Here is a 71,811-nt window from a genome sequence, read left to right as displayed (position 1 = left end):
TTGTGGGGCCCCCAGAATAGTTTTGGGAAGCCGTGTCATGCTTCCTGTATGACACGCCAGCTCAGGAAGGTGATTCCAGGCATTCAATAAAGTAGAATCTGGGAGTTGGAGGAGAAGGGTACAGGGAAAAGCAGCTTGTATAATGAACTCAAGTGGAGGAGTGGACTTTGGTCCTGGGGAACTGGGTTCGATTCCCACTGCAGGCACAGGCAGCCCCTTGTGACTCTGGGCAAGTCACTTAACCCTCCATTGCCCCATGTAAGCCGCATTGAGCCTGCCATGAGTGGGAAAGCGCGGGATACAAATGTAACAAAACAAAAAAAAAACTCCTGGCATCTTGGTACTGGAGATTAGATTGTTCAGCTGCTGCTCTTCCATATCTGAAAGGGAAACTCCCCCCACCCCCCTGTTTACTAAGTCTCCCAGCAATGGAGACACAGCCCATTCAAAGTGAATGGGCTGGGTCAGCATTAATGCACCAGCAGCCTGTAGTGTGGCTTAGTAAACAGTGGGGTTAGTGACTTACTTTTTCCTGACTTCTAAAGTAATCTCTAGGGGAGATGCTCAAAGCAAACCTGGCTTGCAACATTTCGTTTAAACTGGTTTAGCCAGTCTAAATGAAATGTTATCATGCAAGCAGCAACTGAAAGTACTATGCAAATAAGCTCACTGGTATTTAAATGAGGCCATTAGTGATTTCCCTGTAATGCTCAGAGAAATGGTGCATAGAAACCCCCTACCCTAATGACCAAAAACTACCCACGGCTCTGAACTCTTGTTAGGGTCCCACACGCACAAAGCTCTTCCCTGTTCCCTGAGGTGTACAAACCTATAGCACTCAGTAATAGACTCTGCTGTCTACCTGCCCAGCTCTCCGAGGCGCAGACACAAAGCTGCCCCATGCCTCCTTTTTGAGACGGAATCAGATGACTTTTGGGAAAATTGATGACCCATCCCAACGACTGCAACAGACAAATGACCCAGTCGGTAGCCTTGCGGCTCTCTAGAACTCTTGTCTGTCCCCTTCTCCTCTACTGCTAATTCCAGACTCCGTTCCTTCAATCTCGCTGCACCACACGCCTGGAATAGACATCCTGAGCATGTACATCTAGCCCCGTCTTTGGCTGTCTTCAAGACCAAGCTAAAAGCCCACCTCTTTGACGCTGTTTTTGAGTCCTAACCACTGCTCACTTGCCTGTACCTTTTTCCCCTCCTCTTTAATTCCCCTTACCTCTTAATTGTTCTGTCTGTTACCTGTCTTATTTAGATTGTAAGCTCTTTGAGCAGGGACTGTCTTTATGTCTATGGTGTACAGCGCTGCGTATGCCTTGTAGCGCTATAGAAGTGATAAGTAGTAGTACATTCTGCCCTGGATCTCTGCCCCTTTTTTGGCATTACCAGTTCAATATACATAGCAATGAAGTTAAATAATTTTACATCACTTTTATGCGAACATGACGCTTCATCTTTCACTTGTCTTTCCCTGCTGATCCATTTTCCCATATTTCCTGCATTTGCAGTGCCCCTTGACTGGGCATGTACACAATAGCTGTGCCTACTGCACAGCTCTTGTAGGCATGCACCAGGAATGTTTCTCCCCCTTTAACGTCCAATGCTCAACACTAACTGCGTGAATATAATTTGCATGCTGTTAGTGTTGAGCATTGGCTGGTAATTCCAACTCAGTATTCCAGCTGGTGTTTTCCAGTTCTGTTCTCTACAGCACCGCAGTTCTGTGCGTCTGCCTCCTATCAGTGTCCTTGCAACATATGGGAGCTGAGAGCTGCTGACGGTTACTCAGAAGTTTGTGGCAAGTTGATAATAACTTATGTCTCCTGTTTTCACCAACTCGTTTTCCAGTAGGAAGAAAATAAATTTGTAATGTGGACCTTTCTTCTCATCCACAAGCCCTGGCTTTCCAGTATGTGATATAGAAACATCCCCAGCCTTGCTTTCTTTCTACAGCAGGGTGGAGATACCTCTCGAAAACTCTTAAAAGAGCTTATGTATTTAGTGCACTTTGTAAAAGACATACTGATATAACTCAACCAATATCTTTCCTCATATCCAACTCTTTAACACCTAGGTTTCAATCAGTCTCCAGCCAATTGCCCCTTGTCTCTCTCTTTTGCAGTGTAGAATTTCAGTATCAGAAAGTCCTTTTCCTTGTTCTCAGATTTTCTTTCATGACTTGCTAGGGGCTGCATTTTGTAAATGCCTCACAATGTCTAATTCATATTGGTTAAAGCCGTGTGGCTGAATTATCAGTGAACACATAAAATGCTTCTGGTTAATTTTCTGATCTTCTCTCAAGATATAACTTCTTCCAAAACACTTATACTCTAAGGATTGTGAGACCAAGTGAAATCGTTTTATTGTAGTACTGCAGGAAATTAATAATCGTACGCAAGCAAGATTTTCTAGAGTCTGGTTGGAGTAGGAAGTGAGGGAATTTCAGTCTTTGAGCTCTGCCCCAACTTTAGGCTTTCACAAGGCACTAATTCACTTCAGATGCAAAACACCACCATTGATAGTTTTCTACTTCTTGGTGAGAACCTTCAGCTTTCCCTGTGGATCCCTTTGTCTAACCATCAGACTTTTGGCAGTAAATAAAAGCAGTAAAGAGGAGAGGGAGAGCAGAAGATTTAAGAGGGAAACATTACAGAGAAACTGAAATGTTCACTGTGGGAGTGGGACTCACCCAACACAGGCTAAGAAGAAAAGAAAAGCAGGGGAAGTTTGGGCAGGGGCTTTCTTCTAAAGGAACTTCACTATGATTTGATTTGGTCCATCTCATTCCTTTGCAGAAGTAAGGGGCAAGAAACAAGTTGTAGGTCATACCTTTTATTGGTCTGACTTAATATATTGGTGATAATCAGCTTTTAAGAGTTCTGCTCCCTTCATTAGAACAGGACAGAATGAGCTAAGGATAATGATACTGGAATATACTAATATATTATGGCCTGAATGACAACATTAGGGTTTGTTTCCAAAGCTGTAAAGAGCTATAAATTGAAAAGATCTGAAGGGAGGGGAGGAAGGAGGAAGGTCATGTGCCTGGGTGGCTTTCCAGCAATTGCATATGTTGAGATGGGCACTTCTTAGCCTTTGGGCTAAGATCCAAGTACAAGAACTAAGCCATGAGCTAATGATAGTCCCTTCCTGGCCTTTTGAGTGAAACTGAGAACTTGTACAGTATGGGAGTTTGACACAATTTCACCTGACCACACTGAGGCACTAAATTGCTTGGGTATAATACAGTAGTCAAAGCAAATGGATTACACTTTCCATGAAACATATAAATGCTGAAACAATAGAGAAACAGAGAAAAACATGGCAACTAAAGACCACATGGCCTATCCAGTCTGCCCATCCCTACCAACTACGAAACTGTACTATCCCTTCATAGAAACAGCCCCTTGTTAAAAATTCTGGGCACTATCCTAGATGATGCTATGAGCTTCCAACCTCAAATCCCCAACACTATCAGTTGTTGCTTCTTTAAACTAAAATAGATTTATTCTTGTTCATCACTTATTCGATAAGTCAGCTCAAAATATCCTTATAAATTTCATTTGTCATGACACGACTACTGCAACTCCCTGATACAGGGCACTCGAGCACAAGATATCCATCACTTCCAGATCATACAAAATTCAGTTGTAAGATTAATTTTAGGCTCAAAGAAATATTTTATTTATTTTTATTTTTGTTACATTTGTACCCTGCGCTTTCCCACTCATGGCAGGCTCAATGCGGTGGGCAATGGAGGGTTAAGTGACTTGCCCAGAGTCGCAAGGAGCTGCCTGTGCCGGGAATCAAACTCAGTTCCTCAGTTCCCCAGGACCAAAGTCCACCACCCTAACCACTAGGCCACTCCTCCACTCCTATGACTGTATCGCCCCTCTCCTCCACGAAAAAGAGCATTGGCTACCTGTTTCTCACAAAATTTCATTCAAATTTTTCTTTACAATATACAAGATACATAATTCCAGCATCTCCTTATACCTCTCTTGGCTATTTCCATACTCCCCCTCCTGGACCCTTTGCTCAAATCTACTTGTTATACCTTCATTCCAAAATATCTGCTTTGACTTATCTGTTCACAAATTTTCAGTGTAACAGGCCGTACGTTCTGGAAAACACTCCTCTCCGATCTTCAACTGGAAGAATCCTACATTAGATTTAAAACAGGACTCAAGACTTCCTCTTCAAGGATACCTATAGCCCCTCACTTGTCACTTCATCACCTACTTGGAGACTGGATTCAGACATCAGTGTGCTGAGCTTCCCTTTACTCCTCTTTCCTAACACCAGTTGTATTTCCTTTCCATTTCATATTTGATTCTGATTGTATTATTGTAAATAGTTCTAAAAGGCTTCTTATTGAGCAGTATATTAAGCCTTAATAAACTTGAAACTTTAAATTAATGACAGATAAGTGCTGTGCACTTCCACTTGGAAGGGTTCAATTCCTGGTTCAGAATGTCCACTCCTTAGATCAACCAGGGCTGAGAATTCTACAAAGGCAGCAATCACTGCACCCCCTCCCAGGGCCGGTCTTAGGCAGGGGTGACAGGAGCGGTCGCACAGGGCCTCGCGCCTCCAGGCCACGGCGCTTCCTGTTGCTCCCTGCCATAGTGCCATTGATCCTCAGCTGCTTTCCTTCCAGCCGCCCTGCATTTAAAAAGTCGCAGCGGCAAGGGAGGGGGGAGGAAAGTTGAAAAAAAATTAATTGCTATATGTTGAACATTTCAGCATGTGGCCGGTTATAGCATGGCCTACTTGAGTAGTTTGTTTCATTAAACTATATACTGTTGTAATATGTGGCAACGCTAATACAGTCTGCTTAAATATAGTGGAAAGAGGGAGGGAGAGACAATGTTAAAGATATTGGTTGATGGTTAATTGGGTTTTGGTCGTGGCAGAATGGTTTGATTGTGCAAATAGTTACATGAAAAGTTGTAATGTTATTATTTGTGGAAATGCCAATAAAATCGTTTAAATATAAAAAGAAAAAAAAAGGTCGCAGCTGCAGCGAAAAAGCAGGCTCGCTTGTCATTTGAGCATTCCCCTTCTCTCTCAACGTGCACTGATGCAATTTCCTGTTTCTGCGAAGGTGGCACAGTGCACGCTGAGAGAGAAAGGGAAGGCTTAAAGGAGAGGCAAGCCTGCTTTTTTGCTGCCGTGCAGCCGCCACTGCGACTTTTTAAATGCAGGGTGTCTGGAAGGAAAGGAGGGCTGTGGTGGAAAACTGAGGGCACAGGCGGGGCTGGGGTTGGGAACTGAAACGGGGGGGGGGTGAAAAGTTGGGGGCTGGGGTGAGTTACTGGACATAGAGGGGAGGGCAGAAGAGAATTGATGGGATGGGAGGGCAGGGGACAGAGCAGAATTACAGGATGTGGATGAGAGGGGAGAATAGGGGTCAAAGGAGAATCGCTGGACATGGATGGATGGATGGGGAGGGCAGGGGAGAGAAGAGAGTTGCTGGACATGGATGGATGGAGGGGGAGGGCAGGAGAAATGCTGGACATGGATGGAGCTGAGGGAGAGGAAGGAGATGCACATGGATGGAGGAGAGGGGAGGGAGGAGAAATGCTGGACATGGATGGGAGGGGAGGGCAGAGGACAGTGGAAAATCACTGAATGTGGATGAGAGGGGAGGACAGGGGTCAAAGGAGAATCGCTGGACATGGATGGATGGGAGGGCAGGGGAGGGAAGAGAGTTGCTGGACATGGATGGATGGAGGGGGAGGGCAGGGAAGAGAAGAGAGTTGCTGGACATGGATGGATGGAGGGGGAGGGCAGGAGAAATGCTGGACATGGATGGAGCTGAGGGACAGGAAGGAGATGCACATGGATGGAGGAGAGGGGAGGGAGGAGAAATGCTGGATATGGGAGGGCAGGGGACAGTGGAAAATCACTGAATGTGGATGAGAGGGGAGGACAGGGGGCAAAGGAGAATCATTGGACATAGATGGGAGGGGAGGGCAGAGGAGAATTGCTGGACATGGATGGGTGGGGAGGGCAGGGGAGAGAGGAGAGTTGCTATGGATGGATGGAGGGGAGGGCAGGAGAAATGCTGGACATGGATGGAGGTTAGGGAAGACAGGAAGGAGATGCACATGGATGGAGGGGGGAGGAGAATTTCTGGACATGGATGGAGGAGAGGGGAGAGTTGAAATGCTAGATATGGATGGAGGAGAGGGAAGAGAGGATGTGAGATGAAGAACATGGATAGAGAGGAGGAGAGAGAGGAGAAATGCTGGACATGGATGGAGGAGAGGGAAGAGAGAGGAAGGAGATGCATATGGATGGAGGGGAGGGAAGAGAGAGGAAGGAAATGCATATGGATGGAGGGGAGGGTAGAAAGAGGAAGGAGATGCATATGGATGGAGGGGAGGGAAGAAAGAGGAAGGAGATGCATACTGACGGAGACGAGGGAAAGAGGAGAAAACTGCATATGGCTGGAGAAAATAGGGAAAAGCTGGATCCATTCTATTCCTCCTCCAGTCAAGTCCATGGAGGACCCAGGTTTTACCTATGGATGTAGGGCAAGAAATGAAGAAGAAAGAAGGAAAGTAAAGAAATAATTTGAAAGGAAGCCCTGGAAGTGGAGTTGAGTTAAGGGAGCAGATAGAGAGCAGCAGAATCAGAGACTGGGACCAACATGATCAGAAAAACAAAGTCACAAGACAACAAAGGTAGAAAAAAATAATTTTATTTTCATTTTATTGTTTGGAATATGTCCAATTTGAGAATTTACATCTGCTGTCTTATTTTGCAAAGCATAGCAATGTTCTGTTTTTCTGGTATTGTGCTACAATCAGAGTCTGTATGCTAATTTGGTTTGTTTCATTTTGGATATACTGGAGCTGTAACAGCTTACAGAAATGATTTATAATGAAAAAAAAAGCAATTTATTTTTCTTCTCCTGTACTGGTGTAATATTTAAACGATTACTGTTTATATGCACCATGGCTGGTAAGAGTGTGGCTAAATGTGCCAACTTTGTCCAGTTCAGCACACTATTAGCAGCCAAGTTCGTACAAAATTAATTATGTTCAGCGAAAAATAAATCTGTTGGTTCAGGCTGCTTGCTATCTGAATATTCAATCACTGTTTCATTATTGCTACCAAGTATTACATATTAAGGGGATTCGTTTTAATTCATGTATCTAGTCCTTACGTGCACATGGTTTTGCTTTTTAAACCCAAAGGTTTCCTAGTATAGCATTTTTCATGATTGAATTAGTTTTTGTATACAAGTTTTGCTTGATTTGTCTTTATTTGAAATAAAAGAAAATGTTTAAAACATATCTTGTCAACAAGGGGCTGGGTGGGGGCGGGACTGGGGAGACCCCAGCAAACTGGTCTGCAATTGCTAAGACCGGCCCTGCCCACTCCTCTCCCCATCCTTGAATGCAAGAGGAGTTGTGCTGATTGAATGGAGTCACACCTAAGTGGCTACTTTGTCACATCCCAAAAGGAAGCCAGGCTACATACCCTCTAGCCCAAGACTGTTGCACAGTGGCCCAATTAAAATATGTGTGTGAGGAGGAGAGAAATGGAGGAAGAATCCCCAGATAGTGGAAATCCCAGTCTGGTTCCAACTGAACTGGAAAAAATAGGAATAGGTCAGTGCTGCTGGATCAGGAAAAGGTAATGCATTTGAGAAGTGCATTGCAATCCCTTTACTTTAGTCTTTCCTTTGGAAGCTCCTGCAAACTCAGGGTACTAAAGTTGTTCTCTGAGGTGTTTGGCATATTTAATTAAATATAAAATAACAACAAAAAAATAACAAATTTAGGGCCTCGTTTACTAAGGCGTGCTAGCGTTTTTAGCAAATGCTGAAAATTAGCATGCGCTAACGCTGGAGACACTCATTGGAATATGGACATCTCTAATGTTAGCACACGCTAAAAACTATAGCATGCCTATAACTCAACTTAGTAAACAGGGCCTTTAATCATCAAAGAAAAATACACAATTAACAATCTACAACACAACAAAATTACTACAAGCTCATCTTACCAAAATGTGTGAGTAAAGTGATATGCTTTGACCCGTTTCCTAAGTGAGGACATTCACTCTTAGGAAATGCCATGAAGCAGTGTATTCCAAATCACTGAAATTGCAATAGGAAAAAAAGGTCCAACTTTAAATCTCTGTAAGACATAACTTTTTAGGTGAAAAGATTTTTAACAAACATTTGTCTGCTGATTGCATAGAGCAGGCCAGAGATTAGAAATGTATGATAATTTTTAAGAAAATATTGGTGGGGGGGGGGGGGGGGGGGGGGGGGGGGGCTAGCTCCAATATATTTTAAATCTAAGGGGTCCTTTTACTAAAATGCATTAAGATTTGGAGTTAACATGGCTTAACATAGGATTTTCCTGCATGTTAACTGCAAATCTAACATGGCAATTTTAGGGCTTTTTCAATTTTTTTTTTTAAATTCAGGTCACGCATTAATGTTCCCATTAACGCATGGTACTTACTAGAAGCTAACTTGGGATCTGTGGCCTGGAGAACAGTGTCTAGTAGATAACAGTAATAACCCATATCCATAGCCAAAAACAAAACTGAGATGGATCTAGGCAATTATATTCATTAAAAAAAAAAATAAAAAAAAATAAAAATCACTGGGCTGACTTAACACTATCTGCTCTAAAATCTTTCCCAAAAATTGGAAACTAGAAACTGGACAGTTAACTCTTTAAAAAGGCTGTACTAATCTTATAGATTTAAAAATTGTGATGCGCTGTTGCTTGCTTAAGTAGAATTGGCGCAAAGTAGAGCTGATGATAATCATCAGTACATCAGCAATAGCTGCTTTATTTTAATTTCTTATATCGCCTGAAAGCCCAAAAGCTATCGAACATTCAAGTACCATAAGCATTTTTCTGTCCCTAGAGGACTCACAATCTGAGTTTGTACCTGAGGCAGTGGAGGGTGAGGTGCTTTAAGAGCCTTCATAAGCTGAATAGGGCATCAATCCAATATGCACATGAAGAGGACATCCACTGCCTGAGCACCTAAGTGTACAGAATACAGTCACTTTCATGGGTAAGTGGGCACGTATATTTGTGAGTGGCAGCAAAGCACCTAAGTGCTGTTCTATAAGTGGCATAGAGGGAGTTTCTATATAAGGCGCCTTAAATATTGGTGGCATAAAACCACGTGGTTAGTGCGATTCTATAAACTACACGTAAAGTTAAGCGTAGTTTATAGAATACGATCATGCACCATTCTTGCACCTAAAATTTAGGTGCACCCATTTAGGCCACCTAAAACCAGGCCTAAATACCTGTGCCTAAGTTAGGTGCAGATCAGGTGTATTCTTTAATAGTGTGCATAGCTTTCTGAAATGCCCACAACCCGCTCATTCCATGCCCATGGCCACACCCCTTTTTTGACTGTGCACATTAGAATTTACATGCACTGTGTTATATAATATGCCTAGAAAGTTGTTTGCATAAACTAAATTAAAGCCAATTAGTGCCACTAATTGGTTAAGCACCAATTATCTGCACTGATTAACTTGTTCAATTAAGTTGTGCATGCAATTTGGCCATACAGCCAAATTAGCGTGCACAACTTAAGGAACCATATACAGAATTTGGGGGGGATAGAGCATAAATGCATGTGTGCAGCATGGGAGGGGCATGGCTGGGATTGCCACTTATATGTATAACTTACATCCTATATAATAATTCTCACCACCAACGTTCTAATGTGTCTGCCTGTGTCCGTGGCTCCTTCAGCGTTGCTGAGCTAGGCTCCGTAGCCAGGCTGACATCACTCATAGCTGGCTGTCGGCTCTGCAGCTGCTCCTCTCACCTTGAAACCGAAAAGGCTCGAGACTCCGTGACTCCCTCCCTCCCGTCCACTGCTAGCCCCCCTCCTTCCGAATTTTAGAAGTCTCACTTACCCAGTCGGGGTTACGGCAGATGGCAGCAGCAGCGGTAAACGGCCTGCAGGCTCAGCCCATCTGTCTCTCTCAGCTCTGGTCCCGCCCTCATTTCCTGTTTCCGCAAGGTGACCGATACCTTGAGTTTCAAAAACTTGTTAGAACACGGGGCTCATTTTCACAACACTTAGACTTACAAAGTTCCATAAATTACTATGGGGCTCATTTTTGAAAGAGAAAAACATCTAAAAAGTGTCACAAACACCATTTGGATTGATCTCTTCTAAAAAAAAAACAAAAAAAAAACGTCCAAATCATTATTTTCAAAACCTGTTTTGTAGACATCTATGTATGCATTTCGTCTGCAGTGCATCTAAATCACAAGGGGACATGTCAGGGGCATTTTGAAGGTGGGATTAGATCGTGCCTAACACTTGGACATTTTACAGCCATAATGCAACAAAACCAAAACGTCTAGGGCAGTGGTTCCCAAACCTGGTCCTGGAGGCACCCAGCCAGTCAGGTTTTCAGGATATCCACAATTAATATTTGACAGATTTGCATGCAGTGAAGGCAATGTATGCAAATATCTCTCATAAATATTAATTTTGGATATCCTGAAAACTTGACTGGCTGGGGTGCCTCCAGGACCAGGTTTGGGAACCACTGGTCTAGGGCAAAAACTTCAACTTTTTGGTCTAGGCCTGTTTTTCTAATTAAGACACATAAAGGTGCCCTAAATGACCAGATGACCACTGGAGGGACTCAGGGATGACCCCTCCCCCTTACTCCCTCTGTGATCACTGACCCCCCTCCCACCGCCCAAAGATGTGAATAGAAATAGTACTCACCAGCCTCTATGGAAGCCTCAGATGTTATAGCCAGGCCCATAGAGCAGCATGCAGGTCCCTGGAGTAGTGTAGTGGTGAGTGGTGCAATGTACTGTAGACAGGTGGACCCAGGCCCATACCTCCCCTACCTGTTTACACTTGTGGTGGAAACTATGCGCCCTCCAAAACTCACTAGAAACCCACATATAGGTGCCCCCTTCACTCATAAGGACTATTGTAGTGGTGTACAGTTGGGGGTAGTGGATTTTGGGTGGGTTTTAAAGGGCTCCGCAGACAAGATAAGGGAGCAATGGTGAGATATGTACCTGTGAGCAATTATATGAAATCAACAGCAGTGCCCCCTAGGATGCCCTATTGCTCTCCTGAGATGTCTGAGGGACCAGTCTACCAAATATGCTGGCCCCTTCTACTGATTTTGTGTGTTTTTAACTTGTGCAGTTTTTTCCCCCAAAAAATGGCCTAAAAAGGTAATTGCACACAGGGCCGTGCCTAGGGTCTCTGGCGCCCCCCTGCAGCCTATCAGTTGGCGCCCCCCTGCAGACTATCAGTTGGCAGCGGCGCCCCCCCCCCCCCCCCCCGTGAAAATGATCGCTCACCACTTGCCACACTGACAGGAATTGTCAGCAATATTCTTAGAAACAAATTGCTATACATTGCAAAATAAGATAGCAGATGTAAATTCTCAAAGTGGACATATTCCAAACACTAAAATGAAAATAAATGATTTTTTTTTCTACCTTTGTTGTCTGGTGACTTTCTTTTTCTGATCATGCTGGCCCAGTATCTGATTCTGCTGCTATCTGTCCTCTTAACTCCGTTTCCAGGGCTTCCTTTCCATTTATTTCTTTCCTTTCCTCCTTTCTTCTTCATTTCTGGTCCTCAGCTTCTGCCTATTTTCTTCATCCATGTGCAGTTTTTCTCTCTTCCTTTTCCCTCATTTCATCTCCTTCATCTCTCTTCCCTCCCCTCTATGTCCAGCAATTTCTCCTCTCTCCCTGAGCCCTGCCCCCTCCATTCATCCCTTTCCAGCAATTCCCCTCTCTCCCTGAGCCCTGCTCTCCCAATCCATGCCCATCCATGCTCCTCTGTCCCCTCCATTCATCCCTGTCCAGCAATTCCCCTCTCTCCCTGAGCCCTGCCCTCCCAATCCATGCCCATCCATGCTCCTCTGTCCCCTCCATTCATCCCTATCCAGCAATTCCCCTCTCTCCCTGAGCCCTGCCCTGCAATCCATATCCATCCATGCCCATCTGTCCCCTGCCCCCTCCATTCATCCTTTTCCAGCAATTCCCCTCTCTCCCTGAGCCCTGCCCTGCAATCCATATCCATCCATGCTCCTCTGTCCCCTGCCCCCTCCATTAATCCCTATCCAGCAATTCCCCTCTCTCCCTTCCATGACCCCCCCTCACATCCATGCTCCTCTCTCTCCCATGTCCCAGCCTGGCCCGCCCTCTTCTCCCCCCCCTTCGCATCCATGCCCCCCCTTCGCATCCATGCTCTCGTTTCTCCCCTGCCCTCCCGCTCCCATTGTTCAACTGCCCACCCTCTTCTCTTCCCCCAACATCCCTTTTCTTTTTTTTTCTTTTTAAATTTACCTCTGTGGCGGTTCCGGCAGCGCAGCGTCAGGGAAGGAGGCGGCGCTCCCGACATCTAGCCTTCCCTTCGCTGTGTTCCGCCTTCTTCTGATGTCATCCTTGACGTCAGAAGAAGGCAGAACATAGCAAAGGGAAGGCTAGAGACGTCGGGAGCGCCGCCTCCTTCCCTGACGCTGCGCTGCCGGAACCGCCACGGAGGTAAATTTAAAAAGAAAAAAAAAGAAAAGGGATGTTGCGGGAGGGAGAGCGAGGTGAGCATGGTGCGGCGGCGCCCCCCAGAGGGAAGCGCCCCCCTGCCATGGTTACCTCGCTTACCGTGTTAGCACGGCCCTGATTGCACAAAGCACAAAACCTTGTTTGAAATGGTAATTTCGGAAAAAAAGATAGACTTTTCTTTTTTCAAAAATAGGTATATTTCTTATTCGAATTTGGTACATTTAGAGCAAAACATCCAAAGTCCAATTAAGACTCACTATCGAAAATGCCCCTCCACGTTACTTTGTAAGTGTAAATGCTTTGAAAATACACCTCTGTGATTGTGAATTACTGCTTTGCTGAATGATGCTGCTGCTTTAATTAAGTATAAAGTATTTATGCATTGTTTACACTTTTCTAAGATACCAATGAGATTTCCTAAAGAAGTTTTTCAATAGTGTCTGTCTGAAATGTTGAAAGTTACTCCAGAGCTGATGCCTCCACTATTTGCCAGTTGCTAAAAGGAAATCTGACACGGATACTACAGATGCTCCAGTGGATTCAACGTTGAAGATTTCTGATATTTTGGAAACTTCTGACTCTGATTTGATAATACCATCTACATTACTGGTTTCTTTTGCCTCAAGATCAGACAGGTTCCAGGGTGTTACTTTTAATGCTATTAGTGCAGGTGTGGAGATAGGAAATATTGCTTTGCCTTGGGACACGGTCCAGGAGGTGTCTTTAGTACTGATTGATAAGCTCTTGGGAGAGATGACATTTATTTGTTCTCTGTTAGATCCGTTGCCTGATAAATTGTTACTACTACTTTCAATACACGGTCTTGTACCATTATTTTTTAATTAATGGTGAACCAGTCACTTTCAACTGGGGTCATGCTGTGTGTCTGGATGCACGTTAGCTCGCCCTCTGCTGGAGGGAAAGTTGATGGACCCATTGCAACCTGAGCACTACTGCCCTATTTTGAATAAATGTGCGGCACTGAGGGTTGTGGAGAAAATAATTCTGGAGCAGTTTACTGAATTTGTTGAGTCCCGTAATATTTTGCATCCACAGCAGACTGTTTTATCGGAAGAGCTATAGCACTGAAACGGCCTTGACTGAGTTTTTGAGTGAAACCAGGGAGATTTTGGACTCTGGCAATCTTGCATTGGCTGTATCACTTAATTTGGCATCTCTTACGATCTTGTTGTAGATCACGAGCTGTTACTTATTAGACTGAAATTGTTGGGGGATTTGGTTCTTTCCTACATGATTGTTATTTTGCAGTGATTATTGGGTCTGCGGTTTCTCAGGCCAGAGACTTGTGTTGCAGTGTCCTGCAGAGGTCTGCATTATCCCCAATTTAATTTATTTTTCAGTCCTTTATTATTTTTGATCCAAGGATTTGGAATAAGTGTGAATGCTTATGCAGACGATCTTTTACGTGTTGTTAGAGTGCCTCCACTGGGTTGTATTTTGGGTCTGTTACAAGATTATTATTTATTTCGATTATTATTATTTATTTGTATTTTGCTCACAGCTTTTTCAGTAGTAGCTCAAGGTGAGTTACATTCAGGTACACTGGACATCTGCAGATGTTCGTTGGATTTCTGAAAATAAGTGTTGAATATGACCAAGACTATGGCCATGTTGGGTGATTATTAGTAGGTACTCGTGCCCCTCCTCCGCTGTTGTGCATTTGGATACTTCGGTTCCGATAGCTGATATGTTTAAGTATCTTGAAATTGTAACTGAACCTTTTCTTTCTCAGCTTTCTTCTATTGTGCAGATGGGTTTTGAAGTTTTTGCAGAAGTTGAGGACGGTTAGGGTTTTTTTTGACAAGCCTTCATGTCGTACCATTGTTTATGTCCCTGCTGGGGAACGATCTCAGGCCTCTGCTGGCTTCACTATGCACAAGCCCATAATAGGTCCCACTGGGATCCTGCACATAGAGGCATTAAGCAGTCCCCTGATATATGCACTAGATTAGGCAGCCTACTCATGTTGCATCTTTATGTCACACTCAGCTGCTGGAAACAACCACTTTCCCCCTGTACACAAAGCAGTTAGTTACATGCTTAGATGCATCACCCAAATCTCCCAGACAACTGCTATTCCCAGAAGAACTTCACATTATCATCTTCAAAAAAAATTGTTAAACAGGTTATTGAGATGACTGAAAGAGATTTTGAATCGGAGCAATTTCAAAACGGTATTACAAAGTACTGTCAGTATTTGCTTAGATTTATAATGTCTTTTGACAGGAATCTCAAAGAATCAAATGAGCCCTCTGCAAGTTGCTCAAAATGCAGCTGCCAGAGTTTTGGTCGGTTGTTCACACATTACCCTGTTTTAAAACAGCTTCATTGGCTTCCTATTGCTTTTAGAATAAAGTAGAAATTGGCTTCACTGTTTTTTTTTAAAGTCTTAAATGGGAAAAGGCATCTGTTTTGCTTTCAGCAGGTCTGCATTTTTATCAACCAGTGAGAGACTTGCGATCAACAGAACTCTTTAGAAGATACGTTTTAAAGATGCACCATTCTACCATTTTTAGGATCACAACTATGGAATTCTCTCTCTTTGGAATTTAGAAAGGGATAAGAGCTTTGACCTGTTTAAGAAAGGTTGAACATTTCTTTTTTTTTCAATGTGGTTATGATGCAGTTTGAAGTTGTCTGTTTATGCAGTGAGATTTTTATACAACAAGAGTCAGGAAAAATGAGTATTTTAAAATACGGTTGATGTTAGTATGTATTTTGCATTGTTATTTATACTGTCTTATTTGTTCTGCTATTATGAATGCTATGTTTGTGGTCCGCTGAGATTTATATAGATCATGGGGCATACAAGCACTTTTTAAATTAAATAAAAAAATTAAGGGGTTCTTTTACCAAGCCGCAGTGAAAGGGGGCCCTGTGGTAGCATTGGCAAGTGGATTTGCAGTGCTCCAAGACCCCTTTTACCGCAGCAGGTAAGAAGCCCAAAAAAGGAAATGGCTAATTGGTAAGTAAATGCTTGCTACATGGCCATTTCTGGGGGGAGCCCTTACTGCCACCTATTTAGGTAAGGGCTCCCACACTAACCCAGCAGTAACCCCCCCCTCACACACACACACACACACACACACACACACAATGTCCAGTCATGCTGGAAATGGCACGCACTGGGGGCAGTACTACCATTGGCTCCCACGTTAGGCCAATGGTAGTGCCAGATTGGCATGCGATGAAGCAGCCATAACTCTACCGCTGCTTTGTGAAAGGGCCCCTAAGTATGTAGCACTGCAGAAGAGCACTCTGGGATGCAGGAGGACTGAGAGGAGTCCTCTTAGGGCTGTGTGGTAATGTGAATGAGGACAGGCCCGGTGTTCAGGTAAGACAGAGCAACACAACTGTTGCAGGTAAAAGAAAAGAGCACATATTAAAGCCGTTAGGTCAGGGGTCCTGTTCCATTCCCAGGTAGGAGGAAAAAGGCAACAAAAAACTAGTCTGTAAGGAAATAGACCTGAGAATTTAGCGATGAATACTCTTTCAAAGGGACAACACTTCACAAAACCAGAGCACTGCATCAATGATCTTATGGTAAGAATACTAAAAGGAAATTTTAAGACAATCCAGGAACGCAAGTCAAAATGATAACATTTTGACACTCACCAGACAGGACTTAACAAAGATCTGGGTTTTCTATCCCATTATAAACCAAAAAATTCCACTGCTTTATCACCCTCTTATCTACCATCCATCTCTCCCTGGCTCTCATCCACCCAGCTCCCCCTGTTTCTTACCTAACCTACCCCACCCTCTTCCTGTGAGACTGTCATTGGAACGCTTATGTGCTTCACTTATATATCCTAATTGTCAACATTTGCTTATTTCCGATCTGAAGAAGAAGGGTTACCTTCAGAAGCTAATCAAATGATGTATTAAGTTAGTCCAATAAAAAAAGGTATCACCTTATTTTCTTTTCTCTGTTTTGATTTATTTCTGTTTATTACCTTTAAAAGTGGACTAACATGGCTACCACACCACTTTACTCTTGTAAATGTTTAATTAATTTCAGGAGAAACAATATATTTTTGTAGGATACTGTACAATTGGAGAACTTTTTGTATAAGTATGAATCTTGAAATAGCTGGTTTGGGAAAGGAGTTATAGTTTATAGCCTTGGATCATTTAGGATAAGATTTCTGATTTGATTTCCTATAAAAAAAATTTTTTTTGCTTCTTAACTTCAATTTATTCTTCTTTCATGATATGGGCTAAATGTAGGTGAATTTTCCTTAGATATTTATCTGTTATGTAAACAGTAAGATTTACCTGTTTGATTGTAATCTTTAAGGTTTCCTCTGTAATTATGGTGAAATGTAAGTTTCATAAAGGCAAATTAAAAAACCAAAACAAAACCTAGTCTATAAATGTAACAATGTCCTCACTGGCCTGCCCCTGCAAGGCTACTTTGTACACAACAGCACACTTTACTTCTCCCTGGCCTGGTTCCTCAAAGTTCACATATAAGTGGTGGAGATTCCCTCTGGGCCTTCTTATATACTCCCTGGACCATGCCCTGCTGGCTCCACCCTTCCCTTGTCACTTCCCCCTTGGGGAAGACTATAGGTTTTAAGGTGGCTCTGACATTGTGAGGGAGTGCAATTAAGGGTCAGGGGCAGCATCCTATAGACCCCTTTACATGCTGGCTTAGCTATTAGATAGATTGAGGAGGACACGGGCCAGGGTACCTGGCAGTCGGGGATAATCTGGCACCATGCCCCTCGCCCTGCCCCAACTACATGTGCGGCTCCCCTACAATCACGGGAGCCAAGAGGAAGCAGCGCATCATAGACGCGTGACATTGAGAGAGGGTGCCGACAGGAAGTGTGGCACCACTTGTAACAGGGGCAGACTGACCATTTGGGCAGTGCCCGAGGGTCCAGAGGCTCTAGAAAGCACAGAAGCTCTTCCCCGTATGTCTGCCGTACACTACAGGTCTACCCGGTCCTACCTTTAAAGGTGTGCCACTGGTGATCTAGTGGCCTCTGTAGGGAGGAAACATGTTCTTTCCTGCACATTTTGATGCTGCTATTCCCCCTGCCTGGCATCACCGTACTTTAAAAAATGGCAGACAAGACTATCGAGACCTGCAAGTGTTACCACCCCTCTCGGCTGGACTGTAGTGATGTGCTCCCAGATACCTGATGTTTGTAGTCATGGCGAATATTCAGGGAACACCCACTCACAGCCGAGGGAGTGGAACAAATAAACTAACCTCGTCCTTTACTCTCAAAGAATAAAGGAGAAAAAGAAGCTAAATTTAGGATTTGTTCCTGAACTAGAAGAACCTCACCTTCAGATTTGCAAATTATCTTTTTCTTTATTGAATACAAATGCAAGCAAATTTTCATTCAAATAAACTCTAATTCACAATTAGTGTGTGGCTTAATAGAACTGCAATAACATATTCAACATTCAAATGTAGAACTGCATGTATACCCTTAACTTTGTCTGTTTCACCTAAAAAGGCAGAAAATAACCTTTTCAGATAAGTATTTAAATTGTCTTTTATCAAAATCAGATATTTGTGGTTCTCTTTCCTGATGTAAAAATTGGTCTCTTCGTGAGCACTATTGGTGTATTTGCAGAGATCTCATGGATTTTTAATATCTGATGGTCTGTTCCTTTGTTTTCTCTTAAAATGTTGTGAAAAAAATTAATATATTCCGTTCAACACCCTTGGCAATGTCACTTAGCTGTAGTTGAATTTACTTAGATGATGTCTTTCTTGCGTTGGAGCTCATCTAGAAATCCTTCAGCGGATGATCTACAGAAATCTTCTTCCTAAAACCTTACTTATAAAGAAAATAAATGGAGGCAAAGCCCTTAAAACTCCCTGCTTGTCCAGGAACTGACTCCACTCTGGTGACAATTAATCAGTTCTCAATACTGTGGCCACACTCTCTAATTGGAATAAAATAAGTTAAAGGTTTTCTCACTACAAAACCTATTTCTCACTGTTGATTCCCTGTTCTAAAATCCAGCAGGCTTTTACACTGCATTCAGAGATCTCACACAGTAACCCATTCCATATTCAAATGGTGATTCAACATTTCACAGACTTCACATAAAAACATAGCATTTCCCTATACAGCTATCAGATCAATCTGGAGAATACAGCATACTCATACAAAAACAGTGCTGGATTTTCTTTAATCTGCAGTCTGATTCCAAACCCTGTACTGAACTCAGAACTCTCACCAACAACACACCTTTCCCACAGACACAGCTTAATGGCTTCTTTCTTCAAATCACAGATTCACCTCTCAGTCCTTCCCCTGTGTCAGAGTTAAAATCCTTACACACTTTTTCCTGACACCCTTATAGTTTCTTTCACTTAGTATAACTACCAGCAGAAATCACAGTCTCTCAGAACCTGAGTCTCAACTGTTTCCCCCTATTCTAAAAAGAGTAGGCAGCCATGTGTCCACTTAATACCTGAGCATACAGACTCTCATTCCACCTTCCTTGACCTTAAATTCCCTTAGAACTTAACCATTCCATTCACTGCATGCAGGGACATACCTCTGTTTCACTCCAAACCAAACTAAATTTGGTTTAAAATTTCTCACAGCTTTCTATAAGTACAACTCTCTCTCTCACCCAGAACACATCAGGTTTCCCCACATGTATTCAGCAATACAACCATAAGAAAGGCAGTCTGTTTATTTATGTACTCACTTTTAAGCTCAAATCATCTCATTCTCAGCACCAAAGCTCACCTTCACTCACTTTCAATATTAAAGTACCCTTTTTCAATATCACATTTCACTTTAAACTCATAAAATATACTTTTATTTCTTACATTTCACAGACACACACTATACATTTTTACTTTTCCCAGTCTTCCCTTGCTCTCATCTCTCTCTGTTCACTGCGGTCTCCCTGGCAACTCACCCCCCCCCCCCATAGAGGATCTGACATCACTCAACCAATCAGCTTATCAGAGAAAGACAGTTTTTTTTCTCTGATCTGTTTAGAATCTCCCTCCCCCATGGAAGTAAATGCAAAACTTCCTATACAGAGAATTTCAAAGTCAATTTTAACCTGAACTTGTACCCAAAACAGCAAGAAACGTATTATAGTACAATCCTCACCTAATCATGGTTTATTTCTTTTGTAAAATAAAACCATATTTAAGAAACATCTCACACTTTCTTCAGCTAACTCTATTAATAATTCCCAAACTAACTTTAAACCTTTTCCAGCCAGCAGCATCCACCAAAACCCTGGAACAGCCCCCCCCCCCCCCCAGAGCCCCAGGAAAAAAACATTTAATATATGTTACCATATATTACACAAGACTACAGTGGGACGTCTTGGCTGCCATTTTAAAAATATGTCAAGGCAGGCGGGGGAATAGCAGCAATGCAGCAGGCAGGAAAGCGCATGCTCCCCAACCCCACATAGACCACCAGGGCAGCAGAAGCATCGGCTGCAGTGGTAGGGGGGCAGCAGTGTGGCAGTAGGGGGGGTGTCGGGCAGTAACCGGGAGGGGGGGGCCAAGATCATCCTCAGTGTCCAGGCATCCAGACCACTCTCAATCCACCCCTGGCTTACAAGCCATGACCATGATGCCAGTACCCTCTCTCTGCCTAGGCACGGTGGCATCCAAGCCCACTCACCCCCCAATCAGTAGGACTAGGGGGTCCACAGCAGTCGCGACAGCAGGGGTACCCGTGCCAAAAAGCAGATCCATGACTTAAGAGAATATTACTACAGAGTGGTGCCTTGTATGCAGGGCCAGTGCACCCCTAGGACAATGGACTGCTCACGCTTGAGTTGGTGCAGGACGGGTCCACCTTGCTTCATGACTGGTGCTATCCCCCCCTCACCTAGCAAATGTAATCATGGGCCTTGCTGGTTAGCATGGTGGGCCTACGTTCAGATCAAAGGTACCAGATGGCTCGAGTACTGAATTGTTTGAAATGGCATGTTGATGCATTTAATAAAAGCTGCGGCCTAATATTTACCATCAATACAATTGTGTGACCAATCGTTTCTCCTGGGAACCCATCCGACCCCTGTTGGGTAAGAAGCAGAAACTGCAGGGCGAAGGATAGGTCATGGCTACTCACGTTATAGATAGTCACCTAGAGTGGCAGCAAAGAACAGCTGCAGTCAAAGCCACACAAACTCAGAAAAACATGAATGCATATTTGTACCAGCAGGGAAGGGAGGCACCAGTGTTTTATTGAACCACACCTGGCAAATACAAACATTAACCAGCAAAACCAACACAGGAAAAACATTCAATGATCTACAGCAAAGTTACATAAAATAGCTGGCTAAATGTTTTTGAAAATTATCCTCATTACGTATGTATGTAGATAGATAAATAAGATATGGATAATATAGATATTTGCATACAAAACTATACCTAGGATGGCAAAGAGCAGCTACTATCAAAACAAAACAATAGGTCTCAGCAGACACACGTCAGAGCTTCATCAGTGCATGTGGGAGAGTGGACAATTTCAACCAGAGCATTTATCTGGGTACATGATCTATCTGATGGGCAATAATTTTATAATAGGTTACCTATTTTATAAAGACAACTTAGGTGCATTTACACATCCGTAATGAGGGCAATTTCCAAAAGTCCTTTACCTAGGTAAATGGGCTATTTAAAAATTGCCGACCCTCTAGGCGGGCTGGTCTTTGTGACTATCAGGACTTATTGTTTTGCTTTGACTGTAGCTGCTGTTTCCTGTCTTAGTCACTTTAAAAACAAAGATTAATATTTAAAAGTGTGCTGTCTAATTACCTTTTTACAGGATTGTTCTGGGAGAGGAGGGGGGGGGGTAGCAATCATGATTGTTGAGTTTAAATTCTAAAATCTCTGGAGTGAGAGCTTGAAAATGAATTGAAGGGAGTGAAAGGCTGAGATTCACCTAAGGTGCCTAAAACACTTGAAACGGCCCTAACCTTATTCATCCTCAGCCAACTATGGCCATTACCTTCTGCCATAGTTCTACCTGACTTTTATGTGTACCCCGCTGTTGGTCTGGGTTGGTACCCTCTTCTCATATACTGGGTACAATACTTTATTTTGGAGTCTAAATTTGATTTCAAACCTGTGTACCTAGTTCATACATTCTGTGAAAATGAACAATAAATCAGACAAGCTCTGTACGGTACAGAGATGAGGAGAGCAATAGTAATGCTTTCCTTTATTGCTTGAAATATTACTTTGGCAGTACATATACAGATTGCCGTGCCAAAAAAGTCTCGTGAATCTTGGTAAACCTCTTCCTTTTCTTGCTGTCATTAGAAGTCGGTGCCTGTAATCCTCTCAGCGTTCAGGAGCCGCCTCTGTCCTGTGTTGGAAGTCTAAGGGTCGCATTTACACCCTCGCCTCTGACTTTATTAATGTGTAAACCAAATTCCAAACTTGGCTGCAGCCAACCAGAAGGGCTTGGGGAGTGTCACTCTTGTTGCTGTTATTCTATCTTCACAGCTGTTGAAGACTCTTTCAGCAGATTTGGTTACATTGAAGATCACCAGAAGGGCTCAGGAAGGAGGACAGGCATTTTTAGCTGTGAAAACTCTGCAATAAACCTTATGGCAGGTACTCTTTGAGCTGGATTTTTGCACCTTTTTCCTGTTTGGGGCAGGGAGTCTTGCACCATCTGCCTCCTCCAGGATTCTGAAGCAAAATGTGGTGCGTTTAAGGTTTGGGTTAAAGAATTGCCTCAAGGGGGCTGGGTGCCTCAGTGTAGCAACTTTCAAAGCATAGCATATAGGATTTCAGAGCTGGAGTAAGAGCAGGTCCAGTCTCAGGAAATGTGTTTCTGGGAGAAAGAGCTGAAGGCTCTCACGTGCAGGGCTGATGTGGGGGACTGGGTGGGGCCAGGGAGTAGGGCAAGGGGAGTAATTGCCTTGGGCCCCCCAGCACAACAAGGGGCCCCCTTAGCATAGCTGAGTGGTGTCAGTGAGGTGGAGCTTCACAGAGCCTGGCAATGGCAGAGCCTACTCCTTAATTATTCAGGATCTCCCAAACCCTACAGCCAATCAAATTTTCAGGATATTTACAATGAGTATGGTACGGTATACATTGTAACTATTGGAGCTTTAGTATATATGCACACCCACATTCATTGAGAAGGCAAGGAAAACCTGATTTGCTGTAGGGTCCTTAGGGAAGATTTTGGGTAAAGTGATGTGGTTGCCATGTTAGTCCACTTTTAAAGGTAATAAATAGAAAGAAAACAAAACAGAGAAAAGAAGATACCTTTTTTATTGGACTAACTTAATACATTTTTTGATTATCTTTTGAAGGTAAGCCTTCTGATCTGAAGAAGGGCTACCTTCGAAAGCTACTCAAAAAATGTATTAAGTTAGTCCAATAAAAAAGGTATCATCTTATTTTCTTTTTGAAAGATTTTGGGAAATCTTGTGGGTAGTTTCTACCCTGAAGTCCAGTGTGTCAGTGGCGTACCAAGGGGTGGGGGCGGTCTGCCCCGGGTGCACGCCGGTGGGGGGGTGCTGCGGCGCGCACCTGTCGCCTCCAAGTTCGCATGTGTTCACTGCTCCCTCTGCCCCGGAACAGGAGAGCAGTGAACACATGCAAACTCAGAGCCGACAGGGTGACAGGCGCGCGCCGCGGCCCCCCCCCCCAGGGAGGGTGTCATTTTGCTGGGGGGGGGAGGTGTCATTTCACCAGGGGGGGTCGCGCTGCACCCGGGGGAGGGCGCATCGGCGATCCGCCCCAGGTGTCAGCCAGCGTCAGAGCGCCACTGCAGTGTGTTTAACACTAGCCCATTAGGGACAGTTCAGAGTACCTGTAACAGAAATTGTAAACCATGTAGTCACCTGAGGGATCACTTGCGGTATAGCAAGTGTTGAAAATAAATAAGTAAATAACTAGCCTTCTTCATATCACTTCTTATCTTTGCTTTCTAAGGGGGTCTTTTATAAAGTGGTGGTAAGTCCAGTGTGGCCTTCCAGCTCACTTAACTGGAAGTACCACTGGGCTACTGCAGCAGCCCAGCAGTAGTTCCCACCCCCCAGCGCGTGCCATTTCTGGCGCTACAAAAATATTTTAATTTTTGTAGCGCCAGTGTTAACCCGTCAGTAATTAGGCAGTGCCGCGTGCTGCCCGGTTACTGCTAGGTTGGCGCGGGAGCCCTTACCACCACTTCAGTGGGTGGCAGTAAGTGCTCCCCCACCCCCCATATGGCCACATGGCAAGTGCTTCACTTGCCGCACAACCATTTCTTTTTTTTTTTTAAAGGTTATCAATAGAAATCAAACAAAATAAAACATGGAAAAGAAAATAAGATGATACCTTTTTTATTGGACATAACTTAATACATTTCTTGATTAGCTTTCGAGTTGCCCTTCTTCGTCAGATCGGAAATAAGCAAATGTGGTAGCAGATAGTATATATGAGAGAAACATCAAAGCATTACCTTGACAGTCTGACAGAGTGGGAGGGTGGGGGTATGCATGGGGACATCAAAGCATTTCATTGATATTCTAACAGGATGGGTGTTGGTAGGTAAGAGGAGGGTAATAAACAGAGAAATGAACAGAGAAATACAACTTTATGGTTTATAATGGGTTAGAAAACCTAGATCCTTATTAAGTCCTGTTTGTTGGGTGTCAAAATATTCAATCATTCTTATTTCAAAGGTCTTACATTCCTGTATTGTTTTAAAATTACCTTTCAGTATTCTTACTGTGAAATCACTGGTGCAGTGTTCTGGTCTTGTAAAGTGTTGGCCCACAGGGGTGGGGGCTTGACTGGCCACGGCTATTTTCATGTGATGTCTGTGCAAATTGAATCTTGTCTTAAGCATCTGGCCTGTTTCTCCAATATAGCATCCTTCGTTACATTTTTTACACTGAATGATATATACCACATTGGAAGATGAGCATGTAAAAGATTCCTTTATGTTGAATATTTTTCCTGTGTTTGATTTCTATATGATAACCTTTAAGAGTGGACTAACACGGCTACCACACCTCTCTTTAAAAAAAAATAAAAAGCCTTTTACCCGCTGTGGTAAAACAGGGCCTCAGCGCGTGTCAAAAACACGTGCTGATGCCAGCACAGGCACACTTTTGCCACAGCTTAGTAAAAGGACCCCTAAGCTCTTAAAGATGCTTTATCTCAAATGCCAAGGGCTCCCCTGTGATTAGATGTTGGCACAATCTGATGGACATGGGAGATCTGGCTTCTGAGTTTCTGCTCTTTGAGGCCAATCTGTCCTGGGGGGGGGGGGGGGGGTTGGTACCAGTGGCATACTGAGGGCGGGGCAGTCCACCCCGGGTGCACGCTGCTGGAGGGGTGCAGAATGCAGCCGCGCAGCTGTCGGCTCCACTGGTTCCCTGCTACCTCTGCCCCAGAACAGGTTCCTGTTCCGGGGCAGAGGGAGCAGGGAACCAGCGGAACCGACAGCTGCGCGGCTGCTTCCAGCAGGTAAGAATGCACCCAGTGGGGTGTCGATGTGCTGGGGGGACGCCGCTGCACCTGGTGGGGGGGTGTTCACAGCGGTGATCCGCCCCGGGTGGCAGCTGACCAAGGATCGCCACTGGTTGGTACTGTCAGATGCCTCCTTCCATCCTGAGGAGAGAGGGAGGGAGGGAGGACCTTAAAGGAGAAAGGGCAAAAGGAATCAGTAAAGGGTCCTTTTACCAAGCTGTGGAAAGCACTAACGCATGCTAACCACAGCAAAAAATGGCTTACCACTGGGCACGCAGCAGTCATTTTTGCATGTGCGCACATTGTCCCTGCACTAAAAAAATGAAATGTACTTTTTAGTGCTGGGGATGGATTGGGTGTGTTCTGCATTAATTGATAAGCGCAGCTGCATTGCCTCATGCTAACTAATTCGTTTGTGCTTTGTGCGTGAGCCCTTCCCAGTTGGTGGTAGGGGCTGACACGCTAATGGCCACACGTTAATGAGAAAATTAGCATGTGGCCATTAATAAGAAAAAAAATTAAATATTGGTCATTTTATCCCAGCAGTAAAATGACCTTAGCATGTGGGAATGACCTGAGTAAAGAAGCACTAAGGCAACTTTTTACCACAGTTTGGTAAAAGGGCCCCTGAAGGCGCTAAATAAATGGGGTTGTGATGGTCATTAATCCTGCAACACCCTGTTGCCCAGGGACTGGACAGCTACTGCTTTGCAGAATGTGTTTGGCTGCTGCTTGGAAGCATCTAAGGCTCTTCATCTTCTGTAGGGTTAACCGATTAGCTCCAGGTTTGCCCCACAGGGTTCATCCAGTTGCTTGCAGGGACTGGTATATAATACGTAAACTGCTTTGATTATAACCACAGAAAGGCAGTATATCAAATCCCATCCCCTTTTCCTTTTAAGCTACAAGTCCCTACATGCAGTGGGGTAAAAACTGGACTGGATCAATCCTATCGGGCAAATCTGAATCCAGTTGACAACCCCTAATCTGCTAGAATAGTTCTTAATGAAACAGGTCTGATTTATCTTTTATCCTTTTCATAGCTGGCATCAAAGGAATCATATCCATGGCACACTGCCAGAGAAAGTCCTTCAGCAGGTGCAGATAAGACCTAAGCACAACCAGCATGTCTGAGAGAGAGATCAGGAAAATGGTGAAAAAAGAAAAAGCAAGGAGAGGCCTAAAATTATTATCAAGGCAGTAACGGAAACAATCAAAATCAATTTAACCACAGGCAACTTGTACTTAGGAGTCTTTTAATAAAGGATGTTAAAGCCCTTAACGCATGGTTAGCATGTGAGAACAGGTTCCCTCAGTGCCTCAATCTTCCCTGTGATCTGTCCTGCTCACACAGAACAGGAAATTACATCAGAGGAGGCAGAACATGTCATAGGGAAGATTGAGGCAGCCAGGCGGTGCCTTTCAATCGCTTTGGTGCCCCTGCCAGCAGCGATTTAACACAGGTTAGCAAGCACTGCTGCAGGGAGCAAGAGGGAGAGAGAGAGACACACGGGAACCATGGGGTGGGGGGAGGGGGTGATAAAAAGGGAGAAACACTGGACTTGCAGCGAGAGGGAGGGAAAACTAAGTGCTGCTCTTTTGGAATGGAAGGGAAAAGGGAGGGACAGAGACAGGGCGAGGGATAGATGCTGTTCCAGCTTGGTTGCAAGAGAATGACTGACTGACTAGTGGAAGAAAGAGGGAAAGACCCTGAAGACCTAGGAAGAAGACTTATTGAGCTTTGGGGGAGGGGAGTGAGATGACAGGAGACACCCTGACTTCAGGGCTGGGGGGGGGGGGATATGGGATGAATGGAAGAGAAAGGAGGAAGACAGAGAAGAGGTATAGAGGGAAAGGGATAAGGACATAGAGGGGCAACACTGGACTGAGGGACAATGCTGATCACAGGAGGGGATAGAGACAAAGAGGGGGGAATTCAGGACAAGGCAAGATGACAGACTGGAAACTGCTGAATATAAGGGCTGAATCGGGACACTTTGAGGGCAGATGCTGAAACTGGAGGAAGGATAGGGGCAGGTCCACAGAATGGAGATGGTGGACAGGACACATGAAGACACAGGAGGATGGTGGACATGGAGAGAGAAAAAATGTCAAATGGACAGGAGACATTGCAAAGACAAGAAAAATAAAATAAAGAAAAGCATAAAACAGGCACTGGGACCAAAGCGAATAGAAAAACATAATGCTCAGATAATAAAGATAGAAAAAGTATTTTATTCAGAATTTATTAATTGGAATATGTCAGTTTTTGTAAATGTGCATCTGTGATATTTTGTATTTCAGTTTCAGTTTCTCTACTGTTGCTGTATGCTGAATTTGACTTCTTGAGGTTTCCAGTTCAGTTTTTTGTCTTCATATCTTTTATTGATCTCTGGTCCCTTGTGTCATAAGTACATAAGTATTGCCGTACTGGGAAAGACCAAAGGTCCATCCGGCCCAGCATCCTGTTTCCAACAGTGGCCATGTGTTTTTCATGTGTGACCAGTGCTTTTTTTGTAGAAAAAAAAGGAGCTGGTACTCATTATGGGCGGGGGTCACCACATATGGCTCCACCCCTATGATAGCCACACCCACATTAGCCACACCCCTTATACCAGCTATGGCACATATAAACATACATAATTGAAAATATTATACTAGTATAGGAGAAAAAAATAACGTGATTTTTTTTCATTAGAAATAATTTCTGTAAGCTGTTACAGCTCCAGTATAGCCAGTGCAAAGTAAGACAGCAGATGTAAGTTCTCAAATTGGACATATTTCAAACACTAAAATAAAAATAAAAAGATTTTTTCTACCTTTGTTGTCTGGTGACTGTTTTTCTTTCCATATTGGTCCCAGTCTCTGATTCTACTGCTCTCTATCTGTTCCCTTAACTCCATTTCCAGGGCTTCCTTTCCATTTATTTCTTTACTTTCCGCCTTTCTTCTTCATTTCTTGTCCTACATCCGTAAGTAAAAGCTGGGTCCTCCGCAGACTTCACCATCCAGTGGATCCAGCTTCTGCCTATTTTCTTCATCTATGTGCAGATTTTCTCCTCTCTTCCTTTCCCCTCATCTCATCTCTCACTCTTCCCTTCCCTCCATGCATGTCCAGCATTTCTTCTCTTTCCCTTCCCTCTCCTCCATCCATGTCCTGCAACCCTCCTTTCACCTGCCCCCCCTCCATCCACCCATGTCCAGCGATTCCCTTGGCTCCCCTGCCCCCCCTCCAGCCATCCAGACCCACCCAGTGATTCCCTTAACTCCCCTGCCCCCCTCCAGCCCTCTATACCCACCCAGTGATTCCCTTGGCTCCCCTGTCCCCGCCCCCAGCCATCCATACCCACCCCGTGATTCCCTTCGCTCCCCTGTCCCCCCCTCCAGCCCTCCATACCCACCCCATGATTCCCTTCGCTCCTCTGCCCCCCCTCCAGCCATCCATACCCATCCCGTGATTCCCTTCGCTCCCCTGCCCCCCTCCAGCCATCTATACCCACCCAGCGATTCCCTTCGCTCCCCTGTCCCCCCTCCAGCCATCCATACCCACCCCATGATTCCCTTCGCTCCCCTGTCCCCCCCTCCAGCCCTCCATACCCACCCCGTGATTCCCTTCGCTCCTCTGCCTCCCCTTCAGCCCTCCATACCCATCCCGTGATTCCCTTCGCTCGCCTGTCCCCCCCTCCAGCCCTCCATACCCATCCGTGATTCCCTTGGCTCCCCTGTCCCCCCCTCCAGCTATCCATACCCACCCAGTGATTCCCTTGGCTCCCCTGTCCCCCTCTCCAGCCATCCATACCCACCCCGTGATTCCCTTCGCTCCCCTGTCCCCCCCTCCAGCCCTCCATACCCACCCCGTGATTCCCTTCGCTCCTCTGCCCCCCCTTCCAGCCATCCATACCCATCTTGTGATTCCCTTCGCTCCCCTGCCCCCCTCCAGCCATCTATACCCACCCCGTGATTCCCTTGGCTCTCCTGCCCCCCCTCCAGCCATCCATACCCACCCAGTGATTCCCTTAACTCCCCTGCCCCCCCCTCCAGCCATCTATACCCACCCAGTGATTCCCTTGGCTCCCCTGTACCCCCCTCCAGCCATCCATACCCACCCCGCGATTCCCTTCACTCCCCTGTCCCCCCCTCCAGCCCTCCATACCCACCCCACGATTCCCTTCGCTCCTCTGCCCCCCCTCCAGCCATCCATACCCATCTTGTGATTCCCTTCGCTCCCCTGCCCCCCCTCCAGCCATCTATACCCACCCAGCGATTCCCTTGGCTCCCCTGTCCCCCCTCCAGCCATCTATACCCACCCAGTGATTCCCTTGGCTCCCCTGTCCCCCCCTCCAGCCATCCATGCCCACCCAGCGATTCCCTTGGCTCCCCTGCCCCCCTCCAGCCATCCATACCCACCCAGCAATGCCCTTTGCTCCCCTGTCCCCCCTCCAGCCTTCCATACCCACCCCGTGATTCCCTTTGCTCCCCTGTCCCCCCCTCCAGCCCTCCATACCCACCCTGCAATTCCCTTTGCTCCCCTGTCCCCCCCTCCAGCCCTCCATACCCACCCCACGATTCCCTTCGCTCCGCTGCCCCCCCTCCAGCCCTCCATACCCATCCTGTGATTCCCTTCGCTCCCCTGTCCCCCTCCAGCCATCTATACCCACCCAGTGATTCCCTTGGCTCCCCTGTCCCCCCTCCAGCCATCCATACCCACCCAGCAATGCCCTTTGCTCCCCTGTCCCCCCCTCCAGCCCTCCATACCCACCCTGTGATTCCCTTCGCTCCCCTGTCCCCCCTCCAGCCATCCATACCCACCCCGTGATTCCCTTCGCTCCCCTGTCCCCCCTCCAGCCATCCATACCCACCCCGCGATTCCCTTCACTCCCCTGTCCCCCCTCCAGCCCTCCATACCCACCCCGTGATTCCCTTCACTCCTCTGCCCCCCCTCCAGCCATCCATACCCATCTCGTGATTCCCTTCGCTCCCCTGCCCCCCCTCCAGCCATCTATACCCACCCAGCGATTCCCTTGGCTCCCCTGTCCCCCCTCCAGCCATCTATACCCACCCAGTGATTCCCTTCGCTCCCCTGTCCCCCCTCCAGCCATCTATACCCACCCAGTGATTCCCTTGGCTCCCCTGTCCCCCCTCCTGCCATCTATACCCACCCAGCGATTCCCTTCACTCCCCTGCCCCCCTCCAGCCATTCATACCCATCCCGTGATCCCCTTGGCTCCCCTGTCCCCTCCCCAGCCATCCATACCCACCCCGCGATTCCCTTCGCTCCCCTGTCCCCCCCTCCAGCCCTCCATACCCACCCCGTGATTTCCTTCGCTCCTCTGCCCCCCCTCCAGCCCTCCATACCCATCCCATGATTCCCTTCGCTCCCCTGTCCCCCCCTCCAGCCATCTATACCCACCCAGTGATTCCCTTCGCTCTCCTGTCCCCCCCTCCAGCCATCCATACCCACCCAGCGATTCCCTTCGCTCCCCTGCCCCCCTCCAGCCATCCATATCCAACCTGTGATTCCCTTCGCTCCCCTGTCCCCCCCTCCAGCCATCCATACCCACCCCGCGATTCCCTTCGCTCCCCTGTCCCTCCCTCCATACCCACCCCGTGATTCCCTTCGCTCCTCTGCCCCTCCCTCCAGCCCTCCATACCCATCCCATGATTCCCTTGGCTCCCTGTCCCCCCCTCCAGCCATCCATACCCACCCAGTGATTCCCTTGGCTCCCCTGTCCCCCCTCCAGCCATCCATACTCATCCCGCGATTCCCTTCGCTGCCCTGCCCGGCATCTATACCCACTCTGCAATTCTCCTTGATCCCCTGCCTCCATCGCAGCTGCCGTAGTGAAAGGCCGTCAGCCTTCCCTTCATTTCCTGTCAGTGTCCCGCCTTCTTCTGACATCATTGCGCAAGGGCAGGGCACGACAGGAAATGAAGGGAAGGCTGACGACCTTTCACTACGGCAGCTGCGACGTAGGCAGGGGAGCAAGGAGAATTGCGGAATGGGTATGGATGCCGGGCACAGGTTACTTCCTGTTCCGGGGCAGAGGGAGCTGCAGTGAACGAGCGAAGTTAGCATAGCGAACTCAGAGCCGACAGGCGCGCGCCGCGGCACCCCACCCAGCGGCGTGCACCTGGGGGGGTGTCATTTTGCCGGGGGGAGGTGTCATTTTGCAGGGTGGGGGAGGTGTCATTTTGCAGGGGGTAGCGCACTGGCAATCCGCCCCGGGTGTCATCGAGGCTAGGAACGCCACTGGTGTTGCCCTTACTGAGGTTACACCAAAGCATCAGAAAGGATTTTAGAGCCTAAATTATGAGACACAGCTTCTTGAGGGATCTTTACATACAATTGAATTGTTTCCATAGGCGTGTTGACTAAGGGCATGTGGGATGTGTAAGAGAGAAGAGAGGCAGACTGGCTGCAGGCCTCTATGGAGGCGTAGGCATCATCTATGAACATTTTTCAATCTGCTTTAATTCAATTGTCTAAGAGACCTATTGAAGATTACACTGTTTAATTTTCTTGCCACTTTATTCTTCGGCGTTTCATACATATTTATAGACGCAGGCCCCATGTCTGGCCATGCCCACTTTAGCCTCCCCAAACAGCTGAGCCACTGCCTGCCTATGTGTAATATATTACTTTAACAAAGGAACTTGGGTAAAACTGGACACACAACAGCTCAGTAAATACAGCTCACTCCTGCCTCACAGCGCCCTCTGCAGTTCAACACAAAGCTCTGCCAGTGCAGCTCAATGCTGTCCTGCAGCACCTGCAGCAGTTCTGGTACTAAAAACACCTATACACAGCTCTGCCAATACCTATCACTCCTGCTCTGCAGCATGCTATTGCCAAGTTAATAAATGCAGCCAATGAAAGATTGGGTGGAAGAAGGCAGAAAGTTGGAGATGGCATGGATGTGTTCATATGGGAATAAAATGTTTTGTTCTCCTCCCTACAAATTTTTAATTATGCCTATTTTGTCACAGTTATGTCTATGATGTTGTATTCATATATTCCTTTTTTTGTTATTACTCCACCCCACCGCCCCCACCCCCCCAAAAGAAATCTGCAGCCTCTCATGACTGGTATGGATGAAGGGAAGAGAATGAATTGTTCAATTCAATTCAATTCATGTATACCACTAATATCCCCTTTCCAGGATTCAGTGCGGTTTACATTCTAAGACAAAAGCAGATAGTGTTAGTGTGAGGTATAAGAAACATTAGAGACCACTGGTGTAATGTATGAGATTAAAAACATTAAAGGAAAGGATAATGGATGATACTAGGAAGTAGGAGTCATGATGGATTATTATGAAGCAGTGTTTGGGAAGAGAAAGGTTTTTAGCTTCTTTCTGAAGTTGAGGTAGCTGTTTTCTGTTCTGATGGGAATAGGTAGAGCGTTCCATATTTTGACTCCAAGAGCGGAAAATCTTCTGATTTCAAATTGTCTTTTGAAATGGTGATGCTAGCCGAAATGGTGAGGTCTCAGCCGAAATCCAGGCCAAAGTATCAGCTTTGCCTGTCTGACATTGCTGCCTGGATGTCTCAGCGCCATCTGAAACTAAACATGACCAAGACTGAGCTTCTTATCTTTCCCCCTAAACCAACCTCTCCTCCTCCCCCATTCTCTGTTTCTGTGGATAACACTCTCATCTTTCCTGTCTCATCAGCTCGCAACCTTGGGGTCATCTTCGACTCCTCCCTCTCCTCTGCACATATTCAGCAGACTGCTAAAACCTGTCATTTCTTTCTCTATAATATTACCAAAAATTGCCCTTTCCTTTCTGAGCACACTACCAGAACCCTCATCCACACTCATCACCTCTTAAGACTATTGCAACTTGCTTCTCACGGTCTCCCACTTAGCCATCTCTCTCCTCTTCAATCTGTTCAAAATTCTGCTGCACGACTAATATTCCGCCAGTGTCGTTATGCTCCTATTAGCCCTTTCCTCAAGTCACTTCACTGGCTTCCTATCCGTTTCCGCATACAGTTCAAACTCCTCTTATTGACCTATAAGTGCATTCACTCTGCAGCTCCTAAGTACCTCTCCACTCTCATCTCTCCCTACATTCCTCCCCGGGAACTCCGTTCACTGGGTAAATCTCTCTTATCTGCACCCTTCTCCTCCACTGCTAACTCCAGACTCCGTTCCTTTTATCTTGCTGCACCATATGCCTGGAATAGACTTCCTGAGCCGGTACGTCAAGCTCCATCTCTGGCTGTCTTCAAATCTAAGCTAAAAGCTCACCTTTTTGATGCTGCTTTTAACTTCTAACCCTTATTCACTTGTTCAGAACCCTTATTTTATCATCCTCACTTTATTATTCCCTTATCTCTTATTTGTCCTGTTTGTCTGTCCTAATTAGATTGTAAGCTCTGTCGAGCAGGGACTGTCTCTTCATGTTCAAGTGTATAGCGCTAGAAATGATAAGTAGTAGTAGTAGTAGTTGTTGTTTCAGTCTGTTAGACTAGACCGGATATAGCGAATAGGTCTTAGTCAGCAGTTCAGAGGTGAAGCCCTGTAAGATTTGAAAAACTAAACAAGCGGCTTTGAACCCGAGCCTTTCTGCTATGGGAAGCCAGTGCAGTTTGTTTAGATGAGTTGATCATTTCCAAACAATATAAGCCCAAAGTATTGTGGTTGTGTTTTGGCCTGTTCTAAACTCTGCTCACAATATCCTGGTTTTATTGTCCATGTAGGATACAACTCCCCTGCTGCTCACATGGACCTGTGGGGTGTCTCTCACACCAGGGAAAAAGGGTGGTACCTCTCACTGATGGCTCCCAATGACCGAGGCCCTAATTATGCATGGCTGGATCCTTCCAGGTTGTACTGTCATCAGCAGGTAACAGGGTACTTTGGGAACACTGTGAAGGCATTCATTGGATGGGGATCCTTTTTCTCACACTCTGTACAGGGGTTGAAGCTGAAGATTACATAGGAGTCGATGTTCAGTCTGCAACAGTAAGTGGCTGGTATGTCGCTTCCTGCCACGGGCTGAATAACCCAGGATATTCAATGCCAGGGCATATTTATTTAAACATTTATAGCCCGCCTATTAACTAGGTGGGCTACAGAAAATACATACATATTCATTAAAACAAGCACATACATACACACATAAAATCATCAAATGCAATTTAAAAACCACTGTTTCATCATCCTCATAAAAATGTATCAGCATCTAAATCCCAAAATATGCCTGTGAAATTAACAATGTCTTTAATTATGTCTTAAAATCATCAAAACCCTGCAATAAACGAAGCCTCAATGGCAATTCATTCCACCCAATAGGGCCAGCATTGAATATCTGGGTATGTCCACCGAGCCAAAAGTTAACTGGCACTGACTGATATTCAGACTGGTACCCAACAGGGGCAAAGCTAGGTGGGTCACCAGGGGAGCAGTTGCTCCCCCAAATGGACTTCCAATGGTGCTGGCACCCATTTTTGACAAGATCTGTCACATCTAAAATACGTGCCAGAACCGTCGGCAGTCTACTCTCTGCTCCCCCCGTGCCCTCAACCTGGCTACGCTTTATGCTGTTATTTAGCTGGTTAGCAGACCAAAAATTGCTGCTAAGCGGCTAAGTCACTCAACCCCCAGCCGCCCCTAACTTAACCAGTTAAGGGAAGGCCAGTTAGTGGACATATTCAGCAGCATTAAGAGCCAGATTCTATAAATGGCAACTAAAGTTGTGCATGCAAATCTGCATAGCCGATTTGAGCGTGCACCTTAATACAAGCTAATCAGCACAGATAATTGGCCATTAACAAGCTATTATTGGCAGTAATTAGAATTTATGCACACAACTTTTTAAGCATATTCTTTAATGTGGTGCGTGTAAATTCTAATGTGCAGATCACAAAAGGGGCGTGGCCATGGACGGGGCATTCCTAAAAATTACACGCACTTTTATAGAATATGCCTGATCTGTGCCTAAGTAAAAACAAAACAGCAAAAGTAGAGGCTGACAAATGCGCAAACCAATAGGGTGATAATATCAAAAAAACAGTTTATTCAGAATATTCATATCAAGGACCCGACAACGGTCCGTGTTTCAGTGCCAAAGCGCCTGTCTCAGGGGTCACAAACAACTTTCTACAAAAAACACAGGGCAAATTGAAAAAGATTTTAAAACATAATTTTAAGAGATATCATATAAAATATATCTGCCTTAATAAATATATAGCCAAACATGTATGGACATTCATAATAGTATTACACATTTGTAAATATATATTGATAGATACATTATGTTAAAAAAATATAATATATTATAATTATGTGAGCAGATATTATGGACAGAGAAACACCAAACAATGAAAACTGATAACTGTAAAATAATGACTGATAAATGAAAGACATAGGTCAGGCTGATGAAACATCACCATATCTACATATATATTTATCCTGATCTGATGGTAAAAAATACCAAACCTCTGAGAAGAAGCTGATTGGCTTGAATAATTCCTTTATGTATGCACGTGGTTATAAAAACAAGTTAATCCACTGTAAAAGGATAAAAACATTTTTAAGATACTACAAAGGGATAAAATTCCTGTTATTTCATAAAAATGTGAATCAGTTAAAATGGGCCATTCTATCTATCTATCTATCTATCTATCTATCTATCTATCTATGTAGATCATCATCTTTATACAAAACATAGGTATAAAACATGCATTTATGTCTAATCAGGCAAATGCGTAAACTAATGGAATGTGTCGTGCACTGTAATACCTAAAATTGCTGAATATGTATCATTCGCATGGAACATTCCAAATTAGAGGGATAAAGAGTATATGTCACCTATTGACAGATATATGATATCTCTTAATATTATGTTTTAAAAGTTTTTTCAATTTGTCCTGTGTTTTTTGTAGAAAGTTGTTTGTGACCCCTGAGACAGGCGCTTTGGCACCGAAACACGGATCGTTGTCGGGTCCTTGATATGAATATTCTGAATAAACTGGTTTTTGATATTATCTCCCTATTGGTTTGCGCATTTGTCAGCCTCTACTTTTGCTGTTTTGCTTTGACTCTCCGTGGAGGCTCCTCCTGTCTTCTTGGATTTGCTCTGTGCCTAAATAAGACATGAGCATTTACACCAAGTTTTAGTCTGTATAAATGGCTGCACCTAAAGTTTAGTCACAGGACGGCCTGCTACGCATTTTCTATAAACCATGCTCAACTTTAGGTAAGGTATATAGAACAGCGCTATGTGCAGCTTTTTTCAGTGCCGATTTTTTGGCTGCCAAATATAGACCAAATATAGAATAGTATTTAATCAGCTTCCTGTAGTGCTGACTCCTGATTGGTTTAGAAAAATTAATATACAGAGCTTCTCATCATTTATCACCGTATAAGAAAAGCCATGAAGGTGAGAGCTGCAAAGTTATAGCATTGCGGCAGAAATCCTGTGTCTGGTGCTAATCAGCAGTACTTTGATTATCAGTTTTCATCAATAAGTTGCCAGCTGTCTGTCAGGCTTCAGATGGTTTTCTATTCTACTACATATAAGAGAGAGATGGCCCTTAAAGATCTTTATGGTCTTGTGGTCCTCTGTGTCCTGTCTGGCAATGGTTTATGAATGAAAGAGTGGACAGGGAGGAGAAATGCAGGTGATGAAAAGAGAGCCCTTCCCTGTGGTGTTTCATTGCCTTCATCCTGATGCTTCCATCTTGTCTAGTCACTCTTCCTCTGAGGTACGCTCTCCCCTCTCTCTTTCCTCACCAGGCCCTGCAGGATTGCATTGAGGACCTGCTTCAGCCTTTTCAGGATGACGTCATTGACCTGGTAGCTGGAATGGATGCCATGGGATTTATTCTAGGTATAGCCCCTGGTTTCAGAACTGGTTTTGCTTTATGACTGTATAATTCAAATCTGAATTCTTTTGATCCTTGCTGAAAACAAAGGCAGAGTGTTCTGGGAAATTCCTGGAGGGTCTGAGCATGCTCTCTCGGCATGATGGTTCAAATAACAAATTTTATTCTTGAAGAAAAGTTTCAGATGGATGACACCGAGAATTGAAGTGTTCCATTTTATCACAGATCAGGCAGCAGCAGTGCTAGCTTCACATGGGGCTCTGCCACTCTTTGTGTTCCCACACTGCAGATCATTAACCTGCTTACGGTCACTGCAATCCATGTGTGAAAGCCAAGTAGTTACCTATTTTGAGGTTATTTGATGAAGTCAGATAAATGTGTGAAAGCCAAGTAGTATTTGAGGTTATTCTATGTGTTTTCTAAAATTCTAGGGCAAGGGGTGGGAATGGGCGAGCAGAGGGGAACTGGTCACCTCAAGTACCTCGGGGGGGGGGGGGGGTCTTTTACTAAAGCTTAGCTCGAGTTATCTGCAGCAGGGCCCATTTTATTCCTATGGGCCCTGCTGCAGATAACTTGAGCTAAGCTTTAGTGAAAGACCCCCCCCCCCTCATTTTTTGCTGTTCCTTTGTTTAGTCAAGCTTCATAAGTTTATATGGATGATGTCCTTGATCTGTACATTGGATATTGGTTTTGTTGATGATTACTAATAGAAATAAGCTAACAACAAAAAAGATACTAGGGGCAAAGCAGCAGAAATAATGCCTAGATTGATTCCAGGAAGAGGCGTAAAAAGTTCACACGTATTTTATAAACAACACATGTAAATCACAACTCTGCCCATGCTCTGTCAACCTGAACATGCCACAGTTTGCATAAAAATATACTCATCACCCTGTGCGATTTTACGCACATAAATCTTGGAAAACTTGTATAAAAGGCCTTTACACATGAAAAATCATTTATACAATTAACTCCAAAGAAGTTCATTTATTAACAAGTTGCCATGTAGGAAGGGTAAGGAAGTATTGGTTCCGAGCACTCTACCAAAACCCTCATCCACACCCTTGTCACCTCTCGTTTAGACTACTGCAATCTGCTTCTTGCTGGCCTCCCACTTACTCACCTCTCCCCTCTCCAGTCAGTTCAAAACTCTGCTGCCCGTCTCATCTTCCACCAGGGTCGCTTTACTCATACTACCCCTCTCCTCAAGACCCTTCACTGGCTCCCTATCCGTTTTCGCATCCTGTTCAAACTTCTTCTACTAACCTATAAATGTACTCACTCTGCTGCTCCCCAGTATCTCTCCACACTCATCCTTCCCTACACCCCTTCCCGTGCACTCCACTCCATGGATAAATCCTTCTTATCTGTTCCCTTCTCCACTACTGCCAACTCCAGACTTCGCGCCTTCTGTCTCGCTGCTCCCTACGCCTGGAATAAACTTCCTGAGCCCCTACATCTTGCTCCATCCTTGGCCACCTTTAAATCTAGACTGAAAGCCCACCTCTTTAACATTGCTTTTGACTCGTAACCACTTCTAACCACTCGCCTCCACCTACCCTCCTCTCTTCCTTCCCGTTCACATTAATTGATTTGATTTGCTTACTTTATTTATTTTTTGTCTATTAGATTGTAAGCTCTTTGAGCAGGGACTGTCTTTCTTCTATGTTTGTGCAGCGCTGCGTACGCCTTGTAGCGCTATAGAAATGCTAAATAGTAGTAGTAGTAGTAATAATGAGAACATAAGCACTTAGGTGTCTTTGTGAAATAGGCTCAAACAATCTGCAGCAGTCATGATTAAAATACACCCACATTCATATATACCTGTTGGGCGTAGGTGGAAATGGATGTAGGTGAAGTATATGTTCACCTGGGTATTTTATGAATGACGTGTGTCCTTTGTGATTCTGCCCACATTCCATCAAACAATGCCCCCAGAAATGACTATCTGTGTGTCACATAAAAATACATTCACCACTATGTATCTACCGTATTCTCATTAACCTCTCTATGTATCTATATATAAGGAGTATGAACTTCAGAGGTGAACCTCCACATAGGAAGCTGGCTGAACTACCTTATACTGTCATCAGTCCACTTCACTCCCTCCTCTCAGTACCCTTCTCCACCACTGCCAACTCCAGGCTCCGCCCATTCTGCCTCGCCTCACCCTATGCTTGGAATAACCTTCCTGAGCCCTTACGCCAAGCCCCCTCCCGACCCATCTTCAAATCCTTGCTCAAAGCCCACCTCTTCAATGTTGCCTTCGGCACCTAACCTTTATACGTTTCAGGAAATCTAGACTGCCCCAATTTGACTGCCCATACTTGACTGACTGTACATTTGTCCTTTAGATTGTAAGCTCTTTGAGCAGGGACTGTCCTTCTACTGTATGTTAAATTGTACAGCGCTGCATAACCCTAGTAGCGCTTTAGAAATGTTAAATAGTAATAGTAGTAGTAAATGTATTTTTTTATAGATTTTTTCAATAAATTTACTATATCAATGTTTTCTTCTTACCAAAAATAATTGTAAATGTACTTAACTCAAAAAAACGTGGGCTGCTTCTATGAGCATAGAGAGAACAATTAGTGCCAACATGTATATTTCACCTTATGCTGTCTCAAGGATTAGCCCCTGAAACACAAAATGTTATGGGGTCCTTTTACAAAGGTGCACTGATAAAAGGCCTGTGGTAGTCTAGACATGTGTTTTGGGCGTGCGCAGAATTATTTTTTAGCGCACCTACAAAAAATGCCTTTTTAAATTTTTTGCCAAAAATGGACGTGCAGCAAAATGAAAATGGCTGTGTGTCCATTTTGGGTCTGAGACCTTACAACAAGCCATTGACCTAGTGGTAAGGTCTCATGCAGTAACCAGGCGATAATGGTCTTCGCGTGTAAATGCCACTTGATGTGCGTAGCTGCTGTGCTCGAGAAAATAAAAAATATTTTTTCAGATGCATGTAGTGGATGAGTGCCAAAATTGAAATTACCACAAGGGCCACGTGGTAACTAGGTGGTAACTCCAATTTGGCATGCATTGGGTGCCTATGCAGCTTAGTAAAAGGGCCCCTAAGATAGTACCAACTTATTACTCTTTATATATATTTATTTAGATTTTGCTCACACCTATTTCAGTGGTAGCTCAAGGTGAGTTACATTCAGGTACTCTGGATATATTTCTCTGTCCCAGGAGGGCTCACAATCTAAGTTTGTACCTGAGGCAATGGAGGGTTAAGTGACTTGCCCAAGATCACAAGGAGCAGCAGTGGGATTTGAACTGGCCATCTCTGGATTGCAAGACTGGTGCTCTAACCACTAGGCTACTCCTCCACTCCTCTTCAATTCTATTATAATATCCTTTTCAATTCCCTTAAACAGTCTTCAGACTACTGCTGATCTACTCTTCTTCATTAAACATGGCCACAATGTCTACTCATGATTTAAATAGCAACACCTCCCCCCCAGTCATGTGAGAATAAACTGCCAGTCTAAGGACAAGTTCAGACCAGCTTCATCCATTGTAATCCGTTGGGTTGGTCGTGAGCCCTTGGGCCCTGGCCGAGGCCAAGGGGAGACCGACCCACCACCACACACCCCAGCTATCCAATACCCCTAAGCTACCCCTCCCCGCAGTCCCTCAGGAAGAAGGGAAATAGGCATACAGGCGGGCCTCGCGGCCGAACCGGAACCCACGCACACAGAGCCACTCGTGCGAGCCTCACGGCTAAACTGGAACCCAATCACACACAGGGAGGGGTGAAAGAACCCAGAGGGCCCCCCAGGCCCCAAGATGCCAGACATGCGCTGAACACCAGCAATAGGGCAGAGGGAGAAACAAGGAGCAGAGCGGACCACGCCCACCCAGGGGACTAGCGCAGGACAGGGGAACTAACACAGCAACCCCCCCACCCCCACCAGGGTAGGAAGCCCCAGGCAGAAGCCAGAGGAACCAGACACAAAAGGAAGGCAGAAAGCCTTTGCCTCAAACCCACTGTAGACAAAGGCAAACAGAACACAAAGGGTTAAGCTTGTAGAGCCAGCAGAGACATGTTTGCACTATGGGAAGGACCTTTAGAAGAATTGAGTAAATTCAAAAATTGGTTAAATGAAAGAGATTAAAATATCCATTTTACTATGCAAGCGTCAGAAATTCAAATAAACTTTCTAGATATCCAAATTTTGAAGCAACAGAATAAGCTATATACTAAAGTATATGTTAAATCCACCGATCGGAACACGTTGTTACACTTTTCAAGTAATCATCCGAAGAAAACAAAAGAAAGCTTACCAATAGCCCAATTATTGCGATACAGAAGAATTTGCAAAGATACAAAAACCTTTAAGGAACAGGCAAAAAAGTTGAAAGAAAAATTTGTTCAAAGAGGTTATCCTGAGGAAACAGTTAAAAATGCATCTAAAAGAGCAAGATTTAATCACAGAGAACTATTATTATCTAAGAAGGCGGAAGAAAAAAGTGAGACAGCTATTCAAACGTGTGTTATGCTATACGCATAATAACAACCAGGTTGTCAAAAGTATAAGAAAACATTGGCAACTAATGCAAATGCATCCAGCATTTAGAAATAAACATCTAAGAATAGCTTACACATGTAACCAAAATCTTAAAGAATTATTACAAGAAAAAAGTGAAGATCCGGTAGATATAAGTACACCTGGACATACAGAGTGTGGTAAATGTAAATACTGCAAATTAATGAGGACCACAGAAAAGTTTAAGAATCCAACAGACGAGAGACAGTATGATTTGAGATACAAGACAAATTGTGAATCAACATACGTTGTATATATACTGATCTGCCCGTGTCAGAAGATATATGTGGGGAAGACGAAAAGAGCTTTGAGTGATCACAATCATAATTTAAAATTTAAAAAACTGGAGGCTCCCCTAGTACAACACAGCTTGGAAAGGGGCCATTCATTTATGGATTATTAATGTGTAGTAATTGATCACGTCCCCTTATCCATACGAGGAGGTGATAGAAATAGGAAATTGTTGCAAAAAGAACAATGTTGGATATATAGATTGGAAGCCTTAAACCCAACGGGATTGAACAATAAAATAGAGTGGAAAGTTTTCTTATAACACTAGTAGAACAAAAAGAAGGGGTATATGAGAGAGGGGAGAGGGGGAGGTTCGAGCATTTTGATTGGTTTAGAGAAAGAAGAGCCAGCAGGGCGTCTGACGTAATAAGATCAGCTGATCGGCGCCATTTTTTGAGATATCCTCTAGCTGAGAGACAGCGAGGTCTAGCAGAGAAATGAGATAACTGTGAGTACATGAGAAGATATATAAAGTAAAAAGAAGTAAACACAGCTAGAAATTTATACAAGTTGTTTAATTGCAAAATAATTTATCATTTCTATGCAAAGTGTTACCCTGAGAAATACTTACACAACCATTTCTGGGCTGCCAAATTCTGTATTCAGCTTTTCTTCCTGCCCAGGTGCTGCTATTGCTAATCATCTGGGAAAAGGCTTCCTGGCCATCCGAAAATCAGGCCACCTCTGCGTGGAGACTCATACTCAGCCATACACTGATTACTCTGGGCGGGAGAAAGTGATGGAAGTTCGAACTGATGCCATCAAACCAGGTCAGGCTGTGCTTACAGAGGGGATGCTAATCTCTTCTTTCCCTATTCAGATTTCCTGAATTCCCCTGGTAGCAGGCACCTCATAGTCTTGAAGTACCTAAAACAGTCCTTTACCAAAGAGACCTATATCTTATGAGCACTTCATGGAATAGCTACCCTTTCATCAACGAGGCCTCTGTGTAATGCAGATTGGTTTCCCTTTCCAGGACTACGTATCCTGTTAGTTGACCAATGGATTGAGACTGGGGGAACCATGCAGGCTGCTATCAAGTTGGTGGAACAGGATGGAGGAGTGGTAGCAGGTAAGAGAGAAACCACTTTGGGGTCAATATTCAAAGTGATTTAACTGGCCAGCTATTCATTATAAAAACAGGTCCAGCTCAAAACGTCTAAGTTTTAGTCTTGGACGTTTTTGTTTTGTTTCATTATGGCTGAAAGACGTCTAAGTCTTAGGAATGCTCAAGTCCCACCTTGAACACACCTCTGGCACATCCCCTTGAGATTTAGATGTCCTTCTGACGGACTTCAGAGAAAAACGTCTAAAAAGAGGTTTTGAAAGTACTGATTTGGACGTTTTTGTGAGATAAACGTCCAAATGCAGACTTATGTCACTTTTTGGACTTTCTTCTCTTTTGAAAATGAGCCTGATAAAGAAAACCAGGCATATCTGGGAAAATACATTAAAAAAAACCCTTTTACATTACAATAGCTTGCAAATAATCCAACAACGTTTGTGAACTTAATACCATTATTTCTTGAAAAGCCACGTTTCAGCTGTATATGAACAAATAGAGACAGAGAGGGGGGAAATCAGCAGAAAGAGCAGCAGCAGGAATGTCCTAGGTTTGCTGCTAATGTTCTGAATGGTGCCTACAGCTCCTACAAGGATTGTCTCAGCTGTACATAGAAACATACTAACTCAAAGGGTGACATTCGGCCCTTGGTGGTCAGTGGTTTTAAGGTTCAAGGCTATTTTATTTGATGGGCTGCTTAGGGACAACCATTAAAGTGAGTTACAATTTAAAAAAAATAACATTATTAATGCAAACCAGAAAAGGAAGGCCAACTAATTAGAGAGGAAAGAAACAGATGAAGAACACCAAAACAAAAACACAAAGGCCTGCTGTGTCACCAGAGCCTCAGACCCCAGGATACTACACTACCCACACCACCAGCTGAGAAAAGAGGAAAAAAATACTCAAAAACTTAGAGGAAGGCTTCCTTGAAGAAGTGTGTTTTACGCATCCTCTTAAAGGTCAGTAAAACAGTTTCCAACCTCAGAGAGGTCGGCAGCTGATTCCAAAGCAGAGGACCCATCACACTAAACATAGAAAGCCACTGTGAAATCAAGTGTCAAACATACAAAAAAGGGGGAGGGAGAGAATTGAAGTCGAAAAGGTTATTGCAGGAGGCAAAATGAGAGATTGCAAAGCCTTAGATAGGACTAAAAGCCTGGCAAAACAGCCAAGTCTTGAGGGCTACTTCGGATTTTTAAAGTGATGATTCTGCACGGATAGAAAGAGGCATGGAATTCCAAAGAAAGGGGGGCTGTGAAAAAAAAGCCCAGTGTTGAGTGAATTCCAATTGAGCAAAACGGGGTCTAGGGAGACAATTGAATGAAGGAGATGTGCAGGGGAGTAGGGAACTTTAAGGTTTACCTAGTTATTGGGGATGACCTGTTCAGTAGGCTTTGAAAGCGAGGGTCAACGTCTTGAAAATAATCCTTTGATCAACTGGAAACCAATGAGTAAAGAGGGGGAAGACATGATCATACTCCTGGGCATGGTGAAGCAATTTGAGAGTGGTAATTTGAAGTGTCTGAAGTTTCTTAAGAAGTGAGCGGGAACAACCAAGGTAGATAACATTATAGTAATCAAGTCTGGTAATAAGGAGAGGATCAGGGTGTAAAACGTACCATAATCAAAGAATCTCCAAACTGTGTGAAGTTGGCGAAGGATAAAGAAGCCTGTTTTGTTTGAAAGTAAGTTGTGAGTCCAAAATTACACTAAGATATCAGAAGGAGTTCACCGGGGAAAGAGTGTGACCAAAGAATGTTAAGGGTAGAGAGGGGGGTGACAGACCACCAGTGAACCAGCATGCAAAAAAGGAGGTCAGGTATAAGTGTACAAGAATAAAAATGTTTTAAGAACAGCTTTGTATTTTTGAAGGGATGTCTGTAGTCTAAGATGTATAGGGAGCACGTTCCAGAATGTAGGTCCTTGCACCGAAAAAAGTGTACTTCAAGTGGTGTCTAACACTATCTCTCTGAAAGAGGAGATAAGTCTACTTTGGTCTGAAGATCTAAGCACTCTTGGGCAACAATAAGGAGTCAGAAATCTTGTGAGGTAGGACAGTCCACCAGAGTGGATTTTAAATACTAGAAGTGGAATTTTGTAGGTCGCATGATGAGAAATAGGCAGCCACTGAGGTGCTTTTAGGAGTGGGGTGACATGATTATATTTACAATGACTAGTAATAAGTTTAATGGAAGTATTTTGAATAACCTGTAGGCATCAATGATCTTTAACCCTGATCCCTTGGTACAAAGCGTTGCAATAATCTAGCTGACTAATCATGAGGCAATGAATAAGAACGTTCAGGGCTGAGGAATGTAGTAGTGAACGAATTGAAGTTTATAGAAGGAATGTTTTATAACTGCTGAAATTTGCGGAGTAAATGTGAGGATGGAGTCTGGAACTACTCCTAGGACACGAATGCTGAATATGAACCCTAGAGTAGACGAGGGCAGGTAAAGTCCAATGTGGCTCCCCCAGTATGCCCAGAGAAGCGGTTAGGGTTATTTTCTTGATACCTTTTCAGGGTTGCACTGCTGCACAGTATGGCTGAGCATGTGTTTGAAACAAGATGGGAAATGTTAACACCGTTTTCCATGCCATTTCACCTCAATTTTAAGTCAAAGTGACAAAAAAAAATGTAACATGTTTTTTTTTCTGTCATCAATAGTGTGCATTATTGATCAATAATGCTCACTATCAATAAGCTCACAGTCAGTCTTTCAAACCTGATGTTACTTTTGATTCTGCCTCTCTGAGGCTAGTTCTAGAGCTTCCCCTAAACCTTTTCTAAATGTAATATCAGGAAATATTTTTTCACAGAAAGGGCGGTGGATGTGGAGAATGCCATCTCAGAAGTAGTGGTGGAAGCAGAAACAGTGAAGATATGAGTACAGGGAAACAAAGAGAGGCAGTAAATGATCTAGTCTATTCATTGACATCACTACTGCCTCTTCTTGAATGCCTGATTCAACAGGAAAGTCAGACTCAGTTACAGTAATAGATAAAGGGAGGAGAGAGGACAGCGCAACACCTCTTCGAGACAAACTTCACTGGCTCCCCAACAGAGAAAGAATTAACTTTAAAGTCCACACAATGATTTACAGGATATTACACGGAGAAGCCTCCACCTACATGAATCACCTTATTGACCTCCCAACCAGAAACAGTTTGACGTCTTGACGTACTTACCTCAATCTACATCTCCCCAACTGCAAAGGTATTAAGTACAAATCTTTCCACGCATCCAATTTTTCCTTTTTAGGTAGCCAACTTTGGAATGCTCTACCAAGATCTATCCGTACCATTAACGTCTTCTGCCCTTCAGAAAAGCACTGAAGACCCATCTCTTCAAGATAGCCTACCCTAACGATCCAACCTAACCAAAACTTACCCATATGATTATTATTGACAATAGTTATATTCTGATCATGTTCCCCATTATCCTTTCTGCTACCCCATATCCATTCCTTTCCATCTTTCTACGCCTTCCTCCCAACGCTCTTTTCCTTTTACTACTACTATTTAACATTTCTAAAGCGCTACTAGGGTTACGCAGCGCTGTACAATTCAACATAGAAGGACAGTCCCTGCTCAAAGAGCTTACAATCTAAAGGACAAATGTACAGTTAGTCAAGTGAACCCAATTCCTCCTATGTTTAACTTACTTTCCGTTAACCCCATTAGTTTTGTGTTTACCACAAAATGTATATTCTTCTTACGACTTTGTAATTATTTATATTGTTACTATGTAAGCCGCATTGAGCCTGCCATGTGTGGGAAAGCGCGGGGGTACAAATGTAATAAATAAATAGTGAGTGGGGGGAGAGACAACTTATAGTGAGTGTGATGTGATCACATGATCCAAGATTTTATCTGAGTTTTGTCTTCTCAAGGTGTGGCTGCGATCTGCATTGAAGACAGTGAAGGTGGCCTGCAGGTAAAGGCTCAGTACAAGTGCTCTGACTGCGTTCCTGAACATCTGCGGATCCAGTTCAACAGTCACAATCTGGAATCATTCAAAACATTTCCCAGGCGGCAAAAATACCATGAAAAATGAACTCCTCCACATTTGCACCCCTCGCCCATGGTGAACCTGTCCTCCACACCTGGACCTCTCTCTGATGGTGAACCTCTCCTCGATGTTGTCTGGACCTCTCTGATAGTGAACTATTCCTCCACACCGGAACCTCTTCTTGATGGTGAACCTCTCCTCCATGTCTGGACCTCTCCCTCTTCATTCTGGACCTCTCTCTGATGGTGAACCTCTCCTCGATGTTGTCTGGACCTCTCTGATAGTGAACTATTCCTCCACACCGGAACCTCTTCTTGATGGTGAACCTCTCCTCCATGTCTGGACCTCTCCCTCTTCATTCTGGACCTCTCCTTGATAGTGAACCTCTCTTCCACACCTGGACCTCTCTCTGATGGTGAACCTCTCCTCGATGTTGTCTGGACCTCTCTGATAGTGAACTATTCCTCCACACCGGAACCTCTTCTTGATGGTGAACCTCTCCTCCATGTCTGGACCTCTCCCTCTTCATTCTGGACCTCTCTCTGATGGTGAACCTCTCCTCGATGTTGTCTGGACCTCTCTGATAGTGAACTATTCCTCCACACCGGAACCTCTTCTTGATGGTGAACCTCTCCTCCATGTCTGGACCTCTCCCTCTTCATTCTGGACCTCTCCTTGATAGTGAACCTCTCTTCCACACCTGGACCTCTCTCTGATGGTGAACCTCTCCTCGATGTTGTCTGGACCTCTCTGATAGTGAACTATTCCTCCACACCGGAACCTCTTCTTGATGGTGAACCTCTCCTCCATGTCTGGACCTCTCCCTCTTCATTCTGGACCTCTCCTTGATAGTGAACCTCTCTTCCACACCTGGACCTCACCCAGAGTGAATTTCTCCATTCTGGATCTCTCCCTCATGGTGAACCTTTGCCTTTTACAAAACAAAGGAGTGGAAGCCGAACCAAGTCCAAATGACCAGCACAACCAAAGGGTAAGAGCGTCCAGAAGGTAAGTTTATTAGCAAAAAGGTCCTTCTGGATGCTCTTACCCTTTGGTTGTGCTGGTCATTTGGACTTGGTTCAGCTTCCACCCCTTTGTTTTGTGCTCGCATCTCTTCTGTGGAAGGTGTGAACCCCCCCCTTTTCTCCTTTCCTTCTTTGGTTTGAACCTTTGCCTTTTACCTGGGACATTCACTTTTGGTGAACCTCTCTCATGCTTGGAACTCTCCCTTATATCTGGGTGTCTCTTTCCCAGGCATAGACTTTTCCTCATAGGAAAGACCACACTCAATCATAAGAAGAAGAGAGAGAGAGAGAGAGAGAAAGAAAAAAAAGTTGATGTGGTTGGCGGACAGGATTGGTGTCATAGGTGCCAACTTTTCAAAATTATTGGGGGTGCTAAACCCAATGAAAATAATCCCTCCCTGGACACATACAAGGAACTTTCTTAATATTGGGGGTGCTCAAGCACCCACAGCACCCACAGAGTCGGCTCCAATGATTGGTGTGATGAGGAGTGAGGATGTGACTGAGGGGAGATTGGTGTGGTTGGGAGGTGAGGATGCAGTTGGTAGGGGTGAAAACATGGTTAGGAGAAGGTTAGAGGGAAATTGGTATATTTGGGAGAGGGTGTTGGGAGTTGAGCTGATGTAGGTGAGGATGTGTTGGGAGGGGGATGATTGCAGTTATATTAGCTTTGTAGAAAATGACACTCTTTTTTTGACACAAGCTGCCACTCACATATGCCTCACTAAAGATGGTACTAACTTACAGCTGAAATTAAAAAATAAAATAAATCTTCTTATATGAAATGAGCACTGTGTAAATCCTTTCCTTGCATAAAAGTCAATGTGAATCTTTAGAAATGCCATATTCTGTCTTTCCAGATCAGATTCAAATGTACCACTCAGGAGATTTTTCTACTAATGTCACCAAATCAGTGACTGTACAAAGTAAGGTACAGGTCAGAGAGACACTGGCACAGAGGTTGCAGGGAAGTGCATAAAGCCTATGGTGAGCAGCAGTAAGTGCAGTTTAAGTCGGTAAATCTCAAAAGCAATAAGTTTGACCAGACTGCACACAAGTGGATTGTAGCCTCTGTTCTAAGTTGGCAACAGTGGGGGCAGCTTGTGGCATTATAATCCACCTCCCCCTCCCATTCTGCTCTGCAGACTTCTACCCGTGGAAAAAGAAGGTAAGCTTGGAGGCAGTATAAGGTTAGAGGAGATATAGACTCGCATAGTTTTGGAGGGAAAATGTACCCACAGAAAAAGGCAGAGGTAAATCTCTCTAGGTATTCTATAGGTAATTTTAAAGGGAAAATAAATGTGTACTTTGCACCTACCCACACACTGGTTTGAAAGGGACCAGTACTCTGACCTTTCTGGACACACAAGGACAGCTGGTGATTATCGGGGGTCACTTGTGTCAAGAACTGGTAAGTCTTTTCCTGGCATCTCTCCTCCAAATTTTCATTTTTCTTCTTGCCTATGGCTAGAAATTACTGATAAGTTGACAGATGTTGAAGTTTACCAAGGAAACAAGTTTAAAATAATCAAGACTAGGAAAGTGCGCTCACAGCTTATACAAAGTTTTCAAAGGTGTTCTTTACCGCCAGTACTTATCCCCACATTCCTGCATCCTCCTCATCTCTCCACCCCACAAACTCCCATCCATGCTTTCCTCTCTTTGTTTCTTGGGCTGTCAGGACCTGGGTCTCCCCCTTCCTTTTGGCAGACCCCTGTTTCACTAGGAGGCTTGATATTCAGTGGGACGTAGCCTGGTAGGAGCGACTTCTACCTGCTCAAGTCCTGTTCACCAGGTCATGCCTGGATTTTCAGCAGTGGTTGCCCAGATAATGCTGCTGAAAATTCAGTCAGACCATCTTGGCTCTATCTGGGCAGTGCAGCAGCAGAGTCTGGGCAAATCCAGGAGTTACCTGATTTGCAGCAATATTCAGTCCACTAACCAGATGACTATCGGGATAAAGTAAAGACAGCAAAAACTTTTGAATATCACATGTATCCAGATAAGTGCAAGTGGCCACTTTATAACTGGATATGCAATGCCAGCATCTGGGTACAGCCTGGCACTGAACATCCTGGTATAAAAACCTCACAGCCACTGGCCACCGTGGGCTGAATATTGACATGATCATTTTCAACTCCTGTCAGGGCCAGTGCCGTAGCGAGGGCTAATGGTACCCGGGGCGGGTCACCGCTGCGCACCCCCCCCCCGGGTGCAGCACAGCGCGACCCCCCCTCTGCGGCGCACCCCCTCTCTGGAGCGAAACCGCCCCCGGACCGCATTCTTACCTGCGGGAGGGCCGATCCGCCCCAAGTGCACGTCACTCGGAGCTGTGTCGGCCCCGCTGGTTCCCTGCTCTCTCTGCCCTGGAACAGGAAGTAACCTGTTCCGGGGCAGAGAGAGCAGGGAACCAGCGGGGCCAGCACCCCCCCGAGCGCGTGCACCCGGGGCGGACCGCCCCTCCCGCCCCCCCTTCCTACGCCACTGGTCAGGGCCTACCTTTCACATCAAAATCTGTTGGTTTCTCAGCCAATAAAAGGCCACAAACAGAGGGACAAAACCTGCCCATGAGGCATTCTTTTGTTTCCTTTAGTAAAAGACATTAAAACAAAGAGTTTACAAAATGGATTTTATTTAACTGTAATATTATACCCAGCATTCTATCAGCATCCATCACACACGTACACGGATTACACTGCACAGGCAGGAAAGGCCTCATATTGCTTAAAAGAGAGGGGTAAACACCCAGCATCTCCTTCCTTCTCAAGCCTAGAATGAGCAGCTGTTTAGTTAACTGTGTTCCCTGATATTAGGTTCCTTCTCATTGGTATGTGAAAAATTCTTCCATTCCATTTCTACAGCTGAATGAAATGGAATATAGTGCAGTATAAACTCACAATCTTTCAAAACCAAACATTCAAAAACAGAGAATAAAAAGGCCACTTAGGTAACCTCTGTCCTAACCCAGAGGAGGATATACAGAGCATAGACCATAGATACATCAGTCCTGGCAAGGGAAAGGAAGTGCATGGTGTGCAGGATAAGGGAAGAGCCTGGGATATGGCACAGGCTGTGAGGGGTAAAAGCAGAGCTTGGGATATGGCACTGGGTAAAAGGGATAATGCACTAGATTATGAATAATAATCAGAGAGCTTGGAATATAGCACTGGGTATAAGGGATAATGAAAGAGCCTGGGATATGGCACAGGCCGTGAGGGGTAAAAACAGAACCTGGGATATGCCACTGGGTGTCTGGGATAATGACAGAGTATAAAATATGCACCAGATTATGAATAATAATGACAGAGCCTGGGATACAGCACTGGGTGTAAGGGATAAGGACGGAGCCTGGGACACAGCACTGGGTGTAAAGGATAAGGACGGAGCCTGGGACACAGCACTGGGTGTAAAGGATAAGGACGGAGCCTGGGATACAGCACTGGGTGTAAAGGATAAGGACGGAGCCTGGGACACAGCACTGGGTGTAAGGGATAAGGACGGAGCCTGGGACACAGCACTGGGTGTAAAGGATAAGGACGGAGCCTAGCATACAGCACTGGGTATGAGGAATAAGGGCGGAGCCTGGGACACAGCACTGGATGTAAGGGATAAGGTCAAAGCCTGGGATACAGCACTGGGTGTAAGGGATAAGGGTGGAGCCTGGGGTATGGCACTTGCTTAAGAAGAATAACAGCAGGGCCTGGGATCCCTATATGGTGTTGAGTGTACTTTGAGGTTGCTTTTCCTTTGCTGAGCCAGCTCCTGGCTTGGCTGAAGTTCCTGCTATTGAAGTTTTATCTCATCTGTGCCCCAAAAAGTCAAAAAACAGTTCTTTGGTCACATATGGCTTAGTGCAAATGTGGAGGCTGGAGCAGTTTGGCATGTTCCTGATTTACACAACCTATTTACAGCATTTTGATTTTCTTTTCTTCGTCGTCATGTACAAGTTGCTGTCATTACTGTTAATTCCTAAAAAAGAGATAGAAAAGCCAACTCATAATCATAAAATTCCATGAAGGCTATTTCCAGTGAAGAAGGCAGCAGCTGTCACGAGGACATGCAGGCTGCAGCTCCTTCACTCGACCAATAGGTGTCACTTTTAGTCAAACACTGCAAGAAGCAGAGGACTTGGGGAAGTGCCAGATACAGACAAGACCAGCAACAGAATATACAAGCAAGAACGCTGAGGGACTCATCCCTGCATTTCAGAATCATGAAACACTGCCTTGGTCTCCATGCATCACCCACATGTTCCAGCTCTGCTTCCACAAGCAAAGGTTCCCAGTCACTTAGAAAGCTTGGGCAGTAATGACCAGTGAGAGACAACTGAAAAACTCACGGACGACCTCGCCGATGTTCCTAGCGCTCCTCTTTTCCAGCTCAGCCAATACACTGCTCTCAAAGGTCAGAGACGCCACACGGAAAAAGAATTCCTTCACATTCTCTCCTGAGACACATGAAACAAGAAAAACTCTCAGAACTAGGAGACTATCACAGCACTCACAAATAAATCGTATTTGTCTACTTTGAATAAGAGACACTAAGAGGCAGGGCCACCGAGAGTGGGCCGGGCCCGGGGCAAGGTCGCCCCTGCCGCCCCCCCCCCCCCCCCCGAGGTCATCATCGTTGCCACCCCCCTCCGTCCACCACCGGGCTGGGCCCCCCTGAATTCAAATCATAGCGCCTCACCTCGACCTCGCTCTGTGTGAAAGAAGCGCAGCAGCTGCAGTCTGCAGATCGCCTCCCTTTGGAACTTCCCTCCCTATGCCCCGCCCTCGCACAAGTTATATCAGACGAGGGCGGGACACAAGGAGGGAAGGCCCGAAGGGAGGCGATCTGCAGACTGTCGCTGCTGCTCTTCTTTCACATGGAGCGAGGTTGAGGTGAGGCGCTATGATTTGAATTCAGGGGGGCCCAGCCCGGTGGTGGGCGGGGGGGGGGGGGGGCGGGTGGAGGGGACTGCGGCGCCGGCGCTGGGCCCCTTTTGGAGGCCCAAGCCCTGGGAATTTTGTCCCCCCTGCCCCCCCTCTCGGCGGCCCTGCTAAGAGGAGGCCATGGCAGGAATAACTCATTAGCAACCATTCTCTTGAATGATCCGGTAATATGACATGAAGGTCTTGCCGTTCTTCTAGCTTTAAGAGTGTCCTCCCTCACTACCAGCACTGGTAGGCTGATTTCAGTCTCCTTTCTCTCCACTCCCTGCATCAGCTGGCCACATTTTTAACTCTCCCACTGCCTGTGTTTGAAGGATGCTCTTCTACCCCTCCTCACTCCCTGTGTTGGAAGGTCACACAGTCCTTGTTCACCTTTGTGTTGTGATCCACTGCCATCAACCAGATAGCCACTCCTGGCCCAGGCTCCATTGTTACTACATTGGTCTCTAAGGGCAGCTGTTGGGGGGGGGGGGGGCATTTTGTTGCTGTGGTAGCTGAGCTCTGGTCATCCCCTGAGGCAGCGATTTGATGAAACAGGGAATCCCTGTCAGTATTATATTTTCCGCCCGATATTTAAAACTATTTAACTGGCCAGGAATGGCTTGTGGCTGGTTAAATGGCACTTAACCAGCTATCCGGCGATATTCAGCTGAATATTGCCAGTTAGCGCTTAGCGGATAGCCACCAATATTCAACTTCATCACTGGCTAAGTTTGGCGGCCAAATTAGGCCACTGAAATAGCAGGCCTATCTTTGGACAGTTTCAATTTAACTGGCTAGCGCTGAATATCAGCTTGGTCAGTTAAGTTGAAACCGGCCAAAAAAAAAAATACAGATATTCAACGTCGGTCACCGGAAACGGTCCTGCATTGAATATCCAGGCTCAGCACTGAACGCGGGAGGCAGCTTGGCTATCTTCCATGGTGTTAATATCGGCCCCTTTAACTTCTGCTAAGTGTCTTTTGATGAATATTATGGACATAAGTTGATCCGCTTAAAGATAGGACTGCTATTTACGTGGTCCAATTTAAGCAGGTATCTTATGTGGTCAAGGGCTGAATATCAGCTCTTAACTGTGTAAGTCCCAACTCCACCCCTGGAATGCCCACAAGTTAGCCAGCTTCAGCTCAGACGCCAATCAATTAAGTGCATCGGTTAGCTATGGACAAGCAACTTAAATGGCCAGGAGCCTCTTCAGGCCATTTAAATTGCTTTGAATATCGGGTGGAATATCTAAAATGCAGTAACGTTGTTAAAATTCCAAGACAAAGCTAAAACTGCCTTCAGTAAAGCAGTTTAAGGGTAGCAAAAACTGGGACTTCGAGTCTAGGTATCAAGTGCAATAGTTTGTGAATCAGCTCCCTAGACGTCAGGTAGACCCTTGGTTCCTTGAGATTCAGGAACATCCTGAAAGGAGTTGAATGGTTGGAACGTGGATTGGTTGTTGGTTAATAGTACAGAGAGGTGGCTGTATTTTTCATTTGTTTTGTGATTATTTTCAATTGCAAAGTATGTTTTTTAATGCTAGTTGTATTTTGTATGTATTTTTTTTTTTAACGTTACATTTTATTAATGATAGGGTGAGGTGACTGCATTGTCATTAATGGTTGTATTTGGGATTTTAGTTGTCTTTTGTTGTTAGTGGACATGCAGTTTGATTGTACATGCTTGCTGATATTAAGGTATTTTATCATGATGTACTTCACTGAGGGCACTGATGTGATGCAGTGAGTGATAAGCCTTCTTCACCAAAAGAAAGAAATGTGGCACTAGCCTCTCCTATTAATACAACTTTCCAAAACCTGCAGATCCCTATTGAATAGGGCTAGGCCAGTGTATAGTAATACTATGCATTTGGTTTCCTACCCTGCTGTCCCTTGGATCTGCCATGGGCAGCACTCACAACCCCTGGGAGAGCAAATTATAGTCATCATGCAATGGCGACACATAGTGGACAGATTTAGAGCACATGAGTGCAGAATTCTAGCTGAGGAATGAATTTTGAGGATAAGTAAAAGTGGAGAAATTCTCTTGCTAGCTCTCCTATTAAGCCTGCTTTGTGACTGGTGACCCAGCCTAAATCCTGCAATAGGTCCCAAGCTCTATACCAGGATGAGAGAAGAGATAGCTTACCTGTTAGGGAGGAGATGGCCCAGTATTCTGCTTTCATCTCTTTGGCTACTTTAAGGGCATCCTTCTCAATTAGCACATATTGTGAAGGAGACTGGGGAAAGGAAGCAAAGATTGAAAGAGATTTTACTACATGAAGGACTGGGCCCCCATCTCTAATTTGAAAGAGGAAAGGAAGGGAAGGGAAATGGGACTTGATATACAGCCTTTGAGGCTTTTGCAACTACATTCAAAGCAGTTTACATATATTCAGGTACTTATTTTGTACCAGGGGCAATGGAGGGTTACCAGAGTCACAAGGAGCTGCAGTGGGAATTGAACTCAGTTCCCCAGCATCAAAGTCCACTGCACTAACCACTAGGCTACTCCTCCACTAGCAACATTCCATGTAGAAGCCTGCCCTTGCAGATCAGCAACGCGGCCGCACAGGCTTCTGTTTCTGTGAGTCTCACGTCCTGCACGTATGACTCACACAAAAAAAAAAAGAAAGAAAGAAAAAATAGAATATTAAGAAAATTTCTTTACAGAGTGTATGTAGTACTATTAGCACATACTATTGTTCAGTGTCTATGGTTTTGTAGTTTATTAGTGGTTTTTCACCAAAGATTTTTTGGGGGAGATTTTTTTGTATTTTCAATTTTCAGCTAGTGGAATAGCAACATTCCATGTAGAATCTCAAATAGGGAAAGGGAAATGGGACTTGATATACTGCCTTTCTGAGGTTTTTGCAACTACATTCAAAGTGGTTTACATATATTCAGGTACTTATTTTTTTTACCAGGGGCAATGGAGGGTTAAGTGACTTGCCCACAGTCACAAGGAGCTGCAGTGGGAATCAAACTCAGTTCCCCAGGACCAAAGTCCACTGCACTAACCACTAGGCCACTCCTCCACTCCACACTTCCTTAAGTGTACCATGGAAGCCTCACACTACAGCTCCAGCTCTGGCAAACACATACTAGAAGGCCCTAATGGGTACATTAAAATGGAAAACTCACACTGAGATCCTTTTTTGCTCCAACCAGAAAGAGCAGAACAGAGGAGGGATCATTTTCCTTCAAAGCATCCTGAAGCCACTGCCTAAAAAACAGAAAGCTAATTATACAAAGCTTTGATCAAACTCCTCCCCCTGTCAGAATATCTATCAGTTAATGACTACTAAGCCTGCCAGCAATCCTAGAGTTGCTCCCCTCTAGGGACTCTCTGGATCATCTAGCGCTCTTAAAGCTTTCCCTCTCCATGAAGACCCATCCAGATCTTGTAACACTGTTCCTAGAAATCCTCCATGCCATATCCTACAAACACACTTCCTAAAGATCTTCCTCTTTTTGAAACTCCTCCAGATAATGTAACTCTGTCTTTGGGAATCCCCTTTAGATCTACAACCAGTGGCATAGCCCCAGGTGGGCCTGGATGGGCACAGGCCCACCCACTTTGAACTCAGGCCCACCCAGCAGTGGCACAGTGGTGATATGGATGGCAGGGATCCCCAAGCCGTGCCAGCTGAAGATTCCTGGTATTTCTCCCTCCCCCCCAGGCAATCAGGGGTCTCTTAACTGCACTCCCCCAACCCCTTGGTATATTTTTAATCCTTCAGTTCTTTGCTGGCAGCGAGCAGTGACTCATACCCGCAGCTTGCACCATCCCTGAACCTTCCTTCTGATGGAACTTCCTGTTCGTAGGATCAGGATGTTGCATCAGAGGGAAGGTTTGGGGCTGGGACAAGCAGCGGGTATGAGTCGCTGCTTGCTGCTGGCAAAGAACTAAAGGACCCCGATCACCTGGGAGGAGGGAGCAATGTCAGGCCGGGGGGGGGGGGGGATTTTTGTGTCCACCCACTTTGGGCTCAGGCCCACCCAAAACTGGGTGTCTAGCTAAGTCCCTGTCTACAACGCTACTCCTAATGCTCCCTCATCTCTTGAAACTCCCTATAGATCATGTGACTCTGTTTTTGGGTGTTCCCTCTTCTCTCACAGAATTACTAAATTGTTTATACAGTTCCTATGTCCCTTGATACCCCTCCAAATCTGCTTTTAGGGCTCCCCTTTCTCTCACACACTTCTTTGGATCTACAAGCTGTTCCGAAAGCTCCCCCATCCCTTGAAACTAACTCCAGATCCTACAACTCTGTTCCTTGGGCTTCTCCTCCTCTCTCTGACCCCTCTGAATGTATAATGCTGCTCCAGAGCTTCTCTTGAAGATCCCTTTGGATCCTGTAACACTACTCCTTTCAGAGCCACTCTGTATCATGCACATGTAGGACAATGAAGGGCTCCATATTAAGTGATCTTCTTACCTGGTGTGTTCCAGGGACACTACATTGCTCAGATCAAAAGTAATGATTATAGCTGGAAAAGAAAGACAAGGAAAGGGGAGAGGAGCAGTCAAGGCTTTGATAGTAAACACTGATCTAGGACCCAGGCAGGGTCTTGACAAGATAGAAAATGAGAGTGTCTGGGTCTTTCATCACTTGCCACAACAGACTGCAAGATGTACTCTTCATCATGGGCTGTGAAATGGAAGATCAGTTGGAATATTTCATATAAAAAGTGCAATCATTCACTGTCTCCATGTCATTTCACCTGAATACAACTTTCCAAAATCTGCAGATCTCCATTGAATAGGTCTAGGCCAGTGCCAGTGTAGTATAGTAATACTATGTATTTGATTCCCTACCCAGCTGTCCCTTGGATCAGCCATGGGCAGCACTCACAACCCCCGGGAAAGCAAATTATAGTCATCATGCATTGGTGACACATAGTGGCCAGACTTAGCGCACATGAGTGCAGAATTCTAGCTGAGGAATGAGTTGGGAGGATAAGTACAAAAGGAGAATTTCCCTTGCTAGCTCTGGATGGAAGATCCCAGCTCCAGTTCCAACTTAGCTAGAAGCCTAGACATCCAAATACCACATCAACCAGCTCATCTTTATCACCTTCAAGAAAAAAAAGGGCAGAAGGAAACTGCCCAATCAAAAACAAAACAAAACAGAATCATCATATTTCCATGAATTTTGATTGGTGAGAACATTATTAGGAAGGTGGGAAGCACATTCACATAGAAAAATCTTCCAGTGATGAGTCAGTATAGACCCAGGATGCCTTACCTTGTGCTCCTCTGTAGTATGTGGAAGCGATGCATTTAAACCTTTCTTGGCCAGCAGTGTCCCACCTGACAACCAGAAGAATCCTGTGTCAGTGGAGTCAGACAGAGTTGGATACAGAGTTCTATATCTTTCAGATTCCCCAGTTCCTCTTATTCCACCCCCAGGTCTACTCCCTGTTTTTCTCCTTCTCACCCTTTTGTTACTCACAGTTGCAAACTAAAGGGAACGCCCAACACCTCGAAACGTTCCATCTCAAAGTCCACCCCAATAGTGGCCTTGTAATTCTTGTCGAAAGTGTTTTTGCAAAACCTTTGAAAAGAAGGACAGAGATATATGACAGGTGCAGACTAAAGGAAGCTGAATGTTAAGGGCATTTCGTAAGGTACCATGGCAGAGCAGATGCATTTTCAGGCATGATAATCTATCTGAATTTTCACTTCTGCAAACACACTTCCTGTGAAACAACAATGCAGTGTGCGCTGGTGGTCACTTGGAAGATATTGAAGGAGCTTTGCAGTAACCTGAGGTATCCTGCAACACTGACAGACATGCCACTGTGGTCAGAGAGATGCACAGGAATGTACAGGATTAAAATGAGAAAGAAATATGCTACTGTAGTATTATGGTGCAGCCAAAATTGTCAATTTTACACCTTTCACAACTTCTGTGCCCATCATTTGGTTTTGATGTGTCTAATGCTGCACTACCTATAGATGGCATTACATAACCTTTAGACAGCTCAGTAGAATTTAAAAGGAACTAAAAGAGCATTGTCTGTTTACTCTGAAGTATTTCCCTCCTGGTAGGTCTTTCTCTTTTTAGTTCTTGTGATCATTGAATCAACAGCAACCAGCTACTTCCTTACCGGTTAATTAAGCAGGTCTTCCCAACAGACAGATCTCCCACCACTATAATCTTGGAAATCTTGAATCTGCTAGGGAAACAGACAGCATTTGGCATTACTTTGCAACCATCCTGCAGCATCCTTTCTGGGCAGCCTAGGCCTGTGCTGGATTCTACTGTGCAGAGAACTTTTAAGACTTCCATGTGTAGTTGTTTGAGATGCTTCAGGTTTCACACTGACCTTTTGCATGTGCATCAGTGGCATTGCCAGACCTTAAACTTTGGATGGGCCTAACACCAAAACGTCCTCTTTGCAGTCTGCCCCCTCCCCACCCTAACTTAAAATATGAAATATTTGAGCTGGATTATACATTTAGTATACTGTCTTTCTGTGGTACAGCCAAAGCAGTTTACATATTCTTCTGACTCTAATGGGCTCATAATCTAAATTGTTTGTACATGGGGCAATGGAGGGTTAAGTGACTTGCACAGGGAACCATGGGGGGGGGGGGGGGGACTGAACCCAGTTCCCAGCCCACAGCACTAACCGTTAGGCTACTCCTCCACTGCTAAGCTGCACTGAAGGGAGTTCAGGGCACCCTTGAAGAAATCTTCAGTTGGTCAGGCTTGGGATCCCCACCGGCCATAGGAGCCGGCTCTGTGGGTGCTGTGGGTGCTTGAACACCCCCAATATTACAAAAATTCCTTGTATGTGTCCAGGGAGGGGTTATGTCCATTGGGCTTAGCACCCCCAATAATTTTGAAAAATTGGGTCCTATGCCACCGGCTGTGGCAAGGATGCACCAATGATGGGTGCCTGAGCCCAAAGTGGGTGAGCCCTGGCCCACCTCTGGCTATGCCACTGCTGTGAATCCTGTCTCTCTCCTCTCTCTAATTGCTCAGTAGCATATAGAATTCAGACTAACCTTTTAGAAGCTAACAATAAGATTAACAATATATCTGCAAAAGGTCAGAACTACTAACCAGAGACAGAATTTCAACAGTTTTTTTTTTTTAATGTAAGAAAAACCACATAACTAGCAGATTAACTCACTAAAAAGACAATTCTTATAATTAACAGACAGTGTGTGAAGGTGAGACAACAGTGTTAAGCAGATGCGCCCTTGGTCACACACAGTCTGAGAGTGGGACACTAATGTCAGGGTGTTGAGCCTTCAGCTTCAGAATAGGACTGTGGTGCCAGGATAATAAACCCTCAATCACACAATAATTGATCATTAAATGGCAATTATTGGTGCTGATTGACTTATTAACTAATTAAGTTATGCACGCAAATCCAGAATACAACTGGATTTGCATGCGCAACTTAACTCGCGTTATACAGAATCCCAGGGTAAGTGTGTTGGAAAGTGTGGGGTGGGGGTGCTGAGGAGGGTAGGAATGAGAGAATCATGCGTAGCACGAGCAGCAACACAACAGCAGAAGTGCATGTGTGTGAGAAAGAGAACACAACGATATGTGTATGTTTCTGGTTCTGTGTATACAGGTCTATTTCCCTCCATGTGTCTTGTCTCTCTTCTTATGTATCTCTGTGGGAGTGTCTGTCTTTTCCTTCATTTTTTATGTTTTCTTCCTCTCTCTGTGTTTGTTTCTTATGTCTTTCACCAGTGAGGACAGTGAGTCATATAAAGTTTCCCTTTTAAAATTTGGCCTGCAAAGTGTACCAGTGGAAAAGTAACCCCGAATATATCTGTAGGCAATAAGCGGAGGGAAATTTTCATCCCAGAGAATCCTTTTGAAAATTATTCTCATACTGCTTCCGCTCTGTCAGAGGAACGAAAGAAAACTAAATATCATTTTGTGCTGTGGCTTTCATTCTAGACGGCTGAAAAATCTCAGGGTTTGGGCTGATCCACCCTTGGCATCTCGGTGAGGATAAAGCAAAGTTACAACTTCCTTAAGAGAGAAATCCAGGAGCCCCAGCCCCTCCCCTCTGCACACACATTCCTGCTCCATGAGTTCAGCAGAGCCAGGCTCCAGTGCACAGAGACCTTAAAGACACAGAAACTGTGCAGCCCTGGCACATGTCTGCAGACAAACACAAAGCAGTAATAGCGTTTCATTTGGGACAGGGCATGCGTAGAATGAACAGAAATAACTTCGGTTCACTGCTTCCTTATATACATCTAACAGCACCTGGAATTCTCAGGTTATTTATGTATTCTATTTTATTTTTAAAACATGTATATTCTGCAACCTTGGTCAAAACCATTCTGTGCTCTCTGTCCTCCTGTCCCTAAGACACTGCCTTTCAACCCATAGAAATTTGTACCCCAGAATTGATTTCTAGGTTACGTTTCAGAGAAACCCTCTATTCCAATGGTGTCCGAGTCCAATCCAAGATGGCCACAGACAGGTCTGTTTTTCAGGATACCCTTAATGAATATGCAAGAGATATATTTGTATGCAGTTGAGGAAATACATGCAAATACAGTAATATCTCGGTTTTCGTTGACTTCGGTTATCGTCGGTTTCGGTTTTCGTTGATTTTTTCAGCGAAAAATCCTCGGATTTCATCAGCGTGCCCACGTGACCTTGCTGCTAATTTTGCGAAAACAAAGGGTGACCCACGCATTCTCCTGCTCATTGTGGCGTTGTTTCTCATTGTGTGAGCATCACCCCGCGCGTGTAACGCAACGCACGTAAGATAAAATCACATGTGCTCAAATCTCATTGTCCCTGTTAAGTGTTTCCCTTGCTAATAAGTTAACCCTTTCCCTTTAGCTCCATCATGGGACTATATTTATTCTCTATAAAATGTGTTTTTGGTATGTATTTTGGAGTGTCTAGAACGAATTAATTGGATTTACATTGATTCATATGGAAATAATTGCCTCGGTTTACACCGGTTTCGGTTTTCGTTGATTGTTTTCGGATGGATTATCAACGAAAACTGAGGTATCACTGTATACAGTACCTCATGTGTATTTCATTAGACATATCCTGAAAACCCTCAAGGACTGGACTTGGACATCCTTTACAATTGCTTCTGGGGCAGAGGTAATTTCAGACCCCAAGTAGAGTTTCAGTGGGAATATGTTACTCACCCAACTGTTCCAGTTCGCTGTTCTTGGCATGCACTGACGACCTTGGGGTGGAAAGAAGTTCTGGAGTGTAGAGAAGCCTCTTTCTTAAAACACTGAAGGTAAAAGGAAATGAACACGGTGAGGACAGAGACTGCCAGTCCTAAGACCGACACACAGCCACACAAGGGCAAAACCTGGAGTCAGCCCTATACAGAGTATCCGTGCCTACATCTGTGTTCACGCATTATCCTGTGTGTATGTTCTGTTCATGATGTCATGGTATCCCCTGTGCATGGTCATGTGGCAGGGTGTCCTGTGTATTCATGTTTATGTGCAGTCAGTGTTACATCCTTTCGGTGGAGGGAGTCTCACAAAACTCAAGTGATTTCCTTTGCTGAGACTTGAACAAGTCCAGGCTGAGACCACACAGGGAGCTGGGCGTGCTGGTATTGTATTACATGCATGAATAGGAAGGCCCTCTAAGCTATAGGATGGAAAGAGCCAGAAAACAAACAGTAAGAGAGAAAAAGAGGAAGCTGATAGAGAAGAGTAATACTAATAAGACAACATTCTGAGCTTCATAAAATTCATTTTCCAAGTCTTATTCTTTTTTAACATTTCCTGCTTGTATAGCCTGGCCTTTTCTTCAGCCTCTCTCTGAATGACCTGCCAATCCTACACACAGGGCCTAGCATGGGTGTAAGGGCAGATGGCACAGACAGGGGCAGGACAAAGCTTTCAGTGATCGTGCATTATTGGTAGAAATGTTATGGCCGCTATGCAAAAAGGTGGGGCGGGACAAGGTGGGAAGGGTAGTTTCAACAAAGCAGCATATTCTGTAGCTAAGGTATGTCCTATGGACAAAAAGCATTTTGGTTACCTGAGGCAGTTCTCCCACAATCCTGTCCCTCCGGACTGGGGGGAGCACGCTCATCTTCCACGGACAAGGGTTAGCAGAGGGTCTATGAAGAAACTGAGAATAAGGCAAGATTGTATATGCAATGTACAGATTTGCACATTTAAGTGCACAGTATGAGGGCAGATAAGAACTGAAAGACCCAGCTAGTTCATCCGCTTTCCTTCCAATTGCAATGCCACATTGATCTCAGGGTCTCTTTCTAACAACTACAAATCCTCACAGTTTATCCCAGACTTAAGAATTTTGTTAGTGTTTTTGTTACCACCTCTTCTGGGCAGAGCTGGATGGAAGATTTTGGCCCCCATAGGAAGGGTTGGAAAATGGAGGTCTTCTTTCACCTGGGTATTTGGTGCTTTCAAAATGTGGTGTCCTAGGCAGTTGCCTAGGCCTAAATCTGGGTCACTCCCTGGGAGGTTGTTCCATGCCTCCCTCCTCCCCCCACGGATCCTCCTACTGTGGTCTCTTGGTTTGTAACTTCTTTTCCACAAAAGAATGCTGGTTTCTTCTGCATTATCTCTACCTTTGCAAATGTTTCTGTCATATTCATCTCTCTCTCCTTTCCACAGTAAACATATTTAGGTCTTTCGGTCTCATCTCATAGGGCTTTTGGTATGGACCCCACTGACTTGTATGGAGCATTATCAGTCACCACCATCTTGTTTGCTGGTTATTCTTCTGCCTATGCACCCTAGAACTCCTCTCACATTGGCTCCCACCTGTTTCCTACCTTCAGATCATCAGATGTGACCACCTTCAGATCTCTTTCCTACTTGGTGCTCATCAGTACCGCATCCTCATCCTCATTTAGTGCTTCCTTGAATTTCTGTACCTCAAGTGCACAATTCTGAACTATTTTGCTTTTACTCTTTACTACCAACAACTTGTTCTTACCACATATTTTAAGCCATCAGGTGTGTCACAGTATTATATGATCTTAAGTTTCATCTTTATGCTCTTTAAAAAAGGAGCTGCTTTAATTTTTGTAACTCATCTATCATATTTCAGTATCTGGTGTTACCTTTGCATGTTCAGTGGTTTATATAATGATAGAATTCAGTATTTTAGATAGTTATTGAAATGGTAATCCCAGTCAGGTTGTGCTCAATTCTCCCCATATTTTACAAATGGCTCTGCCAAATGCAGAGCTTTTTGTAAAATATGTAGGATATTGGCAAATACGCTGGCATTTGTTGGCATATCTATTAGGAGCAACAATTTTAAAAAGCTGCACATGGAAAAAAAAGGAGTGTTGCTTTCACCAAATGTGTGTAGCTGCAGCTTTTTTAAATCACTGCTCCCGACAGCCAAGAACACTGTCACTCCCAATCCCATCCAACAGCCAAAACCCCACCCTTATCCTCCCGATAGGCATGACACCTCAATAAGCAGGCAAGACCCCCGTTGGCAAACACCTCCCTCAACCCTCTGATCCCATCTTTGGCTCTTACCAGGTTTCTCCCTGGTTTCTAGAAGGGGGGCACAAGTAATCCCCAGTCACTCCTGCCCCATATGCATCAGTTTAAAATGGTGTCTCCGACCCCCTAGCAACTGGGATGTGCTGCCTTATTTGTCAGTTTGAACCCTAGCAATAATACCATTAGGGGGTCAGAGGCACCATTTTGAACTCAGGCACCTGAAAAGCAGAAGTAACTGGGAATTGCTCCTGCCCCTATTGGACATCAAGGAGAGCCCCATTAAGATCCAGGAGTGGGATGGGGGGGGGGGGGGGGGAGATCCTATCTGGAGATGATATGGGGGGGGGGACTTGCCTGTTGTTAATGCTTCTGTTTGCATAATATACACTGTCAAGAGAAGGGGGTATTGCCTATCAAGGGATAGATTCTAGGATGTCAAAGTTGGAAGTGGATAACGATTGCATCTGTCCCTTTACTAGCACTCATGTGTGCCTTTGGGCAGGTGCCAAAGCCAATGTGGAGAATTTTTCATATACATATATATTCTTTTGTAAAATGTGGAATACAAGTCTGCATTTTGGGCCCACTCAAATCATTCCCTAACTGCACCCAAACCACACTCCCGTGAAATCATTATATCCCACTCCTAACCATTTCCACATGCACAGTGGCATAGATAGATAGATAGATAGATAGATAGATAGATAGATAGATAGATAGATAGATAGATAGATAAAAGCCAAAATGTGCCACATGGTGAATATTAAGTAAGTTTGTGGTGACCACATTTGGCATCATGTAGGGGCTAAAAGAAAGTGTAGTTAGCCACAAAAAGGGGTAGAGAAAGCAAATCTATGACCTACGGAATACCCGGCATGGCCTGCGTTTCAGTGCGTTGCCTACATCAGGGGTCATTCAATGTGAAAGATTTCTATTTTACCTCTTCTTAATGTTATCTAATTTATATATCAATCCAATATTACAAATAGAAATACCAAACTGGTAGGATTATTATTATTATTATTATTATTTATTGCATTTGTATCCCACATTATCCCACCTATTTGCAGGCTCAATGTGGCTTACGTAGTTTTGTTAGCATAGTCATTACAGGTTCAATGTGCCCTGTTTAAGTGGCAATAGTATAAAATTAAGTTTGGCAGGAGCATACAGAAAGTAATCTCGTGGATTATAAAGCCCCAGTGTGGTGTATATATATAGAGAGAGGGTAACTCTATAAAGGGGGAATACTACAGTAGCAGGGTAAATACGTGCATTTATTTTAGGCACAGCCACTTATACAGTTGGACTAAATGCTCACACCTTTAGATTGCTAAAAATTGGAGCATAAATGATAGTTTATTCTATAATTTACACTCCCAAGATTCACCCAGAAACTTCTACGGCAGAGCAACCTGGTTCTGTAATAACTCCATAAATTAAGTTATTAACTATTTATGTACATTATTTAATGCAAGTGGCCTATTGTTTTAACACATTCCATGCACCCTGATATCCTCTCCCTTCAACCTGTGAGATCAAATTGAAAGCAAAACATCATCTGAACAGAACCCTACCAAACCAGAATCATGCTCTGTGCGACAAGCACCCTGGCATCCTGCCTCAACCACTGCACCACAGCCAAGAATAGGAGACAACAAATGGGGAACACTTTTGGTGCCCCCCCCCCCCCCCCCCCCCCACCACTTACCTTGTGCCCTCTTGGTGCAGCCCTGTGTCTGAATCTGACTTTCCCATTAACAAATCAAAAACTTTAAATAAATAAAAACTTGGATCTTGCTTCAGGAAAGCCTATGGCAAGACTAGAGCAAGATGACCCTGGTCTGGAGGAATTATCCCTCAATCAGCCCAAAGTTCAACCCAGCCCATGGTTCATAATTACTGAACTAGTGTTCTAGAGAATTCACTGCTCCTGCCGTAACAAGGCAACCTGAATGTCAACCTGCAGGCCATGAAGTCTTCAGAGCTGGAATGGTAAAAGCAGTTTTCTTTGGATTGTCTGTGGAATTTAGAGACCTGTGAAGTTAGGCTTTTATTCTTCAGTGTGTCAAAGCAATTGAAGTCAGACAGAAACGACTAGATGGCAGAGCTAAGTTGTATGCCATTCGTTCTTCTCATGGGGACTGAGGAACGCAAGAATACACCATTTAAAAAAAAATTTTTTTCAATAATAATAGTAAATTCAGCATAAACTTCATCACTCCCTTTATTCTTGTTTTGTTCCAGTTTGAGTTTTAAATCTTCGTAGAACATGACAGCAGACAGACTGTAAAGCTCAATTTGTTTTCTATTGTCACTTCAGTATGGCTGAGTCTTTTCTCAACACCACTGACCTGGGTGAGCCTGAGTGTATCAGATCTCAGAAGCTACACAGCGGAAGCTGCAATTCCCTGGATGAGGAACCACCAGGGAAGACTAGGCGCTGTCTACTGCAGAAGACAATGGCAAACCTCTAGACAGTATTCTGTAAAGTAAATATCACAAGCACCAAAACGGGGTCATGAGTGCCTATTCCACAAACAGAGAATAACAAAATATGATACTAGGTTGCACTTAGGAATCAATACCCAAGAAAAAGATCTAGATGTCATCATGGACAATATGCTTAAATCTTCTGCTCAATGTGCAGCAGCAGCAGACAAAAAAGAAAAAAAAAGAACACAATGTTAGGGATTATTCGGAAAGGAATAGAAAATAAAACAAAGAATATCATAATGCATTGTATTGCTCAGGAGGTGGTAAACAGAGTAATTGCCCTGGGCCCTCATACTACAGGGGGCCTCCAAACCTGACTCAAGCTGAGGAAACATAGGCTGAGGGCCAGCTTTGGGGCCCCAGGAGTGGTGTAGCAAGGGTGGCTGCCACCCGGGGCGGTTCGCTGTGGCCCCCCCCCCCGAGTGCATTTTAACTGTTGGGAGGCTCCACGCCCCTTCTCCCATCTGTTCCCCCTTCTCCCATCTGGGTTTCCCCCCCCCCCCCCCCGTGACCCAGTGCCTACCCTCAGCTCCATCCAAAGTCCTCTTCTTCCTGCCAGCTCCCGCACCCTACCTTTAGAAGGAAATCTCGGAAGCTGAGGCTCAGCGCCTCGCGTCTGCATGTAAAAGCAGTGTAGATCGTCTCTTCAGGCCTTCCCTCACTCTGTCTGTCCCGCCCTTGCGGAAATAGGAAGTTGCGTCAGCGGAGGGCGGGACAGAAAGTGAGGGAAGGCCCGAAGAGACGATCCACACTGCTTTTACATGCAGACGCGAGGCGCTGCGCCTCGGCTTCCGAGATTTCTTTTGTAAAGGTAGTAGGGTACGGGAGCTGGCAGGAAGAAGAGGACTCTGGGAGCACCCCCCTTGAGGTGACACCCGGGGCGGACCACCCCCACCGCCCCGCCCTTGCTACGCCAATGGGCCCCAGATCCAGTTTCTGCCCTGAGTCCCTGAATGCCTAACACCAGCCCTGTCCATGGGGCAACTACAGTATTGTGTGTAATTCTGGTCACTGCATCTCAGAAAAGATACAGCAGAATTAGAAAAGGTACAGAAAAAAGGCTGCCAAAATGATTAAGGGGATGGAACAACTCAGGAAATGTTGTTGGTGCTCTTCAGCTTAGAGAAGAGATGGCTGAGAGGGGATATGTTAGAAATCTACAAACTCCTGAGTCGGGGTAACCCAAGTAAATCAGCCCGCAAATTCCTCCATTTGAACTTCCCCAGCTGTAAAGGAATTAAATACAAACAGGCATATGCTACTACCTTTGCGTACAAAAGCACACAGATATGGAACGCACTACCTATGGCCCTGAAAACCATGGACAATTTAACCAGCTTTCGCAAATCTTTGAAGACACATCTCTTCAACAAAACCTACAAAAGATATCCTTAATGAAACAAATCATTCCTTAAACCACTCAAGTGCTTCAAACACACCTCTCACAGGACCTTACCTAACACCTTTCCATCTAAATCCTCATCTACCTTCAGCTTATTATCGACTGTATTTAAGATCATGTAATGACTATATCATAATAACACTCTGTAAGCCACATTGAGCCTGCAAAAAGGTGGGAAATGTGGGGTACAAATGCAATAAATAAATAAATAAATAAATAAACGCTAATTATTTACTCTTTCAAAAAGTACCAAGACTAGAAGGCATGCCATGAAGTTAGGCAGTAATACTTTTAAAACTAACAGGAGAAAACAGTTTTTCACTTTACACATTGTTAAGTTCTGAAACTCATTGCCAGAGAATATGGTAAAAAAAATCAGTTCCTGTAGCTGGTTTTAAAAAAAGATTTGGACAAATTCCTGGAGGCAAATTCCAGAAACTGTTATTAAGGTAGATCCATGGAGACCCATGCAGGCATCACACAGATTTATGTAAAGCATGAATACAGCATGGAGAGCTGAAGAGCAAATCAGGCATTAACAGATTATTTGAAAACATGGACACAGCACAGATGACTGAAAAACATCTTCATCAGAGTCCCATGCAGGGATCACACTGAAATACACGTACAGCATGGACACAGATGAAGAGAATCTCACTGATAGGATGTAAAACAGCACAAACAAGGCATAGACAATCTGCAAAACAGATCCCGTGCAGACACTGCTGATACGGATAAAAAGCATGAACACAGTTGATGGAAGTGCGGCTTCAACTAAAACAAGGGTTATATTAAATTCTAAGACAGATATTAAAACAACAAAAATGTAAATATATGATAAGAAAAAGAACAAAAGCAAGAACTAGAGGAGACTGAATTCAAGAACTTCTCCCATCTTTCTTGGGTAAGGCAGGAGTTTCCCCTACTGCTCAAGAGAGAGGGACTGAAGGAATTTCTGGCCAAATACAATGCACAGAATATTTTGCCCCCAATCCCTCCTCCCCTTAAGCAAATATGTTATCCCTCCCTAGGTCTTTATTAAATTTCAAGGTACATCCGATCGCAGTCAGGATTAGAAAGTGGGTTACTGAAGAGGAGACAGAATAATGTGCCTAGTGCGGGGGGGTGGGGGGGGAGAAAGATGAGGGGAGGCGGGGGAGCACCCAACCGAGAAGGGAAGGGGAAAGGAAAGGCAGAGCCGAGAGAAGTCTGTTGTAACCTGAGCCCACCTTCAGCCCCCAGGGCCAGCACATTGCTACCAGCCGCTGATCTTTCTTCTCAGTCGGAGCTTCGGTACCAGAACTTTAGTAGTACGATCTACCATCTCTGCACTTACCTTACACTGCTGTCCAGAAAAGTCCAAATTCCGCAGCCTGGAGCAGGGGAAGGGAGGGAGAGGGAAGAGGAGGGATATGAAGAAGTAGCGAGGGAGGGAAACACGGAGAGAAGGGGAAGGATGGAGATAGATCCAGAGGGAGGGAAGTGGTGGGAGGAGGGAGACACAAAAGGAGGAGGAAGGAAACAGGGAGGTGGGATGTAAGGAGAAAGACAGAGCGAGGGAAGGATTAGGAAGGAGGGGAAGTCCCAGACAGAGAGGAGGAAGGAGGAGGAGGAGGGAGAGGGAGACAGATGGAGGCAGACAGCAAGGGAAGAAGACAGAGAAGGATGAACAAAATAAAGGCAATAAATAAAAACAATAATTTTTATTATCAATGGAGGGTTTGATATACCGCCCTTCTATGGTACAATGAAAGGGGGTAGACATTTATTAATACACAGGTCCTGTCGCTATCCCTAGTGGGCTCACAATCTCAGTTTTGTACCTGGGACAATGGAGGGTTAAGTAAGGGAAAGGGAAGGGGAAAAGGGACTTGATATACCGCCTTTCTGAGGTTTTTGCAACTACATTCAAAGCGGTCAACATATATTCAGGTACTTATTTTGTACCAGGGGCAATGGAGGGTTAAGTGACTTGCTCAGAGTCATGAGGAGCTGCAGTGGGAATTGAACCAAATTCTCCAGATTCTCAGCCCACTGTACTAACCACTAGGCTACTCCTGCACTCCATACATTTGTACTCCACCTTACAGCTTATGGTTTTTATTTATGAACCTTTTGTGCATTCAAGTGGGCTAACAGGACAACTATGCTACTTTATCAATCATAAAGACATAGAGGGAGGGAGGAAAGGAAGACCCCAAGTTAAGGGAAGGGATAGAGACAGACATGGGGGAAGGGGGGACAGGAAAGACCAGCGTCAGTGTGCACAGGAGGAGCAAGAAGAAAGAACAGCAGGGGGCAGGCAGTGAACAAGAAGGCTTTGACTAGTGGGGGTTGGGGACCCCCCCACAAGCAAAGGTATTTGTGAGGGGGTGAGGCGAGGCGGTGGGTGGGCGAGGAGGCGAGGTGAGGCGGTGGGGGGGGGCGAGGGGGAGTGGCGGGGCGACACTCAAAATGTGCCCCCAACCTCGGGCTCTGGCCCCCTCCCACCGTGAGGTCTGGCTACGTCCCTGGTGTAAATGTCTATTTACTGTAGAATTCTATAACGACAATTATGTGCATAATTGTCAATATCAAATTTGCGCATCCTAGTATCTACATTTTGGCGACCTTATCAGAATTACCCCCATTATGTCTCACTTTTTTGAGAGCCTTATTTGGTTTTCAGCTTTTGTCATTTTTTATATTATTATTATGACTAGGGGTCTCAAAAACTGGAAGTGGCCCAGGCATCTCTGGACCTGAGAGAGGGCTTGAGGGAGGAGGAGTGGAGGGAGAGCAAAGGGAAGACTACGAGAGAGGGGCAGAGACAGACCCAGAGGGAAGGAAACAGAGTAAGAGGAAGCCAGTGGGAAGGAAGTGAGTAGGGAGGAAGATGGATGTAGACCCAGAGGAAAGGGAAGGGAGATCTTGAGTGAGGGAAGGAGGAAAAGCAGGGAGAAGACTCAAGGAGAGAGGAGGGAGGGGGATGGAGACATAGAAAAGGGGAAAGAGGTGGAGAGGATCATAGGTGTAGTTTGGGGGAGCACGGAAGGTGTTGCCCACCAAATGCTCGAAGTGCTACTTGTTGTTGACTTGGCTCCCCCTCCCCACTTCTAATATGACATTCCTACTCCTTTCCACCCTCCCTCCCCGAGGGCTCAGACTGAACAAGGAAATTACATATATGGGAAGGGGGATGAAGATAGAGCAAAAGGGATCCCCAGAGAGAGGACAGGAGGTATGAAAGAAGAGGGGGAGAGCAAGCAGGAGGGAGAGGCCACTGCAAGGGTATTGGGCATCGTATGTGAACCTTCAGCCTCCCCCCCCCCCCATTTAACTTTAAGACTCACAGTACTCTCCCCACCCCTGAGAATTTGAGAATGAAACTCAATAATCATGATGACATCATCACAACTCCTCTCTGAGTGATCCAGTAAAATACAACATTGAAGATCTTGAGGCTAATTTTATAAGTCTTGTCTTTTTGAAAAAAGCAAAATATAAAATCAGTGAAACAGCCTCTAGGTTAGCCTTTTTTTCATTTATAAAAGCTAACCTAGAGGCTGTTATCTGATTTTATATTTTGCTTTTTTCAAAAAGACAAGATATACAGGAGTTTTTACACTCTACATCATGGCTATCCTCTTAGATAGGCAAGCCAGAACTTATCCATCCATCCTTGGAGGCTTTCCCTGATTTAAGTTCCATTTTTCCTATA

General features: G+C 44.8%; 2 protein-coding genes across 8 annotated transcripts; one reads left to right on the top strand and one right to left on the bottom strand.

Annotated features, from left to right (window-relative positions):
- Window positions 1–22,038: 22,038 nt before the first annotated feature.
- Window positions 22,039–48,110, top strand: LOC115456651 (adenine phosphoribosyltransferase-like). Its single transcript, XM_030185873.1, has 6 exons — window positions 22,039–22,176; window positions 33,741–33,886; window positions 36,781–36,874; window positions 42,340–42,486; window positions 42,693–42,788; window positions 46,676–48,110. The coding sequence occupies exons 1-6, from the start codon at window positions 22,170–22,172 to the stop codon at window positions 46,837–46,839; spliced, it is 654 nt and encodes a 217-aa protein (XP_030041733.1). The 5' UTR covers window positions 22,039–22,169; the 3' UTR covers window positions 46,840–48,110.
- A 3,541-nt stretch (window positions 48,111–51,651) lies between these two features.
- On the bottom strand, window positions 51,652–69,593 carry RAB34 (RAB34, member RAS oncogene family). 7 transcript variants are annotated; one of them, XM_030185773.1, is made up of 12 exons: window positions 69,448–69,593; window positions 66,568–66,698; window positions 62,760–62,852; window positions 61,901–61,992; window positions 58,855–58,923; window positions 58,197–58,298; window positions 57,990–58,054; window positions 57,180–57,231; window positions 55,882–55,963; window positions 54,887–54,977; window positions 52,159–52,266; window positions 51,652–51,788 (listed from the first exon to the last, which is right to left on the bottom strand). In XM_030185773.1, exons 3-12 carry the CDS (start codon window positions 62,811–62,813, stop codon window positions 51,721–51,723), a joined length of 783 nt encoding a protein of 260 aa, XP_030041633.1. In that variant the 5' UTR covers window positions 62,814–62,852; window positions 66,568–66,698; window positions 69,448–69,593; the 3' UTR covers window positions 51,652–51,720. The 7 variants fall into 7 exon arrangements, with proteins under 7 accessions (XP_030041633.1, XP_030041636.1, XP_030041635.1 ...); XM_030185776.1 differs by having other exon boundaries at window positions 62,760–62,841; XM_030185775.1 differs by having other exon boundaries at window positions 66,578–66,698.
- Between the last annotated feature and the right edge of the window lie 2,218 nt (window positions 69,594–71,811).

The sequence above is a fragment of the Microcaecilia unicolor genome, chromosome 13 (genome assembly GCF_901765095.1).
Source record: "Microcaecilia unicolor chromosome 13, aMicUni1.1, whole genome shotgun sequence".
Classification (NCBI taxonomy): domain Eukaryota; kingdom Metazoa; phylum Chordata; class Amphibia; order Gymnophiona; family Siphonopidae; genus Microcaecilia; species Microcaecilia unicolor.
Note: the sequence above shows the minus strand (reverse complement) of the source record. Positions and strands in the feature narration are given on the sequence as shown.

What these genes read in the sequence shown, in the direction of transcription:
- RAB34 (XM_030185773.1), bottom strand. Translation starts at nt 62,813, where the DNA reads ATGAGCGTGCTCCCCCCAGTCCGGAGGGACAGGATTGTGGGAGAACTG. An exon ending in TTGTGGGAGAACTGCCTCAG is followed by an intron (nt 61,993 to 62,759) that starts GTAACCAAAATG and finishes TTTTACCTTCAG; the next exon opens with TGTTTTAAGAAAGAGGCTTC. An exon ending in GGCCATCTCCTCCCTAACAG is followed by an intron (nt 52,267 to 54,886) that starts GTAAGCTATCTC and finishes CATGTGTCTCAG; the next exon opens with GAGAGAATGTGAAGGAATTC.
- LOC115456651 (XM_030185873.1), top strand. An exon ending in GGTTGTACTGTCATCAGCAG is followed by an intron (nt 33,887 to 36,780) that starts GTAACAGGGTAC and finishes TTTCCTCACCAG; the next exon opens with GCCCTGCAGGATTGCATTGA. An exon ending in TGCCATGGGATTTATTCTAG is followed by an intron (nt 36,875 to 42,339) that starts GTATAGCCCCTG and finishes CTTCCTGCCCAG; the next exon opens with GTGCTGCTATTGCTAATCAT.